This window comes from Coregonus clupeaformis, chromosome 2, assembly GCF_020615455.1.
Source record: "Coregonus clupeaformis isolate EN_2021a chromosome 2, ASM2061545v1, whole genome shotgun sequence".
Classification (NCBI taxonomy): domain Eukaryota; kingdom Metazoa; phylum Chordata; class Actinopteri; order Salmoniformes; family Salmonidae; genus Coregonus; species Coregonus clupeaformis.
Genome location: NC_059193.1, coordinates 21,675,388 through 21,747,476, shown reverse-complemented (window position 1 = coordinate 21,747,476; position 72,089 = coordinate 21,675,388). Strand labels below are relative to the sequence as shown.

Genomic DNA, 72,089 nt, shown 5'->3' with positions numbered 1-72,089 from the left:
TTGTTTTTGATTTGTATTGTTTTTTTGTTTTTGTTTTTGTTTTTGGGGGGTAGAAGGATTACTTTATCCTATCCCAGGTATTCCTTAAAGAGGTGGGGTTTCAAGTGACTCCGCTGTCCTGGCGTCGTGAGGGAGCTTGTTCCACCATTGGGGTGCCAGAGCAGCGAACAGTTTTGACTGGGCTGAGCGGGAACTATGCTTCCGCAGAGGAAGGGGAGCCAGCAGGCCAGAGGTGGATGAACGCAATGCCCTCGTTTGGGTGTAGGGACTGATCAGAGCCTGAAGGTACGGAGGTGCCGTTCCCCTCACAGCTCCATAGGCAAGCACCATGGTCTTGTAACAGATGCGAGCTTCAACTGGAAGCCAGTGGAGTGTGCGGAGGAGCGGGGTGACGTGAGAGAACTTGGGAAGGTTGAACACCAGACGGGCTGCGGCATTCTGGATGAGTTGTAGGGGTTTAATGGCACAGGCAGGGAGCCCAGCCAACAGCGAGTTGCAGTAATCCAGACGGGAGATGACAAGTGCCTGGATTAGGACCTGTGCCGCTTCCTGTGTAAGGCAGGGTCGTACTCTCCGAATGTTGTAGAGCATGAACCTACAGGATCCGGTCTCCGCCTTGATGTTAGTGGAGAACGACAGGGTGTTGTCCAGGGTCACGCCAAGGCTCTTCGCACTCTGGGAGGAGGACACAACGGAGTTGTCAACCGTGATGGCGAGATCATGGAACGGGCAGTCCTTCCCCGGGAGGAAGAGCAGCTCCGTCTTGCCAAGGTTCAGCTTGAGGTGGTGATCCGTCATCCATACTGATATGTCTGCCAGACATGCAGAGATGCGATTCACCACCTGGTTATCAGAAGGGGGAAAGGAGAAGATTAGTTGTGTATCGTCAGCGTAGCAATGATAGGAGAGGCCATGTGAGGATATGACAGAGCCAAGTGACTTGGTGTATAGCGAGAATAGGAGAGGGCCTAGAACTGAGCCCTGGGGGACACCAGTGGTGAGAGCACGTGGTGCGGAGACAGCTTCTCGCCACACCACTTGGTAGGAGCGACCGGTCAGGTAGAACGCAATCCAAGAGTGAGCCGCGCCGGAGATGCCCAGCTCGGAGAGGGTGGAGAGGAGGATCTGATGGTTCACAGTATCAAAGGCAGCAGACAGGTCTAGAAGGACAAGAGCAGAGGAGAGAGAGTTAGCTTTAGCAGTGCGGAGAGCCTCCGTGACACAGAGTAGAGCAGTCTCAGTTGAATGACCAGTCTTGAAACCTGACTGGTTTGGATCAAGAAGGGCATTCTGAGAGAGATAGCAAGAGAGTTGGCTAAAGACGGCACGCTCAATAGTTTTGGAAAGAAAAGAAAGAAGGGATACTGGTCTGTAGTTGTTGACATCAGAGGGATCGAGTGTTGGTTTTTTGAGAAGGGGTGCAACTCTCGCTCTCTTGAAGACGGAAGGGACATAGCCAGCGGTCAAGGATGAGTTGATCAGCGAGGTGAGGTAGGGGAGAAGGTCACCGGAGATGGTCTGGAGAAGAGAGGAGGGGACAGGGTCAAGCGGGCAGGTTGTTGGGCGGCCTGCAGTCACAAGTCGCAAGATTTTATCTGGAGAGAGAGGGGAGAAAGAAGTCAAAGCATAGGGTAGGGCAGTGTGAGCAGGACCAGCAGTGTCATTTGACTTAACAAACGAGGATTGGATGTCGTCAACCTTCTTTTCAAAGTGGTTGACGAAGTCATCCACAGAGAGGGAGGAGGGGGGGGGAGGAGGATTCAGCAGGGAGGAGAATGTGGCAAAGAGCTTCCTAGGGTTAGAGGCAGATGCTTGGAATTTAGAGTGGTAGAAAGTGGCCTTAGCAGCAGAAACAAATGAAGAAAATTTAGAGAGGAGGGAGTGAAAAGATGCCAGGTCCGCAGGGAGTCTAGTTTTCTTCCATTTCCGCTCAGCTGCCCGGAGCTCTGTTCTGTGAGCTTGCAATGAGTCATCAAGCCACGGAGCTGGAGGGGAGGACCGAGCCGGCCGGGAGGATAGGGGACATAGAGAGTCAAAGGATGCAGAAAGGGAGGAGAGGAGGGTTGAGGAGGCAGAATCAGGAGATTGGAGGGAGAAGGCTTGAGCAGAGGGAAGAGATGATAGGATGGAAGAGGAGAAAGTAGCGGGAGAGAGAGAGCGAAGGTTGCGGCGGCGCATTACCATCTGTGTAGGGGCAGAGTGAGTAGTGTTGGAGGAGAGCGAGAGAGAAAAGGATACAAAGTAGTGGTCGGAGACATGGAGGGGAGTTGCAGTGAGATTAGTAGAAGAACAGCATCTAGTAAAGATGAGGTCAAGCGTATTGCCTGCCTTGTGAGTAGGGGGGGACGGTGAGAGGGTGAGGTCAAAAGAGGAGAGGAGTGGAAAGAAGGAGGCAGAGAGAAATGAGTCAAATGTAGACGTAGGGAGGTTGAAATCCCCCAGAACTGTGAGGGTGAGCCATCCTCAGGAAAGGAACTTATCAAGGCGTCAAGCTCATTGATGAACTCTCCAAGGGAACCTGGAGGGCGATAGATGACAAGAATATTAAGCTTAAATGGGCTAGTGACTGTGACAGCATGGAATTCAAATGAGGAGATAGACAGATGGGTTAGGGGAAAAATTGAGAATGTCCACTTGGGAGAGATGAGGATTCCTGTGCCACCACCCCGCTGACCAGATGCTCTCGGGGTATGCGAGAACACATGGTCAGACGAGGAGAGAGCAGTAGGAGTAGCAGTGTTTTCAGTGGTAATCCATGTTTCCGTCAGCGCCAAGAAGTCGAGGGACTGGAGGGTAGCATAGGCTGGGATGAACTCTGCCTTGTTGGCAGCAGAACGGCAGTTCCAGAGGCTGCCTGAGACCTGGAACTCCAGGTGGGTGGTGCGTGCAGGGACCACCAGGTTAGAGAGGCAGCAGCCACGCGGTGTGAGGCGTTTGTGTAGCCTGTGCGTAGAGGAGAGAACAGGGATAGGCAGAGGCATAGTTGACAGGCTGCAGCAAATGGCTACAATAATGCAGAGGAGATCGGAATGAAATGAACTAAACATCTGGGAAAGGAGAGAGCGGGGCCTCCCTCACCACAACTCCCAAATATAACTCTCCCAACTTCCACCTCAGAAAATATAATTGTTTCACTGAAACACCCGAATATAACTCTCCCAACTTCCACTTTAGAAATTATAATTGTTGTAAACTACAGCGGTTCAATGTTTCTAGGAATAGACTCTAACTTACTTTATTCAGCTAGCTAACTTGGTACAGTATTCTTCCATGAAAACCGCCCAGGGCACCGTATCCTATGACGCCATAGCTAACTAGCATGCTAGCATCCAATAACACACGGTTTAGCACCAATACTTGGTTACAACAAACTACCAATAGTGTATTAACACACTAAACAGATAATTCGTGTCCGTGTCTAGTTCCTTTCATAACGCAGCAATAATTAAACGTTGGCTAGCTAGCACAAAGTCAGTCATGCTAGCTACACAAGTGGACTACACATCTCGAATGTTCAGAAAGGAAGCTTTATGTTGCAAAATTCTCATTGACTAAAATTATATTGTATTTAGCTGCTACAGTACTGCTAGCTGGTAGTGTTGGCTAGCTAGCAATGGCTGTGGTGTTGACTTTGTTTGAAAAACGGCGTCGCTGCGAACGAATGTAGCTGGCTAAAATTATATTGTATTTAGTTGCTACAGTACTGCTAGCTGGTACCGTTGGCTAGCTAGCAATGGCTGCGGTGTTGACTTTGTTTGAAAAACGGCGTCACTGCGAACGAATGTAGCTGGCTAAAATTATATTGTATTTAGTTGCTACAGTACTGCTAGCTGGTAGCGTTGGCTAGCTAGCAATGGCTGCGGTGTTGACTTTGTTTGAAAAACGCCGTCGCTGCGAACGAATGTAGCTGGCTAAAAGGATATTGTATTTAGTTGCTACAGTACTGCTAGCTGGTAGTGTTGGCTAGCTAGCAATGGCTGCGGTGTTGACTTTGTTTGAAAAACGGCGTCGCTGCGAACGAATGTAGCTGGCTAGCTAACCTCGATAGTTTCTCTATACTACAGCTTTATCTTTGATACAAATACAACTATGTAGCTAGCTAACATTACACTAATCAAATCGTTCCATTGTAATGTAATGTGTCATATTACCTGCGGAGCGAAGTACAGCAAGACTACTCACAACCAGTTTTTCTCGCTACACAGTAGTGCAGTATTTATCATTCCTCCATGCTGAGTTCACTGGCAAGTGAGAGGTTGTGACCTCCTGAATGACTCATTCGGAACGCTGTTGATGATTGGACCACAGGGGACAGAAACTAGTCGCACGTGTGTGTGTGTGTGTGTTTGTGTTTGTGTGTGTGTGACACCTCCCATTACAACCAAACCCTGGCTGCAGGTGACAACCAACACATGTACATAACACTAGCCAAAAGCTGTTTCTCTCTGTTTCTCTTTCCTCCTCCTTTTCTGTTAAACTCTATTTTTATTTTTCCTTTTCCTCTTTCTCTTCCCTCGCTCTTTTTATTCTGTCACTCACTCATTCTCTCCCTCCTTATCTCTTTATCTTTCTTCTCCTTCACTTCCTTTTCTCTCTCTCTCTCTCTCTCTCTCTCTCTCTCTCTCTCTCTCTCTCTCTCTCTCTCTCTCTCTCTCTCTCTCTCTCTCTCTCTCTCTCTCTCTCTCTCTCTCTCTCTCTCTCTCTCTCTCTCTCTCTCTCTCTCTCTCTCTCTCTCTCTCTCTCTCTCTCTCTCTCTCTCTCTCTCTCTCTCTCTCTCTCTCTCTCTCTCTCTCTCTCTCTCTCTCTCTCTCTCTCTCTCTCTCTCTCCCCCTTCTCCTCTGGGAGGTAGAGTGATAGTGTATTAGTTGCTCTGAGGTAACTATTACATTCCCTCCCTGTGGGAAGAGACAGGTCTGAGACAAACAGACAGACAGGCAGGTAGCAAGGGGAGCGAGGTGAGGTGGAGAGCATGTCCTACTGTTCCACAGTGATAATGAGAGAGTAACCAGGTGGAGAGGTGTGATAATGAGAAAGGAACCAGGTGGAGAGGTGTGATAATGGGAGGTATGAATAATGAGAGGTGTGATAATGAGAGGTGATATAATGAGAGGTGGGATAATGAGAGGTGGGATAATGAGAGGTGTGATATAATGAGAGGTGTGATAATGACAGGGGAGATAATGACAGGGGAGATAATGAGAGGGGTGATACTGAGAGGTGTGATAATGAGAGGTGTGATAATGAGAGGTGTGATAATGAGAGGTGTGATAATGAGATGTGATATAATGAGAGGTGTGATAATGAGAGGTGGGATAATGAGAGGTGTGATAATGAGAGGTGATATAAGAGAGAGGTGTGATAATGGCAGGTAATGAGAGGTGTGATAATGAGAGGTATGATAATGAGAGGTGGGATAATGAGAGATGGGATAATGAGAGGTGTGATAATGAGAGGTGATATAAGAGAGAGGTGGGATAATGAGAGGTGGGATAATGAGAGGTGGGATAATGAGAGGTGGGATAATGAGAGGTGATATAATGAGAGGTGTGATAATGAGAGGTGGGATAATGAGAGGTGGGATAATGAGAGGTGATATAATGAGAGGTGTCTCTCTTTTTCACACACACACACAATGTATCATTGGTCATGTGGTGTGTGGAGGATTATGCTCTCTGCATCTTCTTCATCCTCAAAGATATCAGACAGAGATCAACCCCTGACCTAGAGGAAGATCAGAGACCAACCCCTGACCTAGAGGAAGATCAGAGACCAACCCCTGACCTAGAGGAAGATCAGAGACCAACCCCTGACCTGGAGGAAGATCAGAGACCAACCCCTGACCTACAGGAAGATCAGAGACCAACCCCTGACCTACAGGAAGATCAGAGATCAACCCCTGACCTAGAGGAAGATCAGAGACCAACCCCTGACCTGCAGGAAGATCAGAGATCAACCCATGACCTACAGGAAGATCAGAGATCAACCCCTGACCTGCAGGAAGATCACAGATCAACCCCTGACCATGTAAGGAGGAACACTGCACTGCACTTCCTTCACTGCAGGAAGGAAGGTGTAGGAAGATGGCGGTTGCTACAGTACATCCAGCAGAACTACTAACAAGATGGTGCCATACTGTATGGTTGCTGTCTTGCGAGCTCCGACCCGACTTTGCTTGTACATACCAACACCTCAACCAATCCAGTACTGCTGCACATTGTGATCATGGTACTGGTACTGGTACTGGTACTGACCTCTATTCTAGTGTTTTGAGTTATTTTCTTTTGTGGTATTTCTGCTGCATATCTTTATCATTACCTTCATTCTGCTTTGTTGGGAAGTAAAGCATTTCACTGTGCTGCTTTACACCTGCTGTGTCCTGTGCATGTGACAATAAAATTAGAAATTTGAACCCACTCACTCACCGGATGAGCTTTCTTATTGCTCAATGTCAAGGTAACATATCACACTAGTAACACTGGCTATATCGTATCATTATGTAGGGGAGGCAGAAATGTGGACTCTGCACCAAAAATGTGGATCAACATTGTCACAATCCTATGGACAAGTATGCAGACTCAACCCACACACACTTGCTGGTACACTCTTACACACAAAAAAAATAATCAGGCAAGCATTCATTCATACTTTTTAGTAATTTAGCAGACACTCTTATCCAGAGCAACCAGGGTTATGTTCCTTGCTCAAGGGAATATAGACAGATTTTTCACCTAGTCGGCTCGGGGATTTGAACCAGCGACCTTTTGGCTACTGGCCCAACACTCTTAACCGCTAGGCTACCTGCTGCTCTATACATGTACTACAGACGCACACAATCTTATAGTGATAAGGCTATATTTTACCATGTTTAAACACACACACACACACACACACACACACACACACACACACACACACACACACACACACACACACACACTCCATTAAAGTCATTACCTCTAATACATGTCAAGAAGATGTAGAGGCCCATTAAGAGTTCTCCCAGGCAGTCATGTCTTCTCTGACACATCAGTAGCTTGACATCACTGTAGGGCTCTGGACTCTGTGCTGCAGCCCTAGGATCATTATGTAACATCTACACCATCACCAAGTCAATGCAATTTCAGGGACATCATCTACACCATCACCAAGTCAATACTATAGCAGGGACATCATCTACACCATCACCAAGTCAATACTATAGCAGGGACATCATCTACACCATCACCAAGTCAATGCTATAGCAGGGACATCATCTACACCATCACCAAGTCAATACTATAGCAGGGACATCATCTACACCATCACCAAGTCAATGCTATAGCAGGGACATCATCTACACCATCACCAAGTCAATACTATAGCAGGGACATCATCTACACCATCACCAAGTCAATGCTATAGCAGGGACATCATCTACACCATCACCAAGTCAATGCTATAGCAGGGATATCATCTACACCATCACCAAGTCAATACTATAGCATGGACATCATCTACACCATCACCAAGTCAATACTATAGCAGGGACATCATCTACACCATCACCAAGCCAATGCTATAGCAGGGACATCATCTACACCATCACCAAGTCAATACTATAGCAGGGACATCATCTACACCATCACCAAGTCAATACTATAGCAGGGACATCATCTACACCATCACCAAGTCAATGCTATAGCAGGGACATCATCTACACCATCACCAAGTCAATGCTATAGCAGGGATATCATCTACACCATCACCAAGTCAATACTATAGCATGGACATCATCTACACCATCACCAAGTCAATACTATAGCAGGGACATCATCTACACCATCACCAAGCCAATGCTATAGCAGGGACATCATCTACACCATCACCAAGTCAATACTATAGCAGGGACATCATCTACACCATCACCAAGTCAATACTATAGCAGGGACATCATCTACACCATCACCAAGTCAATAATATAGCAGGGACATCATCTACACCATCACCAAGTCAATACTATAGCATGGACATCATCTACACCATCACCAAGTCAATGCTATAGCAGGGACATCATCTACACCATCACCAAGTCAATGCTATAGCAGGGACATCATCTACACCATCACCAAGTCAATGCTATAGCAGGGACATCATCTACACCATCACCAAGTCAATACTATAGCAGGGACATCATCTACACCATCACCAAGTCAATACTATAGCAGGGACATCATATACACCATCACCAAGTCAATGCTATAGCAGGGACATCATCTACACCATCACCAAGTCAATGCTATAGCAGGGACATCATCTACACCATCACCAAGTCAATGCTATAGCAGGGACATCATCTACACCATCACCAAGTCAATGCAATAGCAGGGACATCATCTACACCATCACCAAGTCAATGCTATAGCAGGGACATCATCTACACCATCACCAAGTCAATACTATACCAGGGACATCATCTACACCATCACCAAGTCAATACTATAGCAGGGACATCATCTACACCATCACCAAGTCAATACTATAGCAGGGACATCATCTACACCATCACCAAGTCAATGCTATAGCAGGGACATCATCTACACCATCACCAAGTCAATGCAATAGCAGGGACATCATCTACACCATCACCAAGTCAATGCTATAGCAGGGACATCATCTACACCATCACCAAGTCAATACTATAGCAGGGACATCATCTACACCATCACCAAGTCAATACTATAGCAGGGACATCATCTACACCATCACCAAGTCAATACTATAGCAGGGACATCATCTACACCATCACCAAGTCATTAATATAGCAGGGACATCATCTACACCATCACCAAGTCAATACTATAGCAGGGACATCATCTACACCATCACCAAGTCAATAATATAGCAGGGACATCATCTACACCATCACCAAGTCAATACTATAGCAGGGACATCATCTACACCATCACCAAGTCAATGCTATAGCAGGGACATCATCTACACCATCACCAAGTCAATGCTATAGCAGGGACATCATCTACACCATCACCAAGTCAATACTATAGCATGGACATCATCTACACCATCACCAAGTCAATACTATAGCAGGGACATCATCTACACCATCACCAAGTCAATGCTATAGCAGGGACATCATCTACACCATCACCAAGTCAATACTATAGCAGGGACATCATCTACACCATCACCAAGTCAATACTATAGCAGGGACATCATCTACACCATCACCAAGTCAAAAATATAGCAGGGACATCATCTACACCATCACCAAGTCAATACTATAGCATGGACATCATCTACACCATCACCAAGTCAATGCTATAGCAGGGACATCATCTACACCATCACCAAGTCAATGCTATAGCAGGGACATCATCTACACCATCACCAAGTCAATGCTATAGCAGGGACATCATCTACACCATCACCAAGCCAATGCTATAGCAGGGACATCATCTACACCATCACCAAGTCAATGCTATAGCAGGGACATCATCTACACCATCACCGAGTCAATGCTATAGCAGGGACATCATCTACACCATCACCAAGTCAATGCTATAGCAGGGACATCATCTACACCATCACCAAGTCAATGCTATAGCAGGGACATCATCTACACCATCACCAAGTCAATGCTATAGCAGGGACATCATCTACACCATCACCAAGTCAATGCTATAGCAGGGACATCATCTACACCATCACCAAGTCAATGCTATAGCAGGGACATCATCTACACCATCACCAAGTCAATGCTATAGCAGGGACATCATCTACACCATCACCAAGTCAATACTATAGCAGGGACATCATCTACACCATCACCAAGTCAATACTATAGCAGGGACATCATCTACACCATCACCAAGTCAATAATATAGCAGGGACATCATCTACACCATCACCAAGTCAATACTATAGCAGGGACATCATCTACACCATCACCAAGTCAATGCTATAGCAGGGACATCATCTACACCATCACCAAGTCAATGCTATAGCAGGGACATCATCTACACCATCACCAAGTCAATACTATAGCATGGACATCATCTACACCATCACCAAGTCAATACTATAGCATGGACATCATCTACACCATCACCAAGTCAATGCTATAGCAGGGACATCATCTACACCATCACCAAGTCAATGCTATAGCAGGGACATCATCTACACCATCACCAAGTCAATGCTATAGCAGGGACATCATCTACACCATCACCAAGCCAATGCTATAGCAGGGACATCATCTACACCATCACCGAGTCAATGCTATAGCAGGGACATCATCTACACCATCACCGAGTCAATGCTATAGCAGGGACATCATCTACACCATCACCAAGTCAATGCTATAGCAGGGACATCATCTACACCATCACCAAGTCAATGCTATAGCAGGGACATCATCTACACCATCACCAAGTCAATGCTATAGCAGGGACATCATCTACACCATCACCAAGTCAATGCTATAGCAGGGACATCATCTACACCATCACCAAGTCAATGCTATAGCAGGGACATCATCTACACCATCACCAAGTCAATGCTATAGCAGGGACATCATCTACACCATCACCAAGTCAATACTATAGCAGGGACATCATCTACACCATCACCAAGTCAATACTATAGCAGGGACATCATCTACACCATCACCAAGTCAATAATATAGCAGGGACATCATCTACACCATCACCAAGTCAATACTATAGCAGGGACATCATCTACACCATCACCAAGTCAATGCTATAGCAGGGACATCATCTACACCATCACCAAGTCAATGCTATAGCAGGGACATCATCTACACCATCACCAAGTCAATACTATAGCATGGACATCATCTACACCATCACCAAGTCAATACTATAGCAGGGACATCATCTACACCATCACCAAGTCAATGCTATAGCAGGGACATCATCTACACCATCACCAAGTCAATACTATAGCAGGGACATCATCTACACCATCACCAAGTCAATACTATAGCAGGGACATCATCTACACCATCACCAAGTCAATAATATAGCAGGGACATCATCTACACCATCACCAAGTCAATACTATAGCATGGACATCATCTACACCATCACCAAGTCAATACTATAGCAGGGACATCATCTACACCATCACCAAGTCAATGCTATAGCAGGGACATCATCTACACCATCACCAAGTCAATGCTATAGCAGGAACATCATCTACACCATCACCAAGCCAATGCTATAGCAGGGACATCATCTACACCATCACCAAGTCAATACTATAGCAGGGACATCATCTACACCATCACCAAGTCAATGCTATAGCAGGGACATCATCTACACCATCACCAAGTCAATGCTATAGCAGGGACATCATCTACACCATCACCAAGTCAATGCTATAGCAGGGACATCATCTACACCATCACCAAGTCAATGCTATAGCAGGGACATCATCTACACCATCACCAAGTCAATGCTATAGCAGGGACATCATCTACACCATCACCAAGTCAATGCTATAGCAGGGACATCATCTACACCATCACCAAGTCAATGCTATAGCAGGGACATCATCTACACCATCACCAAGTCAATAATATAGCAGGGACATCATCTACACCATCACCAAGTCAATGCTATAGCAGGGACATCATCTACACCATCACCAAGTCAAGCTATAGCAGGGACATCATCTACAGTTATGAAAGACTTTCTCCAAATGAGATTTCTTCAAGGCTGTGTGGGTCTGTACTGTATTGTTGTATTGGACTGTATGTGTGTGCGTACGTACGTGCATTTACTGTGTGTGTCAGTATGTGTCACCATGCCCATGTCACAGCACGTGATTCATGTCCAGCTGTTGTCATAGCTACCTCACTGTAGGTACATGCTTTATTTGACAGAGACTCATATCCTCTGGACAAATTCCTCTGTGAGAGACTTAACAACTAACACAATATCAGCTAATCCTCCCCTAAAACCTCATCTAAACCATCAAGGTAAACTGGCTTTAGATTAGAGGTAACCATCATTTACTTTATATGCCATTTAGCAGACACTTTTATCCAAAGCAACTTACAGTCATGCGTGCATACATTTTTTTGTGTATGGGTGGTCCCGGGGATCGAACCCACTACCTTGGCGTTACAAGCGCCGTGCTCTACCAGCTGAGCTACAGAGGACCACATAATCTTCATTGTTGTCGAGATGAGGTCAATATTGCAAATGAGAATTGGTTCTTTATTAACTTACTTGTTTAAAAGGTTAAAGAAGATGTAATTAACTGTAATTTACTCCCACTGTGTTGAATGATCAGCAAAAATGTGTATCATACATATGCATGTCTACTCATATGGCTTGATGGTAAATTCTTCACATGATCTGAAGGAGGGGATTAGGAGGAGGGGGGGTTAGGACGTGTGTTGGCAGTCACCACAGATTTTACACACTACACCCTCTCACATTATCTACCAACTCTCTTTTTATCTTACCATTTCTCATTCTCTCCATCTCTCTCTCTGTTCATATCGCCCTCTCTCTTTTCCAAAAGTGCAGTCTAAATTCATACAGCATGTGAATCAGAATGTATGAGATGATGTGTGACAACATGTGAAGCTCAGAGGTGATGCATTATTCTGAGGCTTGTGAAAACAGATGCTGCTTTATATCAATAGATTCTGACTTTATAGCAATACGTTCTGACTTTCTATCTACAGTGCCTTCAGAAAGTATTCATACCCCTTGACTTATTCTACATCGTGTTGTGTTACAGCCTGAATTCAAAATAGATTTTTTTACTCACCCATCTACACACAATACCCCAAAATGACAAAGTGATTTTTTTTTGCAAATACAGAAATATCTCATTTACATAAGTATTCACACCCCTGAGTCAATACATAATACACCATTTAGCAGACGCTTTTATCCAAAGCGACTTACAGTCATGCGTGCATACATTTTTGTGTATGGGTGGTCCCGGGGATCGAACCCACTACCTTGGCGTTACAAGCGCCGTGCTCTACCAGCTGAGCTACAGAGGACCATGTTAGAATCACCTTTGGCAGCGATAACAGCTGTGAGTCTTTGTGGCAAAGTCTGTAAGAGATTTGCACACCAGGATTGTACAATATTTGCACATTATTTAAAAAATATATACATCTGTCAAGTTGGTTGTTGATCATTGCTAGACAGCCATTTTCATGTCTTGCCATAGATTTTAAAGCTGATTTATGTCAAACTATAACTAGGCCACTTAGGAATATTCAACATCGTCTTGCTAAGCAGTCCCAGTGTCTGTTGGAAAGCACACTGAACCAGGTTTTCCTCTAGGATTCTGTGCTTAGCTTTATAACATTGATTTTTATCCTAAAAAAACTCCCTATTTTTTGCCGATGACAAGCATACCCATAACATGATGCAGTAAACCACCATGCTTGAAAATATGAAGAGTGGTACTCAGTGATGTGCTGTGTTGGATTTGCCCCAAACATAACACTTTATATTCAGGACATAAAGTTCATTTCTTTGCAATATTTTTTGCAGTTTTACTTTAGTGCCTTACATCAAACAGGATGCATGTTTTATAATATTTGTATTCTGTACAGGCATTTAGGTTAGTATTGTGGAGAAACTACAATTTTGTTGATCCATCCTCAGTTTTCTCCTATCACAGCCGTTAAACTCTGTAACTGTTTTAAAGTCATCATTGTCCTCATGGTGAAATCCCTGAGCGGTTTCATTCCTCTCCGTAAACTGAGTTAGGAAGGACGCCTATATCTTTGTGGTGACTTGGTGAATTGATATACCACCCAAAGTGTAATTAATAACTTCACCATGCTCAAAGGGATAAACAATGTCTGCTTTTTTTTAACCCATCTACCAATAGGTGCCCTTCTTTGCGAAGCATATGAAAACCTCAGTGGATTTTGTGGTTAAATCTGTGTTTGAAATTCACTGCTCGACTGAGGGACCTTGAAGATAATTGTATGTGTTGGGTACAGAGATTAGGTAGTCATTCAAAAATCATGTTAAACACTAGAATTGCACACAGAGTGAGTCCATGCAACTTATTATGTGACTTGTTAAGCAAATGTTTATTCCTGAACTTATTTAGACTGGCCATAACAAAGGGGTTGAATAGTTACTGACTCATTGTGTGTAGACCAGTGACATGAAATCTCAATTGAATCCATTTTAAATTCAGGCTGTAACACAACAAAATGTGGAAAAAGTCAAGGGCTGTGAAGACTTTCTGAAGGTACTGTATATTTCCAGACAGCGCCAGAGGTAAAGTGATACGTGTTCCATCTGTCCGCTCAGGCTGAGAGACAAACACAAAGAGCTACAGTTGTCTGCCTCACTTGGGATTCACACAGACAAGATGATCAGCACTTAGCAAACCAAACATATAATTACCAGAGAGACCGGGGAGGAAGAGGGAGAGATGTGTTGCTGTCCTCATTACCATAGCTGATTAACCCTTGTCGTCATGCCCCAAATAATCAACTCCACTAGTGAGAGCTACTGGGCTGGGGAGATATGATATGATGATGCTCATAGGGGGAAAGTACTACTGCTTTCATCTCCCATTTCCTCTCTTTTTGTCTCTCTACTTTCCTTTTGTTTTTTCCCTCTATCTCATCCTCTGTTTTACCACACAAACCATCCTCAAGCAAGGTTGAAATCAAACAGCTCTGTTTTTTTCACTCCCACAGAGAGCACTATCTAAATCCACAGTTTGAAATCAAATGAAATTGACATCACGTCAACAAGGTAACCCCACTCCCCCATCGAACTAACTTTAGTCTTACTAAAGGCCTGTTCTGTTTAGATTACATTTGAGTGGCTGCTTTTCTACCTGTCAGCATCAGACATTTCACCTTTCCTTTTAATTGAATATTCAATGCATTCTGGTTATATGTTCTTGGCAGTAAATGCTGCTGTATTTATAATTACTATTTTTCTCTGCATTTTCAGTCCGTATCCTAGCAACCGGTCTGCATTCCTTTGTGTGGCCCTGGTCATCATTATACCGGCTAATAACCTTAATGGGGACCTGACTCCATCCACTAAGTGTCTAGAGGACTGGCACAACTACACACCACTACACACCCCTCTATACTACACACTACTCTACACTAGACACTCCTATACTCTACAAACTACTCTACACTAGACACTACTCTACACTAGACACTCCTCTACACTAGACACTACTATACACTAGACACTCCTCTACAATAGACACTCCTCTACACTCCTCTACACTAGACACTCCTCTACACTAGACACTACTCTACACTAGACACTCCTCTACACTAGACACTCCTCTACACTAGACACTCCTCTATATTAGACACTCCTCTACACTAGACACTCCTCTACACTAGACACTCCTCTACACTAGACACTCCTCTACACTAGACACTCCTCTATACTAGACACTCCTCTACACTAGACACTCCTCTACACTAGACACTCCTCTACACTAGACACTCCTCTACACTAGACACTCCTCTACAATAGACACTCCTCTACACTCCTCTACACTAGACACTCCTATACTCTACAAACTACTCTACACTAGACACTACTCTACACTAGACACTCCTCTACAATAGACACTCCTCTACACTCCTCTACACTAGACACTCCTCTACACTAGATACTCCTCTACAATAGACACTCCTCTACACTAGACACTCCTCTACACTAGATACTACTCTACACTAGACACTCCTCTACAATAGACACTCCTCTACACTCCTCTATACTAGACACTCCTCTACACTACACACTCCTCTACACTAGACACTCCTCTACACTCCTCTACACCAGACACTCCTCTATACTAGACACTCCTCTACACTAGACACTCCTCTACACCAGACACTCCTCTACACTAGACACTCCTCTACACTAGACACTACTCTACAATAGACACTCCTCTACACTAGATACTACTCTACACTACACACTCCTCTACACTAGACACTCCTCTATACTAGACACTCCTCTACACTAGACACTACTATACACTAGACACTACTCTACTCTCCTCTACACTAGACACTCCTCTACACTCCTCTACACTAGACACTCCTCTACACTAGACACTCCTCTACACTCCTCTACACTACACACTCCTCTACACTAGACACTCCTCTATACTAGACACTCCTCTACACTAGACACTCCTCTACAATAGACACTACTCTACACTAGACACTACTCTACTCTCCTCTACACTAGACACTCCTCTACACTAGACACTCCTCTACACTCCTCTACACTAGATACTACTCTACACTAGACACTCCTCTACACTCCTCTACACTAGACACTCCTCTACACTAGACACTAATCTACACTAGACACTACTCTACACTAGACACTCCTCTACACTAGACACTAATCTACACTAGACACTCCTCTACACCAGACACTCCTCTAGACTAGACACTCCTCTAGACTAGACACTCCTCTACACCAGACACTACTCTACACTAGACACTCCTCTACACTAGACACTACTCTACACTAGACACTCCTCTACACTCCTCTACACTAGACACTCCTCTACACTAGACACTCCTCTACACTCCTCTACACTAGACACTCCTCTACACTAGACACTCCTCTATACTAGATATTCCTCTACACTAGACACTCCTCTACACTAGACACTACTCTACACTAGACACTCCTCTACACTAGACACTCCTCTACACTCCTCTACACTAGACACTACTCTACACTAGACACTCCTCTACACTAGACACTACTCTACACTAGACACTCCTCTACACTCCTCTACACTAGACACTCCTCTACACTAGACACTCCTCTACACTCCTCTACACTAGACACTACTCTACACTAGACACTACTCTACACTAGACACTCCTCTACACTAGACACTCCTCTACACTATACACTACTCTACACTCCTCTACACTAGACACTCCTCTACACTAGACACTCCTCTACACTCCTCTACACTAGACACTACTCTACAATAGACACTCCTCTACACTAGACACTAATCTACACTAGACACTCCTCTACACCAGACACTACTCTACACTAGACACTCCTCTACACTAGACACTACTCTACACTAGACACTCCTCTACACTACTCTACACTAGACACTCCTCTACACTAGATACTCCTCTACACTAGACACTCCTCTAAACTCCTCTACACTAGACACTCCTCTACACTAAACACTACTCTACACTAGACACTCCTCTACACTCCTCTACACTAGACACTACTCTACACTAGACACTCATCTACACTCCTCTACACTAGACACTCATCTACACTAGATACTCCTCTACACTAGACACTCCTCTACACTAGACACTCCTCTACACCAGACACTCCTCTACACTAAACACTACTCTACACTAGACACTCCTCTACACTCCTCTACACTAGACACTACTCTACACTAGACACTCTTCTACACTCCTCTACACTAGACACTCCTCTACACTCCTCTACACTCCACTACACTAGACACTCCTCTACACTCCTCTACACTCCACTACACTAGACACTCCTCTACACTCCTCTACACTAGACACTACTCTACACTAGACACTCTTCTACACTCCTCTACACTAGACACTCCTCTACACTCCTCTACACTCCACTACACTAGACACTCCTCTACACTCCCTCTACACTCCACTACACTAGACACTCCTCTATACTCCTCTACACTAGACACTCCTCACACTAGATACTCCTCTACACTAGACACTCCTCTACACTGAGACACTCCTCTACACTAGACACTACTCTACACTAGACACTATTCTACACTCCTCTACACTAGACACTCCTCTACACTCCTCTATACTCCTCTACACTAGACACTCCTCTACACTCCTCTATACTCCTCTACACTAGACACTCCTCTACACTAGACACTCCTCTACACTAGACACTCCTCTACACTCCTCTACACTAGACACTCCTCTACACAAGACACTCCTCTACACTCCTCTACACTCCTCTACACTAGACACTCCTATACACTAGACACTCCTCTACACTAGACACTCCTCTACACTAGACACTACTCTACACTAGACACTCCTCTACACTCCTCTATACTCCTTTACACTAGACACTCCTCTACACTAGACACTACTCTACACTCCTCTACACTCCTCTACACTAGATACTCCTCTACACTAGACACTCCTCTACACTAGACACTACTCTACACTTCTGTACACTAGACACTCCTCTACACTCCTCTACACTCCACTACACTAGACACTCCTCTACACTCCTCTACACTCCACTACACTAGACACTCCTCTACACTCCTCTACACTAGACACTACTCTACACTAGACACTCTTCTACACTCCTCTACACTAGACACTCCTCTACACTCCTCTACACTCCACTACACTAGACACTCCTCTACACTCCTCTACACTCCACTACACTAGACACTCCTCTATACTCCTCTACACTAGACACTCCTCTACACTAGATACTCCTCTACACTAGACACTCCTCTACACTAGACACTCCTCTACACTAGACACTACTCTACACTAGACACTATTCTACACTCCTCTACACTAGACACTCCTCTACACTCCTCTATACTCCTCTACACTAGACACTCCTCTACACTCCTCTATACTCCTCTACACTAGACACTCCTCTACACTAGACACTCCTCTACACTAGACACTCCTCTACACTCCTCTACACTAGACACTCCTCTACACAAGACACTCCTCTACACTCCTCTACACTCCTCTACACTAGACACTCCTATACACTAGACACTCCTCTACACTAGACACTCCTCTACACTAGACACTACTCTACACTAGACACTCCTCTACACTCCTCTATACTCCTTTACACTCCTCTATACTCCTCTACACTAGACACTCCTCTACACTAGACACTACTCTACACTCCTCTACACTCCTCTACACTAGATACTCCTCTACACTAGACACTCCTCTACACTAGACACTACTCTACACTTCTGTACACTAGACACTCCTCTACACTCCTCTATACTCCTCTACACTAGACACTCCTCTACACTAGACACTCCTCTACACTCCTCTACACTAGACACTCCTCTACACTCCTCTACACTCCTCTACACTAGATACTCCTCTACACTACACACTCCTCTACACTAGACACTCCTCTACACTCCTCTACACCAGACACTCCTCTACACTAGATACTCCTCTACAGTACACACTCCTCTACACTATACACTCCTCTACACTAGACACTCCTCTACACTAGACACTCCTCTACACTCCTCTACACTCCTCTACACTAGGCACTCCTATACACTAGACACTCCTCTACACCAGACACTCCTCTAGACTAGACACTCCTCTACACTAGACACTCCTCTACACTAGACACTCCTCTACACTAGACACTCCTCTACACTAGACACTCCTCTACACCAGACACTCCTCTACACTAGACACTCCTCTACACCAGACACTCCTCTAGACTAGACACTCCTCTACACTAGACACTCATCTACACTAGACACTCCTCTACACCAGACACTCCTCTACACTAGACACTCCTCTACACTAGACACTCCTCTACACAACACACTACTATTCAACCTAACCAGTGGTGTGTGATTAGGAATTCTGGGCCCAGGGAAATAATTTGAGGAGAGGAAATGTTCTATATAGAAACTTCAAAATAGAGAAAGAAAGAAAAAGCTGTTAAACAGGAAAAGAAAAGGACTGCCTTGCAAAAGTATTCATCCCCATTGGCGTTTTTTTTTCATGTTGTTGCATTACAACCTGTAATTTAAATGGATTTTTTATTTCGATTTCATGTAATGGACATACACAAAATAGTCCAAATTGGTGAAGTGAAATGAAAAAAATAAATAACGGAAAAGTGGTGCGTGCATATGTATTCTCCCCTTTTGCTATGAAGCCCCTAAATAAGATCTGGTGCAACCAATTAACCAAGGAGCTCTCCAAACAGGTCAAGGACAAAGTTGTGGAGAAGTACAGATCGGGGTTGGGTTATAAAAAAAATATCAGAAACTTTGAACATCCCACAGAGCACAATTAAATCCATTATTAAAATTTGAAAGAATTTGGCACCACAACAAACCTGCCAAGAGAGGGTCGCCCACAAAAAAACTCACAGACCAGGCAAGGAGGACATTAACCAGAGAGGCAACAAAGAGACCAAAGATAACCCTGAAGGAGCTGCAAAGCTCCACAGCGGAGATTGGAGTATCTGTCCATAGGACCACTTTAAGCCGTACACTCCACCGAGCTGGGCTTTACGGAAGAGTGGGCAGAAAAAAAGCCATTGCTTGAAGAAAAAAATAAGCCAACACATTTGGTGTTCGCCAAAAAGCATTTGGGAGACTCCCCAAACATATGGAAGAAGGTACTCTGGCCATCAAGGAAAACGCTATGTCTGGCGCAAACCCAACACCTCTCATCACTCCGAGAACACCATCCCCACAGTGAAGCATGGTGGTGGCAGCATCATGCTGTGGGGATGTTTTTCATTGGTAGGGAAATTCTTGAGGGAAACCTGTTTCAGTCTTCGAGAGATTTGAGACTGGGACGGAGGTTCACCTTCCAGCAGGACAATGACCTTAAGCACACTGCTAAAGCAACACTCGAGTGGTTTAAGGGGGAACATTTACATGTCTTGGAATGGCCTAGTCAAAGCCCAATCCAATTGAGAATCAGTGGTATGACTTAAAGATTGCTGTACACCAGCGGAACCCATCCAACTTGAAGTAGCTGTAGCAGTTTTGCCTTGAACAATGGGCATAAATCCCAGTGGCTAGATGTGCCAAGCTTATAGAGACATACCCCAAAAGACTTGCAGCTGTAATTGCTGCAAAAGGTGGCTCTACAAAGTATTGACTTTGGGGGGGTGAATAGTTATGCACGCTCAAGTTTTCTGTTTCTTTGTCTTATTTCCTGTTTGTTTCACAATCAAAATTATTTTGCATCTTCAAAATGGTAGGCATGTTGTGTAAATCAAATGATACAAACCCCCCAAAAATACATCTTAATTCCAGGTGGTAAGGCAACAAAATAGGAAAAATGCCAAGGGGGGTGTATACTTTCGCAAGCCACTGTAGAGGATGATAGGGTGAGACAGAGTGCAGAAGGTACAAATAAAGGAGAAAGGAAGAGGAGAGGAGGATGGGAGGAAGATTTGCCCTGGACCTTAGGGTCTGAGAGAGCAAGGTGTGTGTGTGTGTGTCTGTGTGTGTGGAAACCATTGCCTTGAGCACGTTGGATCATCTTGTCATGATGCTCCTTTCGGCTAAGCCTTCACCATACTGTGCACCCTACTATCTGTGTCAGAGAGAGAGAGAGAGAGAGAGAGAGAGAGAGAGAGAGAGAGAGAGAGAGAGAGAGAGAGAGAGAGAGAGAGAGAGAGAGAGAGAGAGAGAGAGAGAGAGAGAGACAGAGAGAGAGACAGAGACAGAGACAGAGACAGAGACAGAGGCAGCCACAGTCCTGTTGTGTAATCCGCATTTGTGCCTCTCTTTTGTACAGGGAGACACACACCAACCACCCCCAAATGCTGACAGAGAGAAACAGTAGACAGACAGAAAGACGGACGGACGAACAGACAGACAGACTGCACATGCACAAGCAACCAAAGGAGTGTGGCTCTGTGTTTGTCCTCCAATGCTCCAATGTCAGACATCCACCCCTCTGGCCCAACAACAGCCTCAGAAGCCCAGAGCTTTCAAATTCTCTCCCCCTGCCTGCCTGTGTCCCCCCTTTACAACTCAGCAAGGACCTTTTCATGGATATAAATCCTTTTAATTACAGTCTCTCTCCTTCTCTCCGTCTCTGTCTTTCTCTCTGCCTCCCTCCCTCGTTCTCTCCTTCCATCCTCCCTCCCTCTCTCTTCCTCTCTCTCTCTCTCTCTAGGTCTCTGTATGGTTAAATACAAACCATCAGAAGTAAAAGTGCCTCTCCCTCTGGTCCTTCATCTTCTGGAAACATGCACCAACTTGTGTGTCTCAACCTTGCTGAAATCTGTAACCATTGCACCATTATCATCCTTAAGTGGTTTAATGTTATTAATTACCTTTTTTTTACCGGACACGACTTTAAATGTCAAATAGCATATTGAGGAGCTAGCATAGTGGGCCTCTGAGGGTCATGGCTAGAGAGAGCTAGCATCCCACTCCTATAGCATGACACTCCTATAGCATGCCACTCCTATAGCAACGTATTAATTTCGCTGAGCCCTGCTCTGCTCTGCTCTGCTCTGCTCTGCTCTGTCTTTTACAGGGCGCTGATGAGGATTAGGAGAGAACATCTTATAGAGTCTGACATAATGAGTCTGGAGAGAGCTGTTGGGGTAACCTTGTTGACTTGTTGTCTGAACTCAAAGATCAGCCTGAGACAGCAGATATTAAAATAGTAGTATGTCTTTCATTCTTTCTCTCTCTCTCTGGCCTTTTCTATCCATTCAGTAGGCTACATGGGTGAGATGTGGACGCTATGTGACTTACTGGAGAGAAACAATGCCCCCTATTGAACTCGCTTTACCACTGGGTGGTGTTTTCTACTGACTCAGTATACACATACACTATATATACAAAAGTATGTGGACACCTCTTCAACTTAGTGGATTCGGCTATTTCAGCCACACCTGTTGCTGACAGGTGTATAAAATCGAGCACACCGCCATGCAATCTCCATAGACAAACATTGGCAGTAGAATGGCCTTACTGAAGAGCTCAGTGACTTTCAACGTGGCACTGTCATAGGATGCCACCTTTCCAACAAGTCAGTTCGTCAACTTTCTGCTCTGCTAGAGCTGCCCCGGTCAACTGTAAGTGCTGTTATTGTGACGTGGAACCGTCTAGGAGCAACAACAGCTCAGCCGCGAAGTGGTAGGCCACACAAGCTCACAGAACGGGGCCGTCGAAAGCTGAAGCGCGTAAAGCGTAAAAGCAATGTCTGTCCTTGTTTGCAACACTCACAATGCTAAGCATCGGCTGGAGTGGTGTAAAGCTCGCTGCCATTGGACTCTGGAGCAGTGAAACGTGTTCTCAGGAGTGATGATCCACGCTTCACCATCTGGCAGTCCGACGGACTAATCTGGATTTGGTGGACGCCAGGAGAATGCTACCTTCCCAATGCATAGTGCCAACTGTAAAGTTTGGTGGAGTAGGAATAATGGTCTGTGGCTGTTTTTCATGGTTCGGGCTAGGCCCCTTAGTTCCAGTGAAGGGAAACGCTACAGCATACAATGACATTCTAGACGATTCTGTGCTTCCAACTTTGTCTCAACAGTTTGGGGAGGGCCCTTTCCTGTTTCAGCATGACAGTTCCCCTGTGCACAAAGCGATGTCCATACAAAAATGGTTTATCGAGATCGGTGTGGAAGAACTTCACTGGCCTGCACAGAGCCCTGACCTCAAACCCATCGAACACCTTTGGAATTAATTGGAACGTCGACTGCGAGCCAGGCCTAATCGCCCAACCTCAGTGCCCAACCTCACTAATGCTCTTATGGCTGAATGGAAGCAAGTCGCCACAGCAATGTTCCAACATCTAGTGGAAAGCCTTCCCAGAAGAGTGGAGGCTGTTATATCAGCAAAGGGGGGACCAACTCCATATTCATGCCCATGATTTTGGAATGAGATGTTCGACGAGCAGGTGTCCACATACTTTTGATCATGTAGTGTATCAACACACTCATGAACTCAACTTGACAACAGTGACTAATTGTCAAATCAGTAAATCATGAACAAATATTAATATTGATTGTGTCATTATTTTATTAAAAAGATTGTGTGTAAATACAAAGGCAAACGATTAACTTCTATACATGTGGTGTTCTGTACATGTCCTATGATGTTCTATGATGTTGTATACATGTGCTATGATGTTCGACACATGTGCTATGATGTTCTATACATGTGCTATGACCTATTCATGCAGTGAATCAAATGCATAATTCACACTATCAATAGATATATAGGATGAAATAAATTGCTTTCTGGAGGCTGAGTAGGCTACACTGTTGGGAGAGGCGGAGATGAGGACTCGAGCAGGTAGGTGTGTGTATTGAGAGAGTGAGAGAGAGAGACTCGCGGGCGACTTGTTTGCTGAGGATATTGGATTTCTCTATTCATCGTCGTTAGTTCTCTGAGGACGTCAAATGCGCTGACCATCCCCGCTGTAGCCTGTCACTCGCGGGGTTGTCTGGCCGTGGACAAAGACTGGACCGGACAGCCGTGATTGTTAAAAAAAAAAAAGGAGCCGGTACATTACCACACCTTTATTGCGCGTTGAAGGCACTATATGAACTGTCCGCTAACGAAGGGACTCTTGAATGGTTTTCAGTTGGATTTTATTTTACGCGTATTTTTCTGTGAAGGTTCGGGATCTTGCTCAAGAATAAGCGCGTTTTAGAAGATCAAAACCATTGAATGACCACACGAATATATGTGCTACTGTAAACCAAGACATTAACCTGAGTAGACCCCAACGTCATTCCATTGTGGCTTAACACAAATCAGCTTTCTTGGATCTTACTTTTGTTAGTGGATTTTTGGATAATAGATTTTTCTCCCACGGATCTTTGGATTAACATAACTGTAGAATTAATATAATACACGGAATACTCACCACGAGGAAAGATGGGGAACAGTGTCTAGTACTGGTAAGTGAAGCGAGGTTACTATACAATAAGCAGAATAATAGATTAACATTTCATTCACGCCCACATGCGTGCGTGTGTTTTATAATGACTTTATCTGCATTAAAATATGCTTATGCCATATTTCAATCTTAGTGTCTATCCAATCAACGATGGAGCATTAAAACGTCAACATGCTGTCAGAAAAAAATAGTGCATGACTGAAGCTTAAATTCACTTGTCATTGATGGCTGCAACTACACTCCCCTATAGCCTACGTATTTATTTGTACAGTTAAGCTAAAACGTTTGCTTTGGCTCTATACTCCAGCATTTTGGATTTGAGATCAAATGTGTTATATGAGGTGACAGTACAGAATATCACCTTTTATTTGAGGGTATTTTCATACATATGTATTATCGTTTAGAAATGAAAGCACTTTATGTATCTAGTCACTTGTATCTTTTTCTGAACACTTCGACATTAATGTGGATGCTACCATGATTATGGATAATCATGAATGAATCGTGAATAATGATAAGTGAGAAGGTTTAAGAGCCATAAATATCATAACATTTTATCTCAAATCCAAAATGTTGGAGTATAGAGCCAAATTAAACGTTTTAGTTTCATCGTCTAAAGAAAATAAGTAGGGGAGTGTATACTCTCAATCTCTAATACAATTTAACTTTGTAGTATTATGCAAATGAGTTATTCAATAGCTTACACAGCTATTATTGTGCAGAGTGTTCTGCGGAGTATACTACCATGTTGGGATCAGTCAGTGTGAACAAGTACCTCAACTTGTAGCCGTCATTGTAAATAAGAATTTGTTCTTAACTGACTTGCCTAGTTAAATACAGGTAAAAAAAGTATAAACTAAATAAACTCCACCATGATATCATCCACAGAGTTGAGCCTAACGTTTTTTAAATGAACCTCCTGGCTCCTTCAAGTCGCTATGCAGTTGAAACTTCAAACATTTAAATTCTTAAACCCTTACCATGTTTCTACAGTGCCTTGCAAAATTATGCATCCCCTTGGCGTTTTTCCTATTTTGTTGCATTACAACCTGTAATTTAAATGGATCTTTATTTGAATTTCATGTAATGGTCATACACAAAATAGTCCAAATTGGTGAAGTGAAATGAAAAAAATTACTTGTTTCACAAAATAAAATAAAAATATATATGGAAAAGTGGTGCATGCATTTGTATTCACCCCCTTTACTATGAAGCCCTTAAATAAGATCTGGTGCAACCAATTACCTTCAGAAGTCACATAATTAGTTAAATAAAGTCCACCTGTGTGCAATCTAAGTGTCACATTATCTGTCACATGATCTCAGTATATATATACACCTGTTCTGAAAGGCCCCAGAGTCTGCAACACCACTAAGCAAGGGGCACCACCAAGCAAGCGGCACCATGAAGACCAAGGAGCTCTCCAAACAGGTCAGGGACAAAGTTGTGGAGAAGTACAGATAAGGGTTGGGTTATAAAAAAATATCTGAAACTTTGAACATCCCACGGAGCACCATTAAATCCATTATTAAAAAATGGAAAGAATATGGCACCACAACAAGCCTGCCAAGAGAGGGACGCCCACCAAAACCCACAGACCAGGCAAGGAGGGCATTAATCAGAGAGGCAACAAAGAGACCAAAGATAACCCTGAAGGAGCGGCAAAGCTCCACAGCGGAGATTGGAGTATATGGTAGAAGGTACTCTGTTCAGATGAGACTAAAATTGAGCTTTTTGGCCATCAAGGAAAACGCTATGTCTGGCGCAAACCCAACACCTCTCATCACCCCGAGAACACCATCCCCACAGTGAAGCATGGTGGTGGCAGCATCATGCTGTGGGGATGTTTTTCATCGGCAGGGACTGGGAAACTGGTCAGAATTGAAGGAATGATGGATGGCGCTAAATACAGGGAAATTCTTGAGGGAAACCTTTCAGTCTTCCAGAGATTTGAGACTGGGACGGAGGTTCACCTTCCAGCAAGACAATGACCCTAAGCATACTGCTAAAGTATGATACAAACCCCCCAAAAATCCATTTGAATTCCAGGTTGTAAGGCAACAAAATACGAAAAATGGGGTGAATACTTTCGCAAGCCACTCTATGTTTGTCCTCTGTTGAAGTGTGCATTTCTTTGTTTGCTGAAATCCATACTTTTTCATAAAACATTAATCAAACACAACCATGACTGTTTCCTTGCTGAGATTCAATTGGCACATGCGCATTCCCACTGAGTTGCCATCTTAGAATAACAGCAATAAGGGAACATGAGGAAAGAGTCAGAAATACACAGCTCTCCTAAATTATGTAAATTCATTCCATTTAAACTACATGGCTTGTATGCTAAACTTACCTTTCTTATCTCGCCTCTCTGTGTAATCATTAACCGTGCAGGGATACATTGTAAACGCAACTACTTCCTCAAACGGGGTGTTGCTATTCTGCTCTCTCTAGTTTCACAGCACTAGTAGCATAGTAGGCGAAATGCTATTTAGCGCTTCCTGGACTTACACCATTATTTTGTTATAATTATATTCATACAGTATAGCCTAGTGTAGGGCTAATGGTTTTGAGGTCTGAGGATCATCATAGCCCGTGCGTAAATTTCCCGCGTGCGTAGGATGATTTCGTAGAGAGCTTCGGAGGGACGTGTGTATCCCAGGTAGGATAATTGATTCTCTATATCGTAATAGTCATAAATCAACTGTTATTGAATATTCAAACCATACAGAGGTACTAGATCCGGGAACATATTGGAGATGTGGCACAACTGGCATGTTCCCTATAATTTTGATTTCATTGTGAATACGAACAGTATCCCAACTTTTGACAGAGCCTCAGCCAACTGCCCTCTCACTGAACACACATTCACTCTGTCACAATCTATAAATGATGGATTCCTTGGTACAGGATGTATAAGTTTGTAGTGCATGGATGGATTCCCTATGAGGCATTATGATGATATTAGGCTTAGAAAACCTGTTAGGTGGGCAGAGAGACACTCAAGACCTTGTGGCTGACATCCACACCAAAGGCATTAGCCCTGCTACAACTTTCCCACCCCCTCATCTCCAGTCCCCTCCACCCCTCACCCCTCACCCCCACCCTGCTCTTCCCAGGTCCTGAGGTGGAGTGAGGGGGTTCAGGTTTCCCACCCTCCCCTACCTACGCAGGCAGCATGGAGCTCCAGCCTGAGAGATCCTCCCCAGTAGACCTAATGCTACTGTAGCTGCTCCTTTCACACAGAGATGCCCTAACCACCTGAACCCTGCATGTAGCCTTCTCTAACCACCTGAACCCTGCATGTAGCCTTCTCTAACCACTTGAACCCTGCATGTAGCCTTCTCTAACCACTTGAACCCTGCATGTAGCCTTCTCTAACCACTTGAACCCTGCATGTAGCCTTCTCTAACCACCAGACCTCTGCATGTAGCCTTCTCTAACCACTTGAACCCTGCATGTAGCCTTCTCTAACCACTTGAACCCTGCATGTAGCCTTCTCTAACCACCAGACCTCTGCATGTAGCCTTCTCTAACCACTTGAACCCTGCATGTAGCCTTCTCTAACCACCAGACCTCTGCATATAGCCTTCTCTAACCACCAGACCCCTGCATGTAGCCTCTCTCTCTCTCTCTCTCTCTCTCTCTCTCTCTCTCTCTCTCTCTCTCTCTCTCTCTCTCTCTCTCTCTCTCTCTCTCTCTCTCTCTCTCTCTCTCTCACACACCCTGGGAAAAGGGCAGAAGCCCTTACCTCTGTGACCTCTCTCACAATGGCTCACATTTACTGAAGTAAGTGCTGTGTACTTACAACAAACTAACTTTGATACAGCTGAGGGTGACGTCACTATGCACTCTCTGCAAATATATAGTTTCTATGGGCACACTGGTGATACAGTTGTAAATTGAAACCTGGGCCTTATCCACAAAGCATCTCAGAGTTAGAGTGCTGTTCAAGGATCAGTTTAGCCTTTCAGATAATAATGAATAAGATTATATGGACATATTATAGATCAGCACTCCTACTTTGAGACGGATACAGGCTCTGAGGGCTCAAGTTCCTCTTAGAGAAGGGTTCCTGTGAGTCACCATGGCCAGGGCAGTCATTCAACATCTCCCAGGTGGGCTCCTGCACCACATGTGCCCCAATCCTCCAATCCAGGCCCGGTCTAGAGAGAGAAACAGGTGTGCGCCTAACGAGGGCATCATTTACTTTGATGTAATGTGAAATGGAAAGGGGCTTCCCACAGCCCAGAATGTGAGGTCATGGTGGGTAGTGTATACTCAGGATCTGAGCGTGTGTCTGAGTGGTAAACACAGAGAGGGGCTGTTAGTCTGGCTGGTGATTGTTGTTATAAGTAGTCCAAATACATGGCTTGGGCAAATCTCAAAGGACACCCTATTCTACATTCCACACGCACACTCATTATGCTTCAGTAACAATGTCTCAGTCTCTCATGTCACATTTGAGACACACACATGGGCGTGCAGTGGAATACGAACGTTATGGCCGTGAATGCTCTGTGTCCAGAGAAAGAGAGTGAAGAGACAGCGACATGAAAGAAGAGAGGGATGATAGTGATGAAATAATGGAGGGAGAGTGTCACAGTCGAGAGTCAACAGGCTTCTAATTACCTCACAATATGGTAGCTATGGACGCCATGGCAACGCTCACCACACTACACAGTTCATCTTAGCTCCCTGGAATGCTGCACGGCATTAGTGATGTCATTCAAGCAGAGTCTGTAAAATGTGATAGTTACCTGTAGGTTACATTCAAGAAATACTACATGAGGCTATGCCTAGTTATATGTATGTGTATCATTCATACGTTTCCATAATGTGGTGCAGGGATGGGCAACTGGTGGCAACTGGCAGCCCGACCCCCTTTTGAAGGCCCTCGGATCAATTGCCCAAGAAAAATATAAAAAATTATAATATAATAATATTTTTTGGGGGGGGGAACTCAGTCGGGGACTCAACTTACTGTTGCGTGTTAGAATAGTAGAATACACAAGGTGCAATTTCGAAATGTGGTTGTGCATCAGCAGTTTTTCTCTTGTTATGTCAGTCTCTGATAGTTACTCAATTAGCCCATGTAAGCTAAACATTTTTAGATTGCTAAGGTAGTTAGCAGCCAGCTATCTAAACATGTTATCATGGTCGAATTACCAGCTGGGGGGCCTCCATTGATGATGTTAGTCAGTCTCACTCACATATCATATTAAAAACTGCAAACATTTCTCTCTACCCTATGGCAAAATGTGTAGAATTGCAGAAAACTTGCCTTAAAACTGCAACATTTTCTCTACACCCCATGGCCATGAGTAGAATTGCACAAAATTAACCCTAAAACTTGGCTCGCCACTGTCAAGAGGGGGGCCACTAAAATGTTTTGCTCGCAATATGTGTGTGTAAGGGGGGGAGCTAACCATACATACTTCCCTATGGTAACCTTCAAACAATTAGCAAGCCACTTGTGATGTGGCATCGTGTTGCATTTGATCGCGGCAATCTCCAGATAGGCCGCAGCTGTCTGTATGGCTGCTATCTGTCTGTCTGTAGGGCTGCTATCTGTCTGTCTGTCTGTAGGTCTGCTATCTGTCTGTCTGTAGGGCTGTTATCTGTCTGTCTGTCTGTATGGCTGCTATCTGTCTGTCTGTAGGGCTGCTATCTGTCTGTCTGTCTGTAGGGCTGCTATCTGTCTGTCTGTAGGGCTGCTATCTGTATGTCTGTCTGTAGGGCTGCTATCTGTATGTCTGTCTGTAGGGCTGCTATCTGTATGTCTGTCTGTAGGGCTGCTATCTGTATGTCTGTCTGTAGGGCTGCTATCTTTCTGTCTGTCTGTAGGGCTGCTATCTTTCTGTCTGTCTGTAGGGATGCTATCTGTCTGTCTGTCTGTAGGGATGCTATCTGTCTGTCTGTCTGTAGGGCTACTATCTGTCTGTCTGTAGGGCTGCTATCTGTCTTTCTGTCTGTATGGCTGCTATCTGTCTGTCTGTCTGTCTGTCTTTCTGTCTGTATGGCTGCTATCTGTCTTTCTGTCTGTATGGCTGCTATCTGTCTGTCTGTATGGCTGCTATCTGTCTGTCTGTAGGGCTGCTATCTGTCTGTCTGTCTGTAGGGCTGCTATCTGTCTGTCTGTCTGTCTGTATGGCTACTATCTGTCTGTCTGTAGGGCTTCTATCTGTCTGTCTGTATGGCTGCTATCTGTCCGTCTGTCTCTGATCCTGTCACAACACATCTTTATGCTTCAGTAACAATGTCTCTGTCTCTCATGTCACATCATGTCTGTCTCTCATGTCACATCATGTCTGTCTCTCATGTCACATCATGTCTGTCTCTCATGTCACATCATGTCTCTGATGTCACATCATGTCTCTATCTCTCATGTCACATAATGTCTCTGTCTCTCATGTCACATCATGTCTGTCTCTCATGTCACATCATGTCTCTGTCGCTCCACTGTCCTGTAGGGGTAATAAGGGATTCAATCAGAATCTTGACAGACATTGCGAAATTAGTAATGCAGCAGTATTAGATTTGCATCGGTTGCCAATTACTTGTAGTTGATTGCGTTATGTGGCAATTATGTCGCATGGTTGTGCAAAATCAATGTAAATAATTCTTTTTACAACCCTTTTTGAATCACACCAAAATATCTTATGGTAACTAGAAAGTTATTTATTCTGTCCAGGCATTGATGCTCTACCAACTGAGCTACAGAGGACCCACCCTACTGAACAAAAACATAAATGCAACAATTTCAAAAATTTTACTGAGTTACAGTTCATAGAAGGAAATCAGTCAATTGAAATAAATTCATTAGGCCCTAATCTATGAATTTCACATGACTGGGCAGGGGCGCAGTCATGGGTGGACCTGGGAGGGCATAGGCCCACCCACTTGGGAGCCAGGCCCACCCACTGGGGAGCCAGGCCCAGCCAATCAGAATCAGTTTTTCCCTACAAAAGGGCTTTATTACAGACAGAAATACTCCTCAGAACCCCTCTCAAATTCTCTAATGACGTTGTAGGCAGCTTATGGTAGAGAAATTAACATTACATTATCTGGCAACAGCTCTGGTGGACATTCCTGCAGTCAGCTTGCCAATTGCACGCTCCTTCAAAACTTGAGACATCTGTGGCATTGTATTGTGTGACAAAACTGCACATTTTAGAGTGACCTTTTATTGTCCCCAGCACAAGGTGCACCTGTGTATTGATCATGCTGTTTCATCAGCTTCTTGATATGCCACAACTGTTAGGTGGATGGATTATCTTGGTAAAGGATAAATGCTCACTAACATGGATGTAAATCAATTTGGGCACACAATTTGAGAGAATTAAGCTTTTTGTGCTTATGGAAAGTTCAGCTCATGGAACATGGGACCAACACTTTACATGTTACGTTTATATTTTTGTTCAGTATATACACAGTGAGGGAAAAAAGTATTTGATCCCCTGCTGATTTTGTACGTTTGCCCACTGACAAAGACATGATCAGTCTATAATTTTAATGGTAGGTTTATTTGAACAGTGAGAGACAGAATAACAACAAAAAAATCCAGAAAAACACATGTCAAAAATGTTATAAATTGATTTACATTTTAATGAGGGAAATAAGTATTTGACCCCTCTGCAAAACATGACTTAGTACTTGGTGGCAAAACCCTTGTTGGCAATCACAGAGGTCAGACGTATCTTGTAGTTGGCCACCAGGTTTGCACACATCTCAGGAGGGATTTTGTTCCACTCCTTTTTGCAGGTCTTCTCCAAGTCATTAAGGTTTCGAGGCTGACGTTTGGCAACTTGAACCTTCAGCTCCCTCCACAGATTTTCTATGGGATTAAGGTCTGGAGACTGGCTAGGCCACTCCAGGACCTTAATGTCCATCTTCTTGAGCCAATCCTTTGTTGCCTTGGTCGTGTGTTTTGGGTCATTGTCATGCTGGAATACCCATCCACAACCCATTTTGAATGCCCTGGCTGAGGGAAGGAGGTTCTCACCCAAGATTTGACGGTACATGGCCCCGTCCATCGTCCCTTTGATGCAGTGAAGTTGTCCTGCCCCCTTAGCAGAAAAACACCCCCAAAGCATAATGTTTCCACCTCCATGTTTGACGGTGGGGATGGTGTTTTTGGGGTCATAGGCAGCATTCCTCCTCCTCCAAACACGGCGAGTTGAGTTGATGCCAAAGAGCTCGATTCTGGTCTCATCTGACTACAACACTTTCACCCAGTTCTCCTCTGAATCATTCAGATGTTCATTGGCAAACTTCAGACGGCCCTGTATATGTGCTTTCTTGAGCAGGGGGACCTTGCGGGCGCTGCAGGATTTCAGTCCTTCATGGAGTAGTGTGTTACCAATTGTTTTCTTGGTGACTATGGTCCCAGCTGCCTTGAGATCATTGACAAGATCCTCCCGTGTAGTTCTGGGCTGATTCCTCATCGTTCTCATGATCATTGCAACTCCACGAGGTGAGACCTTGCATGGAGCCCCAGGCCGAGGGAGATTGACAGTTATTTTGTGTTTCTTCCATTTGCGAATAATCACACCAACTGTTGTCACCTTCTCACCAAGCTGCTTGGCGATGGTCTTGTAGCCCAAGCCTTGTGTAGGTCTACAATCTTGTCCCTGACATCCTTGGAGAGCTCTTTGGTCTTGGCCATGGTGGAGAGTTTGGAATCTGATTGATTGATTGCTTCTGTGGACAGGTGTCTTTTATACAGGTAACAAGCTGAGATTAGGAGCACTACCTTTAAGAGTGTGCTCCTAATCTCAGCTTGTTACCTGTATAAAAGACACCTGGGAGCCAGAAACCTTTCTGATTGAGAGGGGGTCAAATACTTATTTCCCTCATTAAAATGCAAATCAATTTATAACATTTTTGACATGCGTTTTTCTGGATTTTGTTGTTGTTATTCTGTCTCTCACTGTTCAAATAAACCTACCATTAAAATTATAGACTGATCATTTCTTTGTCAGTGGGCAAACGTACAAAATCAGCAGGGGATCAAATACTTTTTTCCCTCACTGTATGGTGTTGAGAGTATATGATTTTCAATGTTGATACTTTTGAAGTTAAGAGCAGAGCTATACTGTACTGACATCTGATAAGAAGAGGAAGGATGTTAAATGAATACTCTATACAGCAACTCCATCATGCAAAACCAGCACGTTTGATAGACACTAACGTTTCAGTGTGTGCCCTTATGCTTCCCAAGCTCACACGCACACACACACACACACGCACACACACACACACACACACACACACGCACACACACACACACACACACACACACACACACACACACACACACAAATACACGCATTCACACACCACATACACACACACCACACACACTGTCCAAACTAAGTGAGGAATGAGGCTGGCTGGTTGCCTCTAACACACACACTCCCGGGATAGGGTAGTGTTTATTGGAAGATTATTCCCAAAGAGGTTTACACTGGGGATTGATGAAGCTGATCCAGGATGGTGGTGGCTGTTTAACAGAGGGATTTAGGGAACATGTTCATGTTAAGCTCAGCCTCTCTCTCTATCTCACTGACATGCCATACCACAGAAAGAGGGCGGGTGGCGAATGGGTGGAGAAATGGAATACTGCAATGGTAACGCGATAGTGTGTGTGTGTGTGTGTGTGTGTGTGTCTACATGTGTGAATGTGTGTGTAACACAATGCACTCATTTGTCTGCAGCTGAATCCCCCACACACCACAAACAAAGGAAGGCGGTTTATGGTTTGTTAGAAAGCACACTGAGACATAAGCTTGGTATTTTTCGCTCTCTATGTTGGAATTGACTCCACTCAACTTGGCAGAAGCGGCACTGGCCTTACTGATTCGCCTCAGGCATAGTGCTGGACGCCAATAGACTTTTGGGGTCCTGTTGTGACTGTGGAGAATGGTGAGCCAAAATGGCTCCCATGCCAGCAGTCTCCACTGGGAGGACAGGCTGCGAAGAGCCATCTGTACAGGCATCCTGACATGGAGGGTTGGGAAGTAGGGCAAGGAAAGGAATGGATGGACTAGTGGAGGGGAAAGATGTGATATAGTGGAGAGAGAGAAAAACAGAAGGGTTTATTATTATGATGATCAATAACTACTGTGCTCAGATGACATCCTATTTAAAAAACACTTCTGGGCTCAAATTGAGATAAAGCCCACAGAATCACTACAAAGCAAACAGCTTTCAAAGAACAGCCCCGATATAGGCCAGTAGTGCTACAACTCTCTGAAGCACTCTCACTCCGCCCCAAAACAGTGTCAGCACTAAAAGTACACCAATGTTTTTTAGAGCAGTTCCTAAAAATGGAAAAGGCACTGAAATAATGAACTTGCTAATAGAGTTAACAGGCGGAGCTGAAATTAGATGACAAGTCTTATAGATGTTCAGAGAGGAGACAGTTAGGGGGAGGTGAGAAGAGAGAGTTAGAAGGAGGGGAGTGGAGGGAGTTAGGGAGAGGGGAGGGGAGGGAGTTAGGGGGAGGGGAGAGGAGGGAGTTATGGGGAGGGGGAGAGGAAAGCATTAGGGGGAGAGGAGTGGAGGGAGTTAGGGGAGGGGAGAGGAAGGAGTTAGGGGGGAGGAGGAGAGGAGGGAGTTAGGGGGAGAGGAGAGCGTTAGGGGGAGGGGAGTGGAGGGAGTTAGGGGGAGGGGAGTGGAGAGAGTTAGGGGGAGGGGTGGGGAGTGGAGGGCATTAGGGGGAGAGGAGGGGAGGGGAGGGAGTTAGGGGGAGCAAGTGGAGAGTGTTGGGGGAGGGAAGTGGAGGGAGTTAGGGGGAGTTAGGGGGAGGGGAGTGAAGGGAGTTAGGGGAGGGGAGTGGAGAGAGTTAGGGGGAAGGGAGGGGAGGGAGTTAGGAGGAGGGGAGAGGAGAGAGTTAGGGGGAGGGGAGTGGAGGGAGTTAGGGGGAGGGGAGTGGAGAGGAGGGAGTTAGGAGGAGGGGAGAGGAGAGAGTTAGGGGGGAGGGAGTGGAGGGAGTTAGGGGGGCGGGGAGTGGAGAGAGTTAGGGGGAGGGAGTGGAGGGAGTTAGGGGAGGGAGGGAGTTAGGGGGGAGGGAGTGGAGCGGAGGGAGTTAGGAGGAGGGAAGGAGAGGGTTAGAGGGAGGGGAGTGGAGAGAGTTAGGGGGAGGGGTGGGGAGTGGAGGGCATTAGGGGGAGAGGAGGGGAGTGGAGGGAGTTAGGGGGAGCAAGTGGAGAGTGTTGGGGGGAGGGAAGTGGAGGGAGTTAGGGGGAGTTAGGGGGAGGGGAGTGAAGGGAGTTAGGGGGAGGGAGTGGAGAGAGTTAGGGGGAAGGGAGGGGAGGGAGTTAGGAGGAGGGGAGAGAGAGAGAGTTAGGGGGAGGGGAGTGGAGGGAGTTAGGGGGAGGGAGTGGAGAGGAGGGAGTTAGGAGGAGGGGAGAGGAGAGAGTTAGGGGGAGGGGAGTGGAGGGAGTTAGGGGGCGGGGAGTGGAGAGAGTTAGGGGAGGGGAGTGGAGGGAGTTAGGGGAGGGGAGGGAGTTAGGGGGAGGGGAGTGGAGTGGAGGGAGTTAGGGAGAGGGGACAGGAGGGAGTTAGGGGGAGAGGAGAGGAGGGAGTTAGGGGGAGAGGGAGAGGAGAGAGTTAGGGGAGAGGAGAGAGTGAGGGGGAGAGGAGGGGAGGGTGTTAGTGGGAGGGGAGAGGAGAGGAGTTAGGGGGAGGGGAGAGGAGAGAGTTAGGGGAGGGGAGGGGAGGGGAGGGGAGAGGAGAGGAGGGGAAGAGGAGAGGCTGAGGAAGAGGAGTGGCTGTGGAAGAAGAGTTACTAGTTCGACAGAGAATGCTTCCTCAGACAGATGGCCTCAGGCTGCTCTCTGCCCTGGGATGGAATGTATCCTACTCACCCTTTCTCACCCATTCTCATTCTTCCTCTCACCCCTATTCATCCCTTCTTACTTCTTCCTCACCCCACCTCCTCACCCACCAAAGAGAGGGTAAGGGTAACATTTGACTTCTCTTTGTCCGGGGGGATCAACCCTGAATGACCTTTGAACCAGGAAATGACAATAACAAAACAAAGTATGCTGCCATACCCATAGAGGATGTTCCGTGTCACCATTGGCATCTGAGACTCTGTTTTAATCATTTACTTTGACTATTTTGAAAGGTTTTTGTAATATCTTCCTTATTCATAAACCACTTGAATATAAGGATCTTGTCGATCCAATGGGCTGTCAGTAATAACATGTTCTAATATAGAACTCCAGAGGGAGCTGATAAACTTTATATACAACAGTATGTGGACACCCCTGCAAATTAGTGGATTCATTTATTTCAGCCATACCCGTTGCTGACCGGTGTATAAAAACGAGCACACAGCCATAGATAAACATTGGCATTGGAATGGCCTTACTGAAGAGCTCAGTGACTTTCAACATGGCAACCTTCATAGGATGCCACCTGTCCAACAAGTCAGTTCGTCAAATTTCTGCCCTGCTAGAGCTGCCCCAGTCAACTGTAAGTGCTGTTATTGTGAAGTGGAAATGTCTAGGAGCAACAACGGCTCAGCAGCGAAGTGGTAGGCCACACAAGCTCACAGAACGGGACCGCCGAAAAAATTGTCTGTCCTCAGTTGCAACACTCACTACAGAGTTCCAAACTGCCTCTGGAAGCAACGTCAGCACAATAACTGTTAGTTGGAAGCTTCATGAAATGGGTTTCCATGGTCGAGCAGCCGCACACAAGCCTAAGATCACCATGCGCAATGCCAAGCGTCGGCTGGAGTGGTGTAAAGCTTGCCGCCATTGGACTCTGGAGCAGTGTAAACGCGTTCTCTGGAGTGATGAATCACTCTTCACCATCTGGCAGTCTGACGGACAAATCTAGGTTTGGCAGATGCCAGCAGAACGCTACCTGCCCCAATGCATAGTGCCAACTGTAAAGTTTGGTGAAGAATAGTGGTCTGGGGCTGTTTTTCATGGTTCGGGCTAGGCCCCTTTGTTCCAGTGAAGGGAAATCTTAACATTAGAGCATACAATGACATTCTAGACAATTATGTGCTTCCAACTTTGTTGCAACAGTTTGGGGAAGGCTCTTTCCTGTTTCAGCATGACAATGCCCCCGTGCAGAAAGCGAAGTCCATACAGAAATGCTTTGTCGAGATCGGTGTGGAAGAACTTGACTGGCCTGTACAAAGCCCTGACCTCAACCCCATCTAACACCTTTGGGATGAATTGGAACGCCGTCTGTGAGCCAGGCATAATCGCCGAACATCAGTGCCCGACCTCACTAATGCTCTTGTGGCTGAATGGAAGCAAGTCCCGGCAGCAATGTTCCAACATCTAGTGGAAAGCCTTCCCAGAAGAGTGGAGGCTGTTCTAGCAGCAAAGGGTGGACCAACTCCATATTAATGCCAATGGTGTCCACATACTTTTGTAGTCATGTAGTGTATGACAGGCTAAATAATAAATCCTCTGTCTCCTCCCTGCTAGATACTGTCTCTCAGACAGAGGATAACAGCTAGGACCTCTTCCTGCTGCTGTACAGATACACAACTGGCCTTGTCCTCGCTTCACTCTGACTTTGGGAGTGATACATTTACATGAATCACTGTAAAACAAACCAGGTGTCTATACTGCCTCAGCCTCTCTAGGCTTTTACACAGCTTCCAAGGTCTCTGAATAAGACACTAAAACAGCCTGGGTCAGGCTGAATAAAAAAGTTGGAAGAGGGGCTCTCAACCTTGGATTGACCCTGGTGTAAACAAAGCCCTGACTGTACTCAGGAAGCACTGGCTCTTACCCCCTGACCTCTAACCCTTCACCACTGTGTCTGAGAGGGCAGACAGAGATTTTATGCCTGACTGAATCAGCTGGCCTACTGTGAATCTGTCCTCAATGGCCCTACTCATTAACCCTTGAACCCCAACAGGCCCCTTCATCCTATATGTCTGAGAATCCAGACAGAGATTTCCTACCTCACTGATTCAGCCAGCCGCTCCCACTCCTCTCTCCACTACACTACAGTCTGATTTTAGAGTTGTCCCCAACGCCCCTGACCTCTAACCTCTGTGTGTGAGAGAGCAGGCTAGTAGCTGTGTCTCTCCTCTCTCTCCTTCCTCTCCTTTCTGCCTCACTGACAGACAAGCATGTGTGAGTCATTCGGGTTGGGGAACAGGTTTCACAGAGAGAGAGGGGGAGAGAGAGAGGGGGGTAGAGAGAGAGAGGGGGAGAGAGAGAGAAAGGGGGGGTAGAGAGAGAGAGGGGGAGAGAGAGCGAGAAAGGGGGGTTAGAGAAAGGGGATAGAGGGAGAGAGAGGGGGGAAATAGAGGGGGAGAGAAAGGGGGTGGATAGAGAGAGGAGGGGTGAGAGAAAGGGTAGAGAGAGAGGGGTAGAGAGAGGGAGAGAGAGAACGAGAGAGAGAGAACGAGAGAGATAGGTAGAGAGAGGGAGAGAGATGGGGGAGAGAGAGAGAGGGAGAGAGAGAGAGGGAGGAAGGGGTATTGAGAGAGGGAGAGAGAGGGGGGTAGAGGGGGAGGTAGAGGAGAGTGTGTCTGTATGAGAGAGGGGGTAGAGGGGAGTGTGTCTCTGTGTGTGAGAGAGAAAGAGAGAAAGAGAGAGAGAGAGAGAGAGAGAGAGAGAGAGAGTACAACGTAAAACATCAAATAATGCATGCAGAGTAGAATTAGATTTACATTTACGTCATTTAGCAGACGCTCTTATCCAGAGCGACTTACAAATTGCTGCATTCAACTTATGATAGCCAGTGGGACAACCACTTTATTTTATTTTTTTACTGGGGGGTGGGGGAGGGGGGGGTGGGTAGAAGGATTACTTTTCTACTATTCCAGGTATTCCTTAAAGAGGTAGGGTTTCAAGTGTCTCCGGAAGGTGGTCAGTGACTGCTGTCGTTTTTTTTTGTCATTTAGCAGACGCTCTTATCCAGAGCGACTTACATGAGCAATTAGGGTTAAGTGCCTTGCTCAAGGGCACATCGACAGATTTTTCACCTAGTCGGCTCGGGGATTAGAACCAGCGACCTTTCGGTTACTGGCACAATGCTCTTAACCACTAAGCTACCTGCCGCCCCACAAACACAAACAAACACAAACAGAGACCCCACAGAGCCCCAGGACAGCAACAGCAACACAATTAGACCAAACCAAATCATGAGAAAACAAAAAGATAATTACTTGACACATTGGAAAGAATTAACCAAAAAACTGAGCAAACTGGAATTCTAGCCACTGTAGGAAGACCTGGCTCTCAAGAGAATACAGGCTATGTGCACACTGCCCACAAAATGAGGTGGAAACTGAGCTGCACTTCCTAACTTCCTGCCAAATGTATGACCATATTAGAGACACATATTTCCCTCAGATTACACAGATCCACAAAGAATTCAAAAGCAAATCCAATTTGGATAAACTCCCATATCTATTGGGTGAAATACCACAGTGTGCAATCACAGCAGCAAGATTTGTGACCTGTTGCCACAAGAAAAGGGCAACCAGTGAAGAACAAACACAATTGTAAATACAACCCATATTTATGTTAATGTATTTCCCCTTTTGTAGAGGGGAGAGTGTGTGTCTGTGTGTGTCAGGGTGTCAGTGTGATGCGGTAGGACGAAGTCAGGCGCAGGACACAGAGCTAATCGAAAATGTACTTTACTCGTAGGTAACGTAAATAACATAACCTCCACGCAGGGAGGAAACAAACCCGCTCACCAGACGACAACCAAACATGAACAAACACAAACAACATACAGTGGGAGCCAGAGGGTTAGATAGGGAAGAAATCAATACCTAATGGGAACCAGGTGTGAACAATAAAGACAAGACAAGTAGAACACAGAAACATAGATCGGTAGCAGCTAGTACTCCGGTGACGACGAACGCCGAAGCCTGCCCGAGCAAGGAGGAGGAGCAGCCTTGGCTGAATCCGTGACAGTGTGAGAGAGACAATGAAAGAAAGAAAGAAAGAAAGATATAAAACAGGTGAAAAAAGGGGGCAAGATATGGAGGGAGCAGTCTGACAGCCTTAGTCAAGCAAATGCATTTTTTTCAGCTCTACGGTGACAATGTGCCCCTAGCTTACACACTCACACACGCACGCACGGGCGGTATGTGTGTGCGCGCGCGTGTGTGTGTGTGTGTGTACATCTCTGCAGACAGTGGCACCCTGTGTTAATCCTGACAGAACAAAGCAAGCGGCTCCCTATGATGGTAAGGAGAGCAGCACCACAGGAACAAAAGGTTGTCACAGTCAGTGGCTGTATATCCGTTCCTAGTCTTACGTCTGTCTAGATTCTAGACACACAGGGGCTTTCTGCTGCTGCTGTTGGTCTCGGCCAGGTAGTATGATAAACACCTGCTGTGTTTTAGTTGATGTGATGTTCCAGGCTCTATGGGAATGTGACGGAAGAAAATCGTAATCCTTAATAGTATATTGTCTAATTAACATCCCCAGCAGAATCTGTCAGTTTAAGCTAGAGATATCTGTTTTTTAGCATGGGCTGCGTCTCAATCCACCGCATCCACCTACAGTATGTCAGCTTTCCACATCTGCCGTGGCAAGTGGCAGAGCTACAGCGCTGTTTGTCAGACCAGGAGACATCCTGAAAATCGGTCTTCTCACAAAAACATCTGTAGTGTCCGAACCAGTGGAGGCTCCTCAGAGGAGGGAGGGGAGGACCATCCTCCTCAGTGAATTTCATAAACAATTTGCCCAACATTAAAAAAGTTATCCTTTTTAGATAAAACTATACTAAATATATTAATGTCACGAAATAATTGATTAAAGCACTGTTTTGCAATGAAGGTCTACAGTAGCCTCAACAGCACTCTGTAGGGTAGCACCATGGTGTAGCCGGAGGACAGCTGGTTTCCGTCCTCCTCTGTGTACACTGACTTCAATACAAAACCTAGGAGGCTCATGGTTCTCACCCCCTTCCATAGACTTACACAGTAATTATGACAACTTCTGTAGGAAGTCCTCCAACCTATCAGAGCTCTTGTCCACCCAATCAAAGGATCAGATAATGAATCTAGTACTGAAAGCATAAGCTACAGCTAGCTAGCACTGAAGTGCATAAAATGTGGTGAGTAGTTGACTCAAAGAGAGAGAAAGAGAAAACAATAGTTGAACAGTTTTGAACAAATGTATTTATTTAAAAATGAAGGAGAAGCAAGAGCGCGAGAGAGAGCTAGCTATATTTTGTTGTATTTTTTAAACTTTCACTTAGCTAGCGAATGCAGCTAGCTAATGTAGCCTACTCAAACAGAGAGGGATGCTATGTTAGCTAGATGGCTATGGCTATCCAACACTGGAACTCTTCCAAGTCAAGGTAATCTTTTGGTTTTATTAATTATTAATTTATTAACCGGTGTATCTGCTAAACTGCTTGCTGCTGACTGTACACTGTACTGCATGATTGTAGCGGGTTTACTAATGTGTTAGTTCTAGTAGCTATGTTGACTATTACATTAGCTAATATGGTGACAACGATGTAGGCTGTGTGTAACGGTTAGCAGTGATGATATGAACGTTTGTTTGGCAAGGTTTTTTCGCCTGATCACAGACAGCTGATGTGTTGTGCACTGAAGTCCACAAGCGAAGGGGAAACGTGAGAGGAGGAGAGCACATAGATACGAGAAGGAATTCTACAACGAGCAAAATGATCATGCTGTTTGTATGTGGCTGCTATGAAAGTGAACTGTGTTTACATGTGATTAGGGATGTATTCATTCTGCCGATTCTGTTAAAACGCTTCTTAAACGGAAGCAAACGGAATGAAACGAGGATAAACATGCCTGAATTTGTCCAATAGAAACTCTTATTTGCAACTGTTGGACTAATGATTACACTCTAGATCAGCTTGATGCAGGCATGATTGTGCAAGGGGTTTTTGGTTATGGCACTGTCTGTCATCTTGATTACACATTTTTCTCTCAACCTGTGCACCTACATTGTAAACTTTTGTTCATAAGCTAGGTTGTAGCAACCTCATGATCGGTATAGGTAAAATTTGAGTATCATGTAGCAGCCTAAACATTGAGCTGGGTGAATGGAATATGAATGACAGTCATCCAATATGCTGTAATAGAAATAAGGCCATGCTCATAAAGAAAATAATCGTACTCCCTCATCTTAAACGTCACCGACTGCCACTGGTCCGAACGATTTGGCCTACTAACTAATATGACCTCACTAAAGGGGAGACTCTCACGAACTCAATGATGTTCTCCGTTTGCAACAACCCCCCCAACTGTAATGAGACTCGTCTGAAGGTAACCGCGGTACCGATTTAAATATGTGTCCAAAAAATGAAAATATTTCCTGAGCTTTCTTATATCTCCTCGATATAGGGCAGACACTTCAAAACCTTACTCCATATTATTAATTTTTTTACAGTCTGTTTTTCCATTTATGAATGTTATTTCTGTGGGCTATAGTAGTATTGCCCAAATTCAATATTTTATCAAATAAATATACTTTTTGGATACCTACAGGCGTAGCCGTGGGAAGTAGGCGTGCTGAAAAATCATAATAAAATAAAATAAACACTAACAACTTGTTTTATTTTGTATATTTTTTCACAAAAGTAGTGCACTGGGCATTTAATAGTGCTGTATTAGCGGACCGATAAAGCACCTGAAAATACCCCCCTTGAAAATACAATAACAAATGTATACATAATAATAATAATAATAAACGCAGCACCCCCACCCCTAAACTACTTCCCGTAGCCTACAGGGGTCCTAAAATTATAAATCAAATAGCTAAATGATCCATGGTATGACCATCTTAAAACAATTCCATATGTTAGCTTAGTAGAACCCCTCCTTTGACTTTTAGAGGTTTTAAAAGCAGGTTCTACAGTAGGTTATGGGTGTGTCTGCAGGGGGATCTCACGTATTTTGCTAGAAATCCTGCAAAAAGCATTGCAGCATAATTCATAATCATTTTGGCGCAGCTAAACGGGTCAGATACTGTAGATGTACATCAGCACTACCGTAAAACACAGTAGACAGGATGTGTGTATTATTGTTTCCTAAACGGCTAGACCATGATGCATCCCCTGGCAATGACGTCGAGTCATGAATAAATGATGGGGATGGTTTGTGTGTTTGTGTTTGTGTTTGTGTGTGTGTGTGTGTGTGTGTGTGTGTGTGTGTGTGTGTGTGTGTGTGTGTGTGTGTGTGCACCCACACACTCATGCTCATCCATTCATCCGTCTCTGGGCTAATACAGGAGATTAGAGTGTCTACACACAGTGGTGACTCATGGTTGAACTCACAGATGTCCACCCACACCCATCATGGCCACAGAGCTGTACAGGCCTAACTACACAGTCAGTCAGTCAGCCAGTCAACCAGCCAGTCAGCATGCCAGTCAGCTAGTCAGCCAGTCAGCCTTGCCTTACATAGGAAATGCTTACTGTAGGGATCCCACTAGGACAGCATAGAGCTAGCAGTGCCAGGGTAATCTACACCACAACAGTGGCACTGCAAGGACACACTGGGCTTTCCCCAGCATAATCACATCTAGACAATTATATACGTAAGATACTGAGGAAAAGTGAGAGATTGATTGATTGATTTTATTTGACAATTTCAAAACACAATACAACCACAATGCAGATAATAGCTTCTAATTGTGTCAGAATATATCTCACTCCTCACAATCCATTGTTTTAATTCACTTTGCTAAGTCCTGCTGCTTTTTCATGCCATTTATCACCAAACAGTCAAAAAGGTCAGAGACTGAAGCGGTGACAGTGTGTGTGCCTGCCTGCCTGCCTGCCTGCCTGTTTGTGCGTGTGCGTGTGCGTGTGCGTGTACATGTTGTGAAATAGATGCACCCTGTCAGAGGAGGAGAGTTATGTCAGAAGACTAGAATGTGGGCAGGTCCCAGACAGTAGGTGGACTGCGACAGCTTAATGAAAGGATTGGGGTGTTGACTGCTGGCCTAAATACCTCCTTTCTCCCCTCAATGGATGCTGTTATTTATGTCACTGTGTCACAGTCTGAACACACTGGCCTGCTATGATTACCATGACCTCTGCCTTTCAACCAAAGACAAAGACAAGGAAATGTCACCTGCTTTAAAGAACCTTGTATCACAGGTGATACAGGCAGGAAAGAGTGACAGCCACCCTCTCCCGCTTCCCCTTCCCCCACCCTGTGTGTGTGTGTGTGTGTGTGTGATATGGGCAGAGAAACAAAGGGAAGAGGAAGGCTTGGAGAGGAACTTGAGGTGCCTCACAATCTCGCATGGCTACATCGGCTTGACCTCTCACCTCTTAGGGACTAGTGACACCAGTCAGTCAAAGAAAATCCGGTGGGTGAGTGGTTAGTGGCGGGCAGGGAGCTAAAGCTTACGAATTTGTTTTGAAAGATACCTTACCCCTCCATTGTTCTCCAATTACTTAGCATAGTAATTAAGATTACCATTCAAAGCTAAGAATGCATTCCAAAGCAAAGGCTCAGTTGTGTTTTGCTACTCAATGATCTACATACTGTAGGAATGTGAATAGGTTTGATTGCCTTTGAACCGTCCCTGCCCCTGAAGGACCATTTTGAGTGTGAAGGCTAGGCTATGCTCTGATTCATGTATAAATATTGATCCCTCCCTTCTCAATAGGAAAAGAGATATGCTTTGTCTGCCTAGCAAGAGTTTAAGAACGTAGTGCGTGCCAAAGCCGCCGCAGCATTACGGCTACTTTTCATACTAAGCTGTAGGCAGAAGTTTACCGAAAGTTTGGCGGAAATAAAAGTTTTGGCTTTGATAGCGGAATTACCTTTCAGATATAAAGAAAAGGCAGAAAAAAAGTTGGTGGTATGGTAAAGTTGGCAGAAAAACTTCTTAGTATGAAAGGGATATAATACTCCCTTATAGAGATTGTATCTCTATGCATCTCTATGCCTCTGTGTGTTGAAGCTGCCTGTGTACACTGAGGCTGGGTTGGCAAAGCAGGAAGAGAACATGTAGTTTACATCTGAAAGAGCTTCCTCTTCTCTGCAGCGTTGTTTAAGGTTTCACACTGTGTGTTTACTGACTTGCTCTCTCACCACTGCTGGGGAATAAGATACTGGCTGAGGGGTTGTTTTTCAAATAGTCTAAAGACATTTAGTTACTGACCTTTAATGAGAAAGCAAATGGTAATGAGTCAAGGCAGGACTGTGAATAGGCAAGCTCGGCTGATGGCTCCACCTTTTTGTTACCCAATGCCAGTGATTTACAATCAATACCAGGAATTGGCATGCTATGGTTCTTCCTTCTTTGGGGCTCGCTTAGTTTACAGCCAATACTGATTAAATCAATATCATCCATAGACTCAACATCATATTATCCAGTATTCCCTACCAAGGGGGACGAACAGTAGACAGGGGTCCGGAGGTACTACCCCCGGAAATTGTTTTGACATAAAACATTTTTTTTCCTGCAATTCTACAGTTTCACATCTATTATGTCTCTCTTGAGGGGTATTTTGAAAACACAGTTTAAGTGGAAGGATGATTGGAAGCCCCCCCCCAACCCCCCCAAAAATTATAAATAATGTAGTTTTTAGGGAAAATAATTATTATAATAATAATATATGCCATTTAGCAGACGCTTTTATCCAAAGCGACTTACAGTCATGTGTGCATACATTTTTACGTATGGGTGGTCCCGGGGATTGAACCCACTACCCTGGTGTTATAAGCGCCATGCTCTGCCAATTGAGCTACAGAGGACCAACCAGAAAACAGATTTGCAACTTCCTGTATTTCAACACATTTTAACATTGGGCAGAGAAAAATGTGCTCTTTTATAGCTCATCTCATGCTATTCTTCACATTTTACCATGAGGATGAGAGAAAATGTTGCAGTTTTAAAGTAACTGTCCAGTGAAAATCACACTTTTAAAAGTTTATATTCTGTGAACTCATACCCAAATCATTTTGTTGAGTCATCCTACAGTATACTCGTATTTGTGGCCAATTTTTTTTTTTTTTAAACACCTCAAACTTGTATCTCAAACAGACCGTTTAAAAAATGCTTGCAATTTCCTCATAGAGGATGAGCTGGCCAATCAGCATGAATATTTTTAATGACCGTGGTACGCCCACACCAAAAATATGCTTTTTAACATACTTAATATTTTTTTTTAAATGGAAGGAAAACTATTTCACTCATAATGTCATTAATTAAGGTCATTTTTCATAGAAATCTGGAAACACTGGGCAGTTACTTTAAAGGTCGAAATTGTGCAAAAACGCAAGAATAACGTCTTTAAACAGTATAAATGATCAATGCACCATCATACCAGGTCATTTGATGCTTAAAAACAAACAAAAATGGATGAATAAGATATTTGGCTACAGAAGTGCCATTTCTTACCGATCTCTACAGCTTCCGTCCAAAGACAAATCCTGTGAATTTTCAATACGTACTGGAGGAGTAACTGGCTAGCTACAGTGGCTAGCTTAGCTAACCAACTAGCTACGTCGGTCGCGGCACACAGGACCAGAATGACACATTGATGAACCACCAAAGGCACACTCCCTTTCTGTTTGAAAATTGAGAAAGAGGAGGAGTTGGACCGTTTTTTGCACCCAAAGTCGACCATTAAAGCTAATTTCTTGCAATTCTACACATTTTACCATTGCTCATCATATGCTATCTGACGAATCGACTTGTTTTGAATATTGGGGGGACATCCCCCGCCATCCCCTGTGGCAAATTCGCCTAAGATGCTCCATGAGTCTTGATGTGGGCCTACCCTTACTGAGCTCTATAACACCCCACTTTAATACATCTACACCAACGTAAGTGCTTCTTTACGCTAAAACTACCTTGTTGGCTCATTGAGAGGGATGTCTTGAGAGAGGGATGAGAGAGAGAGGGAGAGATGAGGGGTAGAGAGAGACAGATGAGGGTTAGAGAGAAAGAGAGAGATGAGGGGTAGAGAGAGAGAGAGAGAGAGAGATATGATGGGTAGAGAGAAAGAGATGAGGGGTGGAGAGAGAAATGAGGGGTAGAAAGAGAGATGAGGGGTAGAGAGAGAGGACACGGAACGCTTTCTCACGGCAACGGTCTCCACGGCGACAGTGTGACCCACATTTCCCCTCTATCTCGTCATCCTCGGAGACGGCCTGCTGGGGGGCGGTTTCCATTTCACCCGACGACGGAGACTGTGGCTGGCAGGTTGTAAAGTCACTGGGATGGAATGAGTGTGTAGTGGAGACTGAACTAGAGATAATGCTCTGAAAGGGTAAACAGCTAGCCTGCTGAATGTCTCTCTCTCTCTGTCCATCCCAGCCAGGTTAGGAATGCCCCAGACTGTGTTCCCAGCAGCAGGCACCATGTTCACCCCCAGTGGCTTCAGCCCCCACCTGGCCTCCACCTGCTCTGAGGCTGACCCTGAGGAGGAGGAAAGCCCCCAGGAGGCCCGAGGGCCTGGGGCTTGCCTGGTCGACGGACCCCCCATTACCTCCGCCTCTCTGGACACTCTCATCCAGCACCTGGTGCCCACCGCAGACTACTACCCAGAGGTAAACACAGCTATGAAGGGGCCACTAATCTACCCTGGTTGTAATGACCCCAGCCTCAGAAGTAGAAATAGTAGTAGGAATATAATGTTAATGATAATGGAAATACTGGATGTGTTTAACACATTGTTTCCATCCACAGAAAGCCTATGTGTTTAACCCATTGTTTCCCACCACAGAAAGCCTATGTGTTTACGTTCCTGCTGAGTGCTCGTCTGTTCATCACTCCCCCTGAGCTGCTGGCCAGACTCTGTGAGACCTGCATCAAACAACAGCAGCTGGACCAGAGTCCACTGGACACGGTCAGTACTGCTTACACACACACACACACACACACACACACACACACACACACACACACACACACACACACACTTTCCAACCCAGTGACTCTGACTGGGTCTCCTCCCAGGCTAAAGTGAGGAAGTTTGGTCCCAAGATCCTGCAGCTGCTGACTGAGTGGACAGAGACGTTCCCCACAGACTTCAGAGAGGAGAAGATGGTGGGACTGTTCAAAGATATCATCCACAGGATAGCACCCTGTGATGAGGTGAGAGAGGGAGGGAGGGAGGGAGGGAGTATGAGAGGCTACCCTCTCATAGAGAGAGAGAGAGAGAGAGAGAGAGAGAGAGAGAGAGAGAGAGAGAGAGATGAGGGGTAGAGAGAGAGAGAGAGAGGGGTAGAGAGAGAGAGAGAGGGGTAGAGAGAGAGAGGGGTAGAGAGAGAGAGAGAGAGAGAGAGAGAGAGAGAGGGAGAGAGAGAGGAGGGAGGGGGAGAGAAGAGAGAGAGAGACAAGGGGAAGGTTATTGCATTCGCTCTGCAGCCTCGGGGAAAGAGAGAGAAAGAGATGGATGATGATGAAGGATAAGAGGGGCATGGGGATGAGGGGGAGGGGGAGGTAGAAAGGGATGGAAGATTGAGAGCAGGAAGGGGAGGAAGAGCAGGGAGGGGAAGTGGAGTAGGATGAGAGGGGGTGGATGCAAGGAAGGAAGAAGAGGGATGGAGAGCGAGCAAGAGGAGGCTGATGGTGATGAATTTGCAGCTATTTGTGGTTGCAGAGCAGAGCATGGCCCAGGCAGTGTTCTGGCTTCGGGTCATTTATGACACGCTATGGGTGATTTACTGAGACTCGACCTGCTGGCCCCAACCACCAGCCATACAGCTCAGCGGGGGAGGGACACACACACACATACACACACACACACTGGGGGGAACACAACACACAAATCAAATCAAATGTTATTTGTCACATGCGCCGAATACAACCTTACAGTGAAATGCTTACTTACAAGCCCTTAACCAACAATGCAGTTTTAAGAAAGAATAACAAAAAAAATAAAAATAAAATACAATATAAAATAATATGAAATAAAAGTAACAAATAATTAAAGAGCAGCAGTAAAAATAACAATAGCGAGGCTATATACAGGGGGTACCGGTACCGAGTCAATGTGCGGGGGCACCGGTTAGTCGAGGTAATTGAGGTAATATGTACATGTAGGTAGAGTTATTAAAGTGACTATGCATAGATAATAAACAGAGAGCAGCAGCAGCGTAAAAGAGGGGTGGGGGAGCAATGCAAATAGTCTGGGTAGCCATTTGATTAGATGTTCAGGAGTCTTATGGCTTGGGGGTAGAAGCTGTTTAGAAGCCTCTTGGACTTAGACTTGGCACTCCGGTACCGCTTGCCGTGCGGTAGCAGAGAGAACATTCTATGACTAGGGTGGCTGGAGTCTTTGACAATTTTTAGGGCCTTCCTCTGACACCGCCTGGTATAGAGGTCCTGGATGGCAGGAAGCTTGGCCCCAGTGATGTACTGGGCCGTACGCACTACCCTCTCTAGTGCCTTGCGGTCGGAGGCCGAGCAGTTGCCATACCAGGCAGTGATGCAACCAGTCAGGATGCTCTCGATGGTGCAGCTGTAGAACCTTTTGAGGATCTGAGGACCCATGCCAAATCTTTTCATCATCACACTCACACACACAGAAGAAAAGGGACACATGCTCGCAACTGCACGATGGTGTGAAAGAGGGGTGTGAACTGTGAAGGAGAGGGATGTAGTCTGGAGAGATGATGATGGTGATGATGATGATGATGATGATGATGATTGTGATGATGATGAGAATGGTGATGATGATGATGATTGTGATGATGATGATGATGATTGTGATGAATATGATGGTGATGATGATGATGATGATGGTGACGATGATGAGAATGTTGATGATGATGATGGTGATGATGATGATGATGGTGACGATGATGAGAATGTTGATGATGATGATGATGATGATTATGAGGATGATGATTGTGATGATGATGATGATTATTGTGATGAGGATGAGGATGATGATGATGATGATGATGGTGATGATGGTGATGGTGATGATGGTGAGGATTGTGATGATGATGAGGAGGAGGATGAGAATGATGATGATGATGGTGTTGATCATGATTATTATTAGTTGTCTAATCATTCTAAAGTCTATATGTCCTCTCCAGGCGTATTGGAAGACACTGAACCAGGTTCTGCAGACCCTGAACCAGAAGCTGGCAGCCATCGCCCAGGGAGATGAGAGCATTGTCAAAGTGAATGCCTCCTCAGTCTCAGACAAGCTGGTGGCCTTCAAGACCAAGCCTCCACCTATCCAGAAGGACATGCTGTCTATCTGCAACGACCCCTACACACTGGCACAGCAACTCACCCATGTGGAACTGGTAAGAAGAGTGGTAGGAAGGATGGGAGGAGGGGATTAAAGGAGAGATGAAAGAGAATGAGATAAGGGTGTGATGGAAGGGAGAGAGATGATGAGAAGAGGAGAGAGGGGGAGGGAAGAGGAAGACAAACAGGCAAAGAGACAGAAACATGATGAGAGAGAGAGATGACACTAAGAGAGAGAGGAAGCAGAGGGGAGAAATGAATAGATACAGAAATAAAGTGGAGATTAGGATAGATGTAGAATCAAAAGAGAGAGAGAGAGAGAGAGAGAGAGAGATGCAGCACTGAAATCTTCCAAACAACTGTGTTAGCTTTGAATGGTCCTCTGTTAGCTATAGCCTACAGCTGAGTAACAGGCTTTGAATGGTCCTCTGTTAGCTATAGCCTACAGCTGAGTAACAGGCTTTGAATGGTCCTCTGTTAGCTATAGCCTACAGCTGAGTAACAGGCTTTGAATGGTCCTCTGTTAGCTCTATTCTACAGCTGAGTAACAGGCTTTGAATGGTCCTCTGTTAGCTATAGCCTACAGCTAAGTAACAGGCTTTGAATGTTCCTCCATTTGCTATATTCTACAGCTGAGTAACAGGCTTAGAAAGGTGCTCTACAGACACAGAAACAAACAGGGCTGAGCAACAAAAGGAGCTCCTACTCTCACTGATGGAGTGTTGTGTTTGTGTGTGTGTAAGGGCCGTCCTCCGCAGGCCTGAGTAAGCATGTACTCTGGTCTGAAAAGCGTGAGATCATCTCAGAAGTCAGTGGTTTGCCCGGTGCCTTTAAGGGAATATATCCACAGTGGATATATGTGACCTGACAGCTTTACACAAACACACACACACACACACACACACACACACACACACACACACACACAATCTGGGACATATTTGTGAAACCCAGACACCACTCATCTCTTTGCTGCATTCCTATCAGTGTGGGTCAATGTGTGGGTGAAGATGCACTGTAGCTATGGGTGATTCTCTTTGTTGATATGACAACAGTGATATAGTACAGTTGAAGTCGGAAGTTTACATACACCTTAGCCAAATACATTTAAACTCAGTTTTTCACCATTTCTGACATTTAATCCTAGTAAAAATTCCCTGTCTTAGGTCAGTTAGGATCAACACTTTATTTTAAGAATGTGAAATATCAGAATAATAGCAGAGAGAATGATTTATTTAAGCTTTTATTTATTTCATCACATTCCCAGTGGGTCAGAGGTTTACATACATTCAATTAGTATTGGGTAGCATTGCCTTTCAATTGTTTAACTTGGGTCAAACATTTCGGGTAGCCTTCCACAAGCTTCCCACAATAAGTTGAGTGAATTTTGGCCCATTCCTCCTGACAGAGCTGGTGTAACTGAGTCAGGTTTGTAGGCCTCCTTGCTCGCACATGCTTTTTCAGTTCTGCCCACAAATGTTCTATAGGATTGAGGTCAGGGCTTTGTGATGGCCACTCCAATACCTTGACTTTGTTGTCCTTAAGCCATTTTGCCACAACTTTGGAAGTATGCTTGGGGTCATTGTCCATTTGGAAGACCCATTTGCGACCAAGCTTTAACTTCCTGACTGATGTCTTGAGATGTTGCTTCAATATATCCACATAATTTTCCTTCCTCATGATGCCATCTATTTTGTGAAGTGCACCAGTCCCTCATGCAGCAAAGCACCCCCACAGCATGATGCTGCCACCCACGCGCTTCACGGTTGGGATGGTGTTCTTCGGCTTGCAAAGCGCCCCCTTTTTCCTCCAAACATAACGATGGTCATTATGGCCAAACAGTTCTATTTTTGTTTCATCAGGCCAGAGGACATTTCTCCAAAAAGTACGATCTTTGTCCCCATGTGCAGTTGCAAACCGTAGTCTGGCTTTTTTATGGCGGTTTTGGAGCAGTGGCTTCTTCCTTGCTGAGCAGCCTTTCAGGTTATGTCAATATAGGACTCGTTTTACTGTGGATATAGATACTTTTGTACCTGTTTCGTCCAGCATCTTCACAAGGTCCTTTGCTGTTGTTCTGGGATTGATTTGCACTTTTCGCACCAAAGTACGTTCATCTCTAGGAGACAGAACGCGTCTCCTTCCTGAGCGGTATGACGGCTACGTGGTCCCATGGTGTTTATACTTGCGTATTATTGTTTGTACAGATGAACGTGGTACCTTCAGGCATTTGGAAATTGCTCCCAAGGATGAACCAGACTTGTGGAGGTCTACCATTTTTTTTCGGAGGTCTTGGCTGATTTCGTTTGATTTTCCCATGATGTCAAGCAAAGAGGCACTGAGTCTGAAGGTAGGCCTTGAAATACATCCACAGGTACACCTCCAATTGACTCATATGATGTCAATTAGCCTATCAGAAGCTTCTAAAGCCATGATTTCTGGAATTTTCCTAGCTGTTTAAAGGCACAGTCAACTTAGTGTATGTAAACTTCTGACCCACTGGAATTGTGATACAGTGAATTATAAGTGAAATATTCTGTCTGTAAACAATTGTTGGAAAAATTACTTGTGTCATCCACAAAGTAGATGTCGTAACCGACTTGCCAAAAATATAGTTTGTTAACAAGACATTTGTGGAGTGGTTGAAAAACAAGTTTTAATGACTCCAACCTAAGTGTATGTAAACTTCCGCCTTCAACTGTATGTGTGTTTTGTTAGGTTTATGTACTTTTGATTTCCGCTGCTTAGCCTCTGCGTACCAGGGGTCAGCTGTTGCTTCAAGGGAAGGTGATATTTGTAGATGATTCATGACTTCCTGTATTGCTTGGCTTCCATTACAGAGATTAATCTAGTTCATATGCACTGCCATGTCGCTCTACTCTGCTCTCTCTGTGTGTTTCAGGAACATCTCAGTCATATTGGTCCTGAGGAGTTTGTCCAAGCCTTCGTTCAGAAAGATCCACTGGATAGCACTCAGGTATAGTATAATAAAACTTTGAAATGTCTTTATTCTTTTGGAACTTTTGTGAGTGTAATGTTTACTGTTAATTTTTATTGTTTATTTCACTTTTGTTTATTATCAACTTCACTTGCTTTGGCAATGTTAACATATGTTTCCCATGCCAATAAAGCCCTTACATTGAATTGAATTGAATTGAGAGAGGAGACAGAGAGATAGCGACAGAGAGACAGGGAGAGAGACAGAGAGGAGTCAGAGAGACAGAGAGGAGACAGAGAGAGAGAGAGAGAGAGAGAGAGAGAGAGAGAGAGAGAGAGAGAGAGAGAGAGAGAGAGAGAGAGAGAGAGAGAGAAAGAGAGAATGTCCTGATGTGCAGTATTGTGTGTTTGTGTCCCAGCAGCCGTGTTTCAGTGACCAGAAGAAGAAGACCACTAACCTGGAGGCTTACGTCAGGTGGTTTAACAGGCTGTGCTACCTGGTGGCTACTGAGATCTGCATGGTAAATGTTTTCACATGTTATTCTCTTCATTATGGTCCCGTATTGCTCATTTGGTAGAGCATGGTGTTTGTGACATAAGCGCTGTGGGTTCAATTCCCGGGGCCACCAATACCTAAGAATGTATGCATGCATGACTAAGTCGCTTTGGATAAAAGCATCTGCTAAATGACATATATTATATTATATTATAATATATTATATTATATTGTTATGCCGGTCTTCCCTCACCGAAGTTGATGATTCAGTCATGGTTCTTTAGTGTCACCTGTTGGCCATGTAACATTACTACACTCCTGTACCCCTTGTGAGGCATTGATACGTTCTTCCCAGACCAGGGCCTGTATCCACAAAGTGTCTCAGAGTAGGAGTGATGATCTAGGATCAGGTCCCAACCTGTCCATATAATCCTATTCATTATGATCTAAAAGGCTAATCTGATCCTAGATACAGGCCCTGGGCCAAATACTGTATATTTTGCATGTCATTTCCATCCATTATATCCCACTAGCAGCCTGTGTGTGTCTCCTCTCAGCCTGCTAAGAAGAAACAGAGAGCCCAGGTGATTGAGTTCTTCATCGACGTGGCCAGAGAGTGCTTCAACATCGGCAACTTCAACTCCCTCATGGCCATCATCTGTGAGTGTCTCGGTTGCATCCTACATCATACATGAACCAAATACTGATATTTGGCAATATACCGATATTTGACTTGTGTCTGCTCCTCTAGCTGGTATGAATATGAGTCCTGTGTCTCGGCTGAAGAAGACGTGGGGTAAAGCCAAGACTGCCAAGTTCTTCATCCTGGAGGTAAACCTCACCAACCAGCACAGCCTTAGATACCTTGCTAGAATGTTTATTATTTCATTGTTATTCTTTTTTTCTTTTTTTTTCTTTGGGGGGACACTCTTGAAAACTAGAGATTTCATCCTGCAACATGTCAAATAAATATAGAAAACAAATCTGTAACTTTACTGTACCTGTCTATGTAACTACCATGTAAAAACATGCTTTTAGCGCCACTGATATAGTATATTGTTTTTCCATCCAGCATCAGATGGACCCTACTGGAAACTTTTACAACTACAGGACAGCACTTAGGGGAGCCGTCCACAGGTCCCAGACTGCTAATAGCATCAGGGAGAAGGTACAGGCCACCATTCACTCTGTAAATACCCTTATCTGACCCCTACTCGTGCACTGAAACCAAGGACATGCATCATTAACTCTCTCTCTTTTTCTTAGATTGTGATTCCCTTCTTCAGCCTACTGATCAAAGACATCTACTTCCTGAATGAGGGATGTGCCAACCGCTTGCCCAATGGCCATGTACATTTTGCGGTAAGGCTGAAAACTTTGTACTGATATATACAAATGTGGATTTTACTCTCTCAATTCAATTAAATTCAAAGGGCTTTATTGGCATGGGAAACACATGTTTACATTGCCAAAGCAATCTCTCTCAATTCAATTCAATTCAATAGACTTTATTGACATGGCATGTAAAATTACTTACATTGTCAAAGTATAGATATAACAAAAATGGTGGTACCAACAGCAATAATAATAATAGTAGTAGTGGAAATGGGATTACCTGTCACGCCCTGGCTCTGGGGACTCTTAAATGTTGAGCCAGGGTGTGGATTTTCATTGTTTAGTTTACTATGTTTTTGTTCTAGATCGTTTAGATCTATGTTGGCCAGGGTGGTTCCCAATCAGAGGCAGCTTTAGCTCGTTGTCTCTGATTGGGGACCATACTTAGGCAGCCTGTTTTGCACCAGTTAATTGTGGGATCTTGTTCCGTAAGGTTTGTTTGGTATTTAACCTAGGACTTCACGTATCGTTTGGTTTGTTGTTTTGTTCGTGTTGTGTACTAAATAAAATGTACGCTTATCACGCTGCGCCTTGGTCCGTGTCTTCATCCGTGGTCCTCTGTAGCTCAGCTGGTAGTGCACGGCGCTTGTAACGCCAAGGTAGTGGGTTCGATCCCCGGGACCACCCATACACAAAAAAAAATATGCACGCATGACTGTAAGTCGCTTTGGATAAAAGCGTCTGCTAAATGGCATATTATTATTATTATTATTCATCCGGTAACGATCGTGACATTACCATTAACAGCAACTACGACAACAATATTAATGAGAATAACAATACATTAAAGCAATAGTAGTCGACCAATCTCAACATGACTGAGAAGACACATTACATGGTATGAAAGCCAAAACAAAACAGGAAATATTATTGACATTACATTACACTTTTCACTGGCTGTCCCTCAGGTTGTGGCAGGATGACACATATTTGGCTGCCAAAATTGCACATTTAGGCTTTTCACCCAATAAATATTGGATTTTTTCCTTCCTCTTTTATAGTTTCAAATTCTTTGTACTGAATGATAATTTTGGGAAAGAAAGATTCTCTTAGGTCTGAGTATTTTTCACAGTGTAATAGGAAATGCAGCTCTGTCTCTACCTCTCCCCTGGAGCAGAGTGAGCACAGCCTGTCCTCTCTGGGCAGCCAGGTTTGCCTGTGACGACCAGTCTCTATAGCCAGACTGTGCTCACTGAGTCTGTACCTAGTCATTGTTTTCCTCAGTTTTCTATCAGTCACAGTGGTCAGATATTCTGCCACCATGTACTGTCTGTTTAGAGCCAAATAGCATTGAAGTTTACTTTGATTTTTTGTGGTGTCTTTCCAATAGGTGATATATTTTTCTTTTTGCTTTGTGATGATTTCATTAGGCCAGATTTTCTGAGTGCTGTCCTGAGGCTCTATGAGGTTGGTTTTGGTTAGTGAACTGAGCCTCAGAACCAGCTGGCTGAGGGGACTCTTCAGTATTAGAGAGCGGACCCCATACTTCGCTGCCATATAGAGCAATTGGTTCTATAACTGATTGAAACATTTTGAGCCAGATTCTAATTGGAATTTTGATTTTAATATTCCTTTTAATGGCATAGAATGCTCTTCTTGCTTTGTCTCTCAGCTCATTCACAGCCATGTGAAAGCTACCTGTGTTGCTGATATTTAATCCTAGATACGTGTAATTTTTGGTGTGTTCTAATAGAACTGTGTCCAAATAGAATTTATATTTGTCATCCTGATTTCCGGACCTTTTTTGGAATATCATTATATTAGTTTTTTTTAGATTAACGGTCAGGGCCCAGGTCTGACAGAATCTGTGCAGATGATCTAGATGCTGCTGTAACCCCTCCTTAGTGGGAGACAGTAGCACCAGGTCATCTGCGTACAGCAGACACTTGATTTCAGTGTTGTGTAGGGTGAGACCAGGTGCTGCCGATTCTTCTAATGTTTTTGCCAATTCATTAATGTAGATGTTAAATAGTGTTGGGCAGCCCTGTTTCACTCCACGTCCCTCTCTCTCTCGCTTTCTATCTCACTCTCTCACTCTCTCTCTCTCCTTTTTTGATTTTGTTTTCAGAAATTTGTGGAGTTGGCTCGTCAGGTGGGAGAGTTTATGACGTGGAAACAGATAGAGTGCCCGTTTGAGACAGACAGGAGCATCCTCCACTACCTCCACACTGCTCCCATCTTTAGTGAAGATGGTAAGACACACAGTCTCACCTAACATGAGTCTTCAGTGAGGATGATAAGACACACAGTCTCACCTAACATGAGTCTTCAGTGAGGACGGTAAGACACAGTCTCACCTAACATGAGTCTTCAGTGAGGACGGTAAGACACACAGTCACACCTAACATGAGTCTTCAGTGAGGACGGTAAGACACACAGTCTCACCTAACATGAGTCTTCAGTGAGGACGGTAAGACACACAGTCTCACCTAACATGAGTCTTCAGTGAGGACGGTAAGACACACAGTCTCACCTAACATGAGTCTTCAGTGAGGACAGTAAGACACACAGTCTCACCTAACATGAGTCTTCAGTGAGGACGGTAAGACACACAGTCTCACCTAACATCAGTCTTGAAGTCACACATCACATTTCTTTCTTTCTTTCTTTCTTTCTTTCATCCCTAGGCCTATACCTGGCATCCTATGAGAGTGAGAGCCCAGAGAACCAGGTGGAGAAGGACAGATGGAAAGCACTCAGGTATGACAGATATCAGTGATGTAGTCTAATGAGCCAGTGATGTAGCCTAATGAGTCAGTGATGTAGCCTAATGAGTCAGTGATGTAATCTAATGAGTCAGTGATGTAGCCTAATGAGTCAGTGATGTAACCTAATGAGTCAGTGATGTAGCCTAATGAGTCAGTGATGTAACCTAATGAGTTAGTGATGTAGCATAATGAGTCAGTGATGTAACCTAATGAGTCAGTGATGTAACCTAATGAGTCAGTGATGTAGCATAGTGAGTCAGTGATGTAATCTAATGAGTCAGTGATGTAACCTAATGAGTCAGTGATGTAGCCTAATGAGTCAGTGATGTAACCTAATGAGTCAGTGATGTAACCTAATGAGTCAGTGATGTAACCTAATGAGTCAGTGATGTAACCTAATGAGTCAGTGATGTAGCCTAATGAGTCAGTGATGTAACATAATGAGTGGCATAGTCTTAGCTTATTTAAACCACCTGTGTTTTCCCTCCTATCTTTCTCCAGGTCTAATATTCTGGTGAAGACAAAAGAGCTAAAAGAGCACCATGGCAGCTAACCCTCAGGCCAGCCCAGCGACGGAGGGAGGGAGGGAGTGTACTCATTGCACTACAACAAACTGTGAAGGAGCCTAGCTGGTACCGAAGTGTTTTTCTACACATGAAGAATAGAAGTGATGAAACAATAATGATGAACAGGATTCATCAACAACATGACCAGTAAAAACACAATAGAAGAACAAAGGTCAACAAGCAGTGAAAGGTGAAGCTACTGTATGGACACTAACTGGAGTATAATGCCATTACCTTTGGTTTGACTATTGTACGTAAGGGATAGATCAATCCCGCAATCTTGGTGTTTATTTACTCTCTCTCTCTCTCATCTTTCTTTCTTTTGCTCTCCCTCTCTGTTTCTCTCTCATCTTTCGTTCTCTCTCCTTCACTCTCATATTTATTTCTCTCCCCATCTCTGTTTCTCTCTCGTCTTTCTTTCTTTCGCTCTACCTCTGTTTCTCTCTCATCTTTCTTTCTTTCGCTCTCCCTCTCTTTCTCTCTCATCTTTCTTTCTTTCGCTCTCCCTCTCTGTTTCTCTCTCATCTTTCTTTCTTTCGCTCTCCCTCTGTTTCTCTCTCCCATATTTCTTTCTCTCTCCTTCTCTCTAATCTTTCTTTCTCTCCCCCTCTCTGTTTCTCTCTCATCTTTCTTTCTCTTTTTCTCTTTCACAAAGCCTTGTGTAAGTTTTCTATTGTACTGTTAGAATCCTGTAAAAGTAAGAGTAACTATGATGTGAAGGGCGCTGGCTTGCCCACTTAGCTGCCGGACTGTGTTTGGTCCTCTGACTACTACTACTAAAGACTACTACTAAAGACTACTACTGATGACTACTACAAAAAAAGACTACTAATTAAGACTACTACTACTGATGACTACTACTGATTATATTATTATTATTATTATTATTATTATTATGACTCCTACTGATGACTTCTACTAAATACTACTACTAAAGACTACTACTGATGACTACTACTAATGACTACTACTATTGACTACTACTGAGTACCTGGAACCACAGGAGAGATCTCCTGCGTTATATCATTCCATATACATAAATACATTGACTGTGTAGTGTGTGTGTGTGTTTCTGTGTGTGTGTTTGCATGTGCGTGTGTGTGTGTGTGTGTGCGTGTGAGCTTGCGTGTTTGCATGGTCTCAGTTGAGGGGCTTATTCTTATCAAAATGTAATTATTTCATCCTCAGTGGAGAGACTGTTGTTGAAACCATGAAACCAGGGTATATTCATCTCCATGTATGAATCTAGTCTACCTGTACATTGTAGGTTTGGGGGGCTGAGGATATCAGTGTTGTCTAATCCTATGTGAAAATGGATTGTGCCAGGAAAACGACAGCAAAACAATCAATCATGTCAAGGCCCAGGCCTGTGTATAGATTGTGTATAAAGGACTACATTTCCCATGTACCCCCTGACATCTTTCTACTCTCCAGGAAGTTGTTTCTCTCTGACTGATGTTCAGTTATCTGATATTTATGGTTTTGTTTTGTTATTATTTTATTGTATTCCTCTATTGAAAACGAAGTCTGCTAAATGTCATGCTAAAGACAGTGTTTTAAATGGGAAGTATATGTAGGGTTCCACCACTGAAATACTGGAGGTGTTTTACGCCATTGGAATATGAGTTAAATGATCAAATGGATACTTTCACCAATAACATCTGCCATTGTCTTTCTATTGCTGGAGAGGGAAAGTTGTGCCAGTTAGAGTCACTCCTAGTTGTTACGATTCCAGGTTCTTTTAACTTAAAACTTGCTGTTGTTTATGACTTTGTTGTCTTGTGGGATAGTCACATGTTGTGATCCCTGGGGGTTATCCTAAGGGAGGGATATGGTGGGGGAGGGATGTGTGTTATTCCATGTTTTTAAGAGACAGTTTGATTCAATTTTATATGATTGATGTTCAAGTGATACATTTGTAGTCCTTTCCTTCTTTTAACAACAAGCTGGTTCTCTCCCTCTCTCTCTCTCTCTTTTGATGTACCTGTCTTCTCTTTAACACATTCCCCTAAACACAGTTTGGAAATATTAATTGAACTCTTTCCCTGCCCAGTTACCTACACCCATGCCATGGCACGCTGTGCTGTCTTGTAGGATCAGGAGGCATCCACTGTAACAGTTTTCAGTGCAGTGTTTTCAGTGAAGAGTGTTTGCGTGTGACACCTTGAAGCAGGCAGATCATTGATACTGTTTTGTTTACTGGCCAGTTTACAGGATTCTGGCCCCATCGATTGCAAATTGAAAAGAGACCTACTTAAATAAATGTATTTTAATAAAATGCATCCTTGCTCAGTGTGCTGATTTCATAGTAGCAGGCCCATAGGTCCATAACCTACATTGTAGTCTCATGAAAAGGTTCAACTTTAGGACAGGGTTAGGACCTGTGCCGCTTTCTGTGTAAGGTAGGGTCGTACTCTGCGAATGTTGTAGAGCATGAACCTGCAGGATCGGGTCACCGCTTTGATGTTAGCGGAGAACGACAGGGTGTTGTCCAGGGTCACGCCAAGGTTCTTTGCACTCTGGGAGGAGGACACAATGGAGTTGTCAACCGTGATGGCGAGATCATGGAGTCCTTCCCCGGGAGGAAGAGCAGCTCCGTCTTGCCGAGGTTCAGCTTGAGGTGAGGATCTGACATCCACACTGATATGTCTGCCAGACATGCAGAGATGCGATTCGCCACCTGGTTATCAGAAGGGAGAAAGGAGAAAATTAATTGTGTGTCGTCTGCGTAGCAATGATAGGAGAGACCATGTGAGGATATGACAGAGCCAAGTGACTTGGTGTATAGAGAGAATAGGAGAGGGCCTAGAACTGAGCCCTGGGGGACACCAGTGGTGAGAGCACGTGGTGCGGAGACAGATTCTCGCCACGCCACCTGGTAGGAGCGACCTGTCAGGTAGGACGCAATCCAAGAGTGAGCAGCGCCGGAGATGCCCAACTCTGAGAGGGTGGAGAGGAGGATCTGATGGTTCACAGTATCAAAGGCAGCGGATAGGTCTAGAAGGATAAGAGCAGAGGAGAGAGAGTTATCTTTAGCAGTGCGGAGAGCCTCCGTGACACAGAGAAGAGCAGTCTCAGTTGAATGACCAGTCTTGAAACCTGACTGGTTAGGATCAAGAAGGTCATTCTGAGAGAGATAGCAGGAGAGTTGGCTAGAGACGGCACACTCAAGAGTTTTGGAGAGAAAAGAAAGAAGGAGGACTACTGGTCTGTAGTTGTTGACATCGGAGGGATCAAGTGTAGCTTTTTGAGGAGGGGTGCAACTCTCGCTCTCTTGAAGATGGAAGGGACATGGCCAGCGGTCAAGGATGAGTTGATGAGCGAGGTGAGGTAAGGGAGAAGGTCTCCGGAAATGGTCTGGAGAAGAGCACACTCTTTGCATTATCTCAACCAGCTTCATGAGGTAGTCACCTGGAATGCATTTCAATTAACAGGTGTGCCTTCTTAAAAGTTAATTTGTGGAATTTCTTTCCTTCTTAGTGTGTTTGAGCCAATCAGTTGGGTATACAGAAGATATCCCTATTTGGTAAAAGACCAAGTCCATATTATGGCAAGAACAGCTCAAATAAGCAAAGAGAAACGACAGTCCATCATTACTTTAAGACATGAAGGTCAGTCAATACGGAACATTTCAAGAACTTTGAAAGTTTCTTCAAGTGCAGTCGCAAAAACCATCAAGCTCTATGATGAAACTGGTTCTCATGAGGACCGACACAGGAATGGAAGACCCAGAGTTACCTCTGCTGCAGAGGATAAGTTTATTAGAGTTACCAGCCTCAGAAATTGCAGCCCAAATAAATGCTTCACAGAGTTCAAGTAACAGACACATCTCAACATCAACTGCTCAGAGGAGACTGTGTGAATTAGGCCTTCATGGTTGAATTGCGGCAAAGAAACCACTATTAAAGGACACCAATAATAAGAAGAGACTTGCTTGGGCCAAGAAACACGAGCAATGGACATTAGACCGGTGGAAATTTGTACAAATTGGAGATCTTTGGTTCCAACCGCTGTGTCTTTGTGAGATGCGTGTGGGTGAACGGATGATCTCCGTATGTGTAGTTCCCACCGTAAAGCATGGAGGAGGAGGTGTTATGGTGTGGGGGTGCTTTGCTGGTGACACTGTCTGTGATTTATTTAGAATTCAAGGGACACTTAACCAGCATTGCTACCAGAGCATTCTGCAGCGATACGCCATCCCATCTGGTTTGGGCTTAGTGGGACTATCATTTGTTTTCAACAGGACAATGACCCAGCACACCTCCAGGCTGTGTAAGGGCTATTTTACCAAGAAGGAGAGTGATGGAGTGCTGCATCAGATGTCCTGGCCTCAACAATCCCCCGACCTCAACCCAATTGAGATGGTTTGGGATGAGTCGGACCGCAGAGTGAAGTAAAAGCAGCCAACAAGTGCTCAGCACATGTGGGAACTCCTTCAAGACTGTTGTAAAAGCATTCCAGGTGAAGCTGGTTGAGAGAAAGCCAAGAGTGTGCAAAGCTGTCATCAAGGCACAGGGTGGCTATTTGAAGAATCTCAAATGTCAAATATATTTTGATTTGTTTAACACTTTTTTGGTTACTACATGATTCCATATGTGTTATTTCACAGTTTTGATGTCTTCACTATTATTCTACAATGTAGAAAATAGTACAAATTAAGAAAAGCCCTGTAATGAGTAGGTGTGCCCAAACCTTTGACTGGTACTGTAGGTCATTGTTTAGTTCATGGTTGTTTTCTTAATCCTTGTTCTCTTATACCTCTACACACTACACTGAAGTTTTAAATAGTCCTTTAGATGCTCGTGGGTCTGAGGACACCTCCTGTCACCTGAACTTCCTGCAGACCACCTGAACTACATTTGGCATCATCTACTGGAGATGGGTGTCACGATCGTCATTAAGAGAGGAGGTCCAAGGCACAGCGTGATGAACGAACATGTTTATTTATCATTAGCGATAAACACGGACAGTAAACAAAAACAACAAACGACTCGTAACGTCCTAGGTAACATAGACCAACACGGAACAAGAACCCACAAACACAAAGGGAAAAACAGACAGTTTAAATATGGCTCCCAATCAGAGACAACCAGCCACAGCTGACACTCGTTGCCTCTGATTGGGAGTCACTCAGGCCAACATAGAAATAAACAAACTAGAACTCCCAACATAGAAATACACCACATAGAACGAACACACCCTGGCTCAACATATAGAGTCCCAGCGCCAGGGTGTGACAGTACCCCCCCCCCTAAAGGCGCGGACTGCGACCGCGCCTCAACCAGAGCAAAACAGGGGAGGGCTGGGTGGGCATTCCTCCTCGGTGGCGGTTCTGGCTCCGGGCTTGCCCACCACCCTCCTGGCTTGGTGCGTGGAGCAGGAACGGACCGGACCGGGCTGACGATGCGCACCCCTGGCTTGGTGCGTGGAGCCGGAACGGGCCTCACCGGACTGACGACTCGCACCCCTGGCTTGGTGTGTGGAGCAGCGACGGGCCTTACCAGGCTGACGACTCGCACCCCTGGCTTGGTGCGAGTAGCAGGAACGGGCTGGACCAGGCTGACGACTCGCACCCCTGGCTTGGTGCGAGTGGCCGGAACGGGCTGGACCAGGCTGACGACTCGCACCCCTGGCTTGGTGCGAGTAGCAGGAACGGGCTGGACCAGGCTGACGACTCGCACCCCTGGCTTGGTGCGAGTAGCAGGAACGGGCTGGACCAGGCTGACGACTCGCACCCCTGGCTTGGTGCGAGTGGCAGGAACAGGCCGGGCCGGGCTGGCGACGCACACCGTAGGCTTGGTGCGAGTGGCAGGAACAGGCCGGTCCGGGCTGGCGACGCGCACCGTAGACTTGGTGCGAATGGCAGGAACAGGCCGGGCCGGGCTGGCGACGCACACCGTAGGCTTGGTGCGAGGGGCAGGAACAGGCCGGACCGGGCTGGCGACGCACACCGTAGGCTTGGTGCGAGAGGCAGGAACAGGCCGGACCGGGCTGGCGACGCGCACCGTACATTTGGTGCGAGGGGCCGTAACAGGCCGGACCGTACTGGGGACACACACCACTGGCTCTACCCCGGGATCTGGAACGGGCCGGACCGGACTGGTAACACACCCCAGTACCTCTCGCCGTGCCTCTAAACCTTCTTTCCCTACTTTGACCAGTGGCCCCCGTAACCTGGTGGCCTTCTGAATACGCCCCTTTTCTGCCTCCGTCAGCCCCGTCGTCCATGCCCTGTGCCCCCCCCTACAAAATTTTTGGGGTTGCCTCTCGTCAGCCCGACGACGACACTGCTGACGCCGCTGCTCCTCTCTCGCCAGGGCCTTAATCCTAGCCCATGGCCCTTTGCCCCCGAGCATGTCCTCCCAGGACCACGATTTGCCCACCTGGGCCATCGCCAACCTCTCCATCTCCTTTCCCGGCGCTTCCTCCCATGTCCAGTCTGCCTGCTCCTGGACACGCTGCTTGGTCCTTGTATGGTGGGTTCTTCTGTCACGATCGTCATTAAGAGAGGAGGACCAAGGCGCAGCGTGATGAACGAACATGTTTATTTATCATTAGCGATAAACACGGACAGTAAACAAAAACAACAAACGACTCGTAACGTCCTAGGTAACATAGACCAACACGGAACAAGAACCCACAAACACAAAGGGAAAAACAGACAGTTTAAATATGGCTCCCAATCAGAGACAACCAGCCACAGCTGACACTCGTTGCCTCTGATTGGGAGTCACTCAGGCCAACATAGAAATAAACAAACTAGAACTCCCAACATAGAAATACACCACATAGAACGAACACACCCTGGCTCAACATATAGAGTCCCAGCGCCAGGGTGTGACAATGGGTCTATGATCATGGTCTCCTGTTCTCTTTCTCACCTCTACTCTAGTTTCTGATGGATGTTGGTCTATGCTCATGGTCTCCTGTTTTATAGTTCATTCAGTAGTGTAGTGGTTGTTATAACATCTGTGATAGTATATTGTAGTTTGTAGATAACCATAAACTATTATGTCCTCTATCCATGTTATTCACCCTAATTGTTTTTAATAGTACTCTACAGTTCATTTAAACAGCAACGATATCGTTTTTCTCTCAGTATGTGTCAGAGGAGTGTGACGTTGATTCCAGAAGTCATAAGAAAGGCAGCCTTTCTTGCTACTCCTGTGACCAGTACACAAATGAGGACCTTACATTCTTACTGATCGTGTCCTGCTATAGTTAGTAGTGTATATGGACTCCATCTCTGTAGTCTGCAGACTTCTGGGGTCTACGTCACACTCCTTCTCTTCAATCAAAATGTACACATTCCTCTCTGTGAGACACCACCATAACAACCATTGCCTGATTAGCAACACCCCCAATAACAGAGAACATATTATAGAATAAAGGCCCACACTTTATCCTGTCCCATGAAACATTTTCAGTTGCTGCCCTTAAAACTGATAGATCTTTTGAAACAATGCTCTAATTCTACACATGGTGTATGTCTTTCTTTTTTGTACCATTTTCCTATTGAGGGGATGCATGTGCGATGTGTTCTTCCAGGTTGTGATCAAAGGCTCTACTTTCATGGTTACTATATGTTCTATATTTTTCACCATGTTAACTGGCATTTAATAACTGTACAACCTTTTGAGTTTTGTCTATTTTCTGAAGATGCATATAATTATAGTAGACTATATTTTATGGTATTCTGACCTAATCTGATCATAGGGCAACAGAACATAAGTAGTTGCCTATGCAATGTTTTACAGACATCTACCATAACTTAAGAGGTACTTAATTTATTTTATCTTTATTTAACTAGGCAAGTCAGTTAAGAACAAATTCTTATTTACAATGACGGCCTACACCGGCCAAACCCGGACGACGCTGGGCCAATTGTGCGCCGCCCTATGGGACTCCCAATCACGGCCAGTTGTGATACAGCCTGGAATCGAACCGGGGGTCTGTAGTGACGCGTCAAGCACTGAGATACAGTGCCTTAGACCGTTGCGCCACTCTGGATGGTGTTCTACAGCTCAATAAATTACTTTGTAATGACCCAGTGACACAAATGACGGCTTCTGTTGATTGTGCAGCATACCCAGGGATAGCCTTGGATGTAATATAGCTGGACACATTGTAAATAAGAATTTGTTCTTAACTGACTTGCCTAGTTAAATAAAGGTGAAAAAAATTAAAAATAAACAATGATGGCCTACCAAAAAGGCAAAAGGCCAAAACACACATCACGACAAGAGAGACACCACAACACTACATAAAGAGAAACCTAAGACAACAACATAGCATGGCAGCAACACATGACAACACAGCATGGTAGCAACACCACATCAAAAAAAAAAAAAAAAAAAAAATTGTAAAGTGGTTATGCCACTGGCTATAAGGTGAATGCACCAATTTGTAAGTCGCTCTGGATAAGAGTGTCTGCTAAATGACGTAAATGTAAATGTAACATCAAAACAACATAGTAGCAACACAACATGGCAGCAGCACAACATGGTAGCAGCACAAAACATGGTACAAACATTATTGGGCATAGACAACAGCACAAAGGCAAGAAGGTAGAGACATCAATACATCACGCGAAGCAGCCACAACTGTCAGTAAGAGTGTCCATGATTGAGTCTTTGAATAAAGAGATGGAGATAAAACTGTCCAGTTTGAGTGTTTTTTGCAGCTCGTTCCAGTCGCTAGCTGCAGCGAACTGAAAAGAGGAGGATGTGTGTGCTTTGGGGACCTTTAATCTGATGGCCGAATGGTAAAGAACATCTAGCCATTCTAGAGCACCCTTACCTGCCGATCTATAAATTACGTCTCCGTAATCTAGCATGGGTAGACCTACTATAGAGGAAACCAAGTCTAGATTTAACCTTAGCCTACATCTTTGATATGTGCTGAGAGAAGGACAGTATACCGTCTAGCCATACTCCCAAGTACCTGTATGAGGTGACTACCTCAAGCTCTAAACCCTCAGAGTTAGTTATCACACCAGTGGGGAGAGGGGCATTCTTCTTACCAAACCACATGACCTTTGTTTTTGAGGTGTTCAGAACAAGGTTAAGGGCAGAGAAAGCTTGTTGGACACTAAGAAAGCTTTGTTGTAGAGCGTTTAACACAAAATCCGGGGAGGTGCCAGTTGAGTATAAGACTGTATCATCTGCATATACATGGATGAGAGAGCTTCCTACTGCCTGAGCTATGTTGTTGATGTAAATTGAGAAGAGCGTGGGGCCTAGGATCGAGCCTTGGGGTACTCCCTTGGTGACAGGCAGTGGCTGAGACAGCAGATGTTCTGACTTTATACGCTGCACTCTTTGAGAGAGGTAGTTAGCAAACCAGGCCAAAGACCCCTCAGAGACACCAATACTCCTTAGCTGGCCCACAAGAATGGAATGGTCTACTCTACAAAAGCTTTGGCCAAGTCAATAAAAATAGCAGCACAACATTACTTAGAATCAAGGGCAATGGTGACATCATTTAGGACCTTTAAGGTTGCAGTGACACATCCATAACCTGAGCGGAAACCAGATTGCATACCAGAGAGAATACTATAGACATTTTTTCCAACACTTTTGATAAACAGGGCAAAATAGAAATTGGCCTATAAGAGTTAGGATCAGCTTGATATCCCCCTTTAAATAAAGGATGCACCGTGGCTGCCTTCCAAGCAATGGGAACCTCCCCAGAGAGGAGAGACAGGTTAAAAAGGTCAGAGACAGGCTTGCTGATGATAGGGGCTGCAACCTTAAAGAAGAAAGGATCTAAACCATCTGACTCAGATGGTTTTTGGGGGTCAAGTTTAAGGAGTTCCTTTAGCACCTCAGACTCAGTGACTGCCTGCAGGGATAAACTTTGTAGCGGGGCAGGGGAAAAAGAGGGAGGAGCATCAGGGCTAGTCGCATTAGAAGAGGTGGGAGATGAGGAAATGTTGGACGGGCAATGAGGCATGGCTGAGTCAAATAGGAATCCTGACTTAATGAAGTGGTGATTAAAGAGCTCAGCCATGTGCTCCTTGTCAGTAACAACCACATCATCAACATTAAGGGACATGGGCAGCTGTGAGGAGGAGGGTTTATTCCCCAGGTCTTTAACTGTTTTACAGAACTTATTGGGGTTAGACCCACAGAGAGAGAACTGCTCCTTAAAGTAACTCACTATGCCTTCCGGATAGCCTGAGTGCACCTATTTCTCATTTGCCTGAACGAGAGCCAGTCAGCCTGAGTATGCGTGTGCCGAGACTTTCGCCAAATTGAATTCTTGAGGTGGAGTAACTCTGCCAGATCACGGTCGAACCAGGGGCTGACCATTGCAGGATTGAGTCTTTGTTTAATTTATTTAAACTAAAACATTTACAACCTTTTGGGAATTATTCTGAGATTTAAGTAGTTGACTTCAACCATTGAGATAACAACATTCTCGTGACAAAAACACTCTTTATTAACCACATCTCAGTAATGACCAACACATCTGGATTGGAGCTGTGAACCCACACTTTCAATTGATCCATTTTAGGTAATAAGCTTCTAGTGTTAATGTGCAGAAAACCCAGGCTTTTACGAGAGCAGAAATCAATGAAACAGATATCCTAGCACACGTCAGAATTGGGGCTAGCAACAGTAGATGGGCCAGGGTGTACATGCACATTTCCAGATAGCATCAGCAGTAATACAATCAGGGCACAGCAGAGGACAGGGAGAGCTCTGCAGTGTAGATTTTTTTATGACATTTGAATGTGCATCAGATGGCAACAAGATCATATTCTACAGCAATTTTATCAGGTAACATGAATACAAAGCCAGCGAAAGGTGGTTAGAATAGGATGTGAGGCCAAGAGTCCCGAGTGTATATTGGTAAACTAACGTTAGCTAGCCATGCTGCCTCATGCTAGTTGTGTTAAACCCAGCTATAGGTTTGTTTCATTACTGGTAGCTAGCATGTTTTATCTATCAGTGATCATTGCTTTGGTGATTGATTCGATGGGTAGTCATGGACACTACTGATTACAAAGCCAACGACATGTGCCTCACCATGCAATAATTACTCCAAATGCATCTTCTCATTATTTATTACATACCTTTCAACATCTGTTGGAAACTGGAAAAATGATTTTCCTCCCTTCCTCTGGATAGTGTTATAGCCGATTGCTGCACATAGCCTCATCTTTGTATCTTCATAATAATTGCAGTAGTTATCAGTACCTTTGACAACAAACACATGAGATTCCAGCTCAACAATTTCATAATCAAGCGGGAAATTAGCTTTGCATAATGATTTGTTTTTTATATTGCTTCCCCTCCTCCTAAACAAAATCACAGAGAACATTTTACAGTAAACAAGGTATTTATTGATTACATTTGTTTTGGAAACAGCAAACATAAATGGAGATCAACTGTTTCATTGATGAGAAAATTTGCAGAATGTCGGCAATAATCCATCTAGCTCCATCTTCTCCCACTGCCGGACACTGGGCTTCCTCTCACTTCCATATTTGGTAGTGAGAGGAAACGCCAACCGGATGCTTCATATTTATACATCCGGTTAAATATCCGTCTCATTGTTCTATCTGTCATGACAAGTTACAGCAGCAGCAGAGTTCGCCATTTTGGAAGGCAGCTTTGTTCGTACACTACAAAAGTACAGATAAAACATCGTTTTTACCTGTTCGTTTTTTGGGGTACATCAATCGATAGATAAAGTGAGGACAGCTGATTTAATCTGTAATACTAGAATATAAACGATATATTATCTGTTCAACATTATCTAGCTAGCCTTCACGTTTCGTCGACGAACCAGAAAGCTAGCGTTAGTCAGCTGGCTAGCCAATGTACAGATAGCTAGTTATGTCTCTTTTTTTCCTGAAAATTGTTGTTGTTGTTGACGCTAGCATTTATCAGATACATGTTGCTGACGTTATCTGAAGAAGTTAGTCTAGCAGCTAGATAGGTTTCACTTGGATGGTTGTTATTAATTTAGCTAGCAAGCTAACGTTAGGTACGTTAAGGTAGCTAGCATAGAACAAAGACACCAGTCGGTGTCTGTAGAGGATCAATTGACCATGTTTAGTTACTGGTGTATGGTTGAATTCACTTAATGTCATCTAGAAGATTAACTAGCTAGCTATATGCAGATTGGAATTATTTGTACAGTTTGTGGGCACTGCAGATAGCCATGTAACGTTAGCTAGTTTTAGCTATTAATGTGAACATTTATCACTGTTGTGTGGCAGATGCGACAGGCAAAGCGAATGCGTTCCCCTGGCGTTTGGCTCAGTGAGTTCACCTGGGTGGAGAGCCGAAAGCGCCAGAAGCGAGATGATTCGAATAGCAGTGTGAGGGAGAATAAATCTCGAAGACGTCAACACCACCTCAAAACATATGAAGGGTAAATATTCTGACCCCATTTCACCCACTTCCCCCTGTCTGTCATCCGTTTGAATGTAGTGGCCAACATAACTATTAGAGGCCCCACCCATCCACAAGCAACCCCTAGATCTCTCCCTTTTTACATCCAATGTCTGGTAATTTGTCTTGCTTCAATTCGTTTGGTAGGGTCCCGCAGCTATACACATGCCAAATGTTTTCACAGCAATATATTAATGTGGTGAGGACAACCTATCATCTTATAAATAACGAGTGAAATCCAAGCTCACAGTATATTTTAGGCCAAAGTTTATTTCAGGAGAATCTGCCTCTTTCCCTGCCCTTGACAGACGTGGTCACAATTCATTTTCGAAGTTTGAACTCTTTATTATGGGTAGTCACTGTCAATGGACAATATATCACTGTATGTTTTATTGCTGGAAGGTAAAACCGTGTCTGGTTCCTGTGTCCGTCTCTGTTTGAGCTTGTGCTTTGTGAGAGATTGAGGTTTATGGTGGAATTTTCCAGGACAGGGCGGGAAGCTCTAATAATAAGTCCCCCAGCAACGCAGACCTTTTCCTGGAAGAGACCTGATACCATCATGGCTCTCTCTGACTGTGGGGCTCTGGAGGTCCAGACTCCGATCACATTTCTCTGCTGAAAGGGCTTCACGGATTCCTCACTGAGCCAAATCAACTGTCGTAGCGGACACCTGTGCTTTAGATTTGCGTGCGTTGGTGTG

At 44.7% G+C, this 72,089-nt stretch overlaps 2 protein-coding genes across 6 annotated transcripts in view; both read left to right on the top strand.

The window, feature by feature from the left end:
- Positions 1 to 24,090: 24,090 nt before the first annotated feature.
- On the top strand, positions 24,091 to 59,343 carry LOC123481550 (ras-GEF domain-containing family member 1C-like). 4 transcript variants are annotated; one of them, XM_045205979.1, is made up of 14 exons: positions 24,091 to 24,716; positions 47,992 to 48,224; positions 48,401 to 48,523; positions 48,634 to 48,771; positions 50,724 to 50,939; positions 53,783 to 53,857; positions 54,240 to 54,338; positions 54,871 to 54,973; positions 55,065 to 55,144; positions 55,386 to 55,481; positions 55,580 to 55,675; positions 57,777 to 57,900; positions 58,336 to 58,408; positions 58,918 to 59,343. In XM_045205979.1, exons 2-14 carry the CDS (start codon positions 48,003 to 48,005, stop codon positions 58,967 to 58,969), a joined length of 1,497 nt encoding a protein of 498 aa, XP_045061914.1. In that variant the 5' UTR covers positions 24,091 to 24,716; positions 47,992 to 48,002; the 3' UTR covers positions 58,970 to 59,343. The 4 variants fall into 4 exon arrangements, with proteins under 4 accessions (XP_045061914.1, XP_045061910.1, XP_045061920.1 ...); XM_045205975.1 differs by having other exon boundaries at positions 54,237 to 54,338; XM_045205985.1 differs by having other exon boundaries at positions 50,706 to 50,939.
- Positions 59,344 to 70,549: 11,206 nt separating this feature from the next.
- The window catches only part of clk4a (CDC-like kinase 4a), a 9,060-nt gene continuing 7,520 nt past the window's right edge, over positions 70,550 to 72,089 (top strand). The window contains exons 1-2 of one of the 2 annotated variants that reach the window (XM_045226948.1): positions 70,550 to 70,683; positions 71,215 to 71,369. In XM_045226948.1, coding sequence (XP_045082883.1) covers positions 71,215 to 71,369 — 155 coding nt within the window. In that variant the 5' untranslated portion in view covers positions 70,550 to 70,683. The remainder of the gene's footprint in view (positions 70,684 to 71,214; positions 71,370 to 72,089) is intronic. The other variant, XM_045226945.1, reaches the window with a different exon arrangement.

What these genes read in the sequence shown, in the direction of transcription:
- LOC123481550 (XM_045205982.1), top strand. Translation starts at nt 48,003, where the DNA reads ATGCCCCAGACTGTGTTCCCAGCAGCAGGCACCATGTTCACCCCCAGT. An exon ending in ACCAGAGTCCACTGGACACG is followed by an intron (nt 48,524 to 48,633) that starts GTCAGTACTGCT and finishes GTCTCCTCCCAG; the next exon opens with GCTAAAGTGAGGAAGTTTGG. An exon ending in TGGCTACTGAGATCTGCATG is followed by an intron (nt 54,339 to 54,870) that starts GTAAATGTTTTC and finishes GTCTCCTCTCAG; the next exon opens with CCTGCTAAGAAGAAACAGAG.